Below are 72,089 nucleotides of genomic sequence, written 5' to 3'. Positions count from 1 at the left end.
TCCATATAATCTTAAGGAAATTCATAACAAAGGTGAAGGAATCAATCAGAAAAATCCTCAACTAATTCATTAGGATTCATTCCTAAGTGATTGATTCTTTTACAAACATATCAGTAATCATACCTATCAAAGGCTAGATGAAGCTCCCTAAGGAAATGATGACAAAATTGGATGGAAGTGGGTGGAAAAGCATGGCACCATTGGTTAACACGAACTTCAAAGGTGAGGAAGAAAAGAACACAAGAAAACTCTTCATCATTGATTTCGTAAGATTCAAAAACTTTGAGAAAATAAAAAATGTGCTTGGTTATGGATGTTCCATCCTCACCATCAAACCTTAACTGAGACAAGTGATAAAGAGTCTCATTAAGAATTGAAAATTGACAAATTGATAAATTGGAGAAACACCCCAATAGTAATATTTGAGGATGAGCCATTTTATATAAGAGGATCAAATCAAACTCAATGGGCACAGCTTATCATCTGGTCCTCCTTCCATCACCATTATTGATAGTACTGTAAATCTGTCAACCAAAGGATCTCCCTGATGTAAAGTCCAAATTATAACTCACACTTTTTGGAATAGGATCGCCATCCATAGTATTGCCCAAGTTGCCATGTATTCTTACATGTTTTCCTTAGCTCTAACTATCAACAAGAGAGACGAGTGAAAATGTGCCTTCGAAAAACAAGATGGTGTGCCTAGCAAGTCTTTGGTCATATCTGTGTCAAATTTATTTTACTACAGAGGGGGAAGAAAAGTGAGCCTCTAAGAGAGAGGTAATAGTAACACCCTAGTAGAGACACAAATAAACAAGAAAAATCAATTGAATATCCAACAGAATAGTACATGAGAATGTGACAATGATAATAACCATTACAACAAATTCTCAATATGATAAGTGAAAAAATAATCGAAACAGTTCAACTGCTTTAGCATAGATGAAAGAAAACATGAATTACAAACATTGAAAAAAATTCTTACAAATATTGATAATCCATGCATGAAGAGAGTGTTGTTCATAAGGCTTCTAATATTTAGTAAAAGTTCCAAGACAGATGTATACAATGAACACCACTAGCTCCAATAGTGGAGCATTAGAGCCACTCGTTTCTCCTCAAAATATCTAGTTGGTCTCTTTAATTCCTTACAGGAGGAACCAAGGTGAAAATTCCTTTGCTCATACAATGAGGGTGTATATATAACCAATGAGGTGATGCTTCACCTTCCTTGTAACTCGTTTAATACCCTCTTGGTTGTTAGACTTCCTATGACCTTTCAAATTTTACAGGACTCTTCATAATTTGAATGTGTCCTTTGGACTCGTGACCAGACATGACATGACACTGATGACATGGATTGCATGATGATGTGGTAGTGTCAAGCTTCCCTTTTGTATGCTTATTTGATTTCTGTCTTTAATAAGAGATGTATCTAATACTTCATCTTCGTGAGATATATTCTTTGTTCTTCATAACTACCCTCCAAAGGGCTTGTTTTCGATCCTAATCTTTGGTATTCTACTGTAATTTTGTGTTCCTTCGTCTTCTTGTCTGATGATCATCTTATCGTTTTAACTCCATATGTGTCTTCTAGCATTCCCTCCTTCCCCATATCCTTATTCATCATATTTCCATACCATAATAGAGTTCCTGCATCTACAACCCACTCATGAAAATATGACATCAATCCAATAAACCCCTGTCTATGATCCTTCACGATGATCCACTAACTGAACTGGAAGCGGGTGGAAGGCTAAGGGAGAGGCTCAATGACTACAAAATTACACAACTCAGTCATTTAAGGGTGTGGTTTGAGCCTTGCAACTATACAATGTAGAGTTCAAGCTTAGAATGAGAAAAACGATTGCATATTTGTAGAGTTCAGGGTGCCAGGTTGAGGGCTTGAACACTGATTTTCACATTGCGTAGTTCTAGAATAAAAAGGAGACCAGGTGATTACGCAATTTCGTAGCTCAAGAGCTCAGGGATAAGGCTTAAGGCTTGAGACTATGCAATATATAGTTTAGGCTAGATTGTGTAGGAAGATTGCATAGTTTTAAGGCTCAGTGAGTTAGGTTGCATGGTTTTGCATTGTTTATTTCAAATACGTAGTTTTGGGAGGTAGATTTTGGGCTTGAGCTTAGAGACAACATAGTGTGCGGTTGGGGCCAAGATGGAGGGTATAATTGTGCAATTTTGGAGGCCAAGGCTCAGGCTTGAGCACTTAAACTATGTAGTGCATAGTCCTAGAAGGCAGGAATTTCACATTCCACAGTCACAAAGGCAGGGTTGCAACTTGAGGGTTGGAACTACACAATGCGCAATTCAGGAAGGCTAAATGAGGCTAAATTGCTCGGAGTTTTCCTAAATTTGGCTATGTTTGGCATTAGTGAAACTGATGTGGATATTGATAGGGTTTGACTGTGATCACAGACTTAGAGTGCTTGATGACACAACATAGATCATCCAAAACACATTAACGACATACTTCCCTTAGTGCAACAATCTTTACAACAACTTACGGTAAGCGTGACATTGAAGATACACTTTGCAACAACCGTGACAAAACTTGTGTGATAGTGCTTAAAACTTTGGAAATGAGTGCAACAAAGGTTTACATGGTAATATCGACTCATTTACACAAGGAGAACTCTTGAAACCACCAAAACAAGGTTATGTACATTATGTAACACTTAACATGCCCGAAGGCAACAAGTGCTAAAGTGCGAATGACTCTTAAGATATGTGAATGATAGTGAAAGAAACACATGCCAGAGTGAAGATAACATGAAGGCGACACTAATTAGAGTGAAAGAAAGAAAAAGTGACAACCTGAAACATGAAAACAACACTCATGAAAACTAAGGTGCATGAAAGCAAAACTTTGAAGAACTCACTGAAATAGAAGTACAAAAGTAGCGAGAAGTGAGAATTTGTTGATGTCATTGCACACTGATCATTGACATGGATTGGAAATCACACATCCACAATCTTGATGGACCATTCTATTCTTGTTCAATCTTGCTAAAAAGAATGTACTCATGAACGTGTTATGGACTAAGCATGTGTGAGAAAGTACCCTTGACAATGCCAATCCAAGAAGGGAGCTCAGAAGAATGAACTAACCAAGAAGTGACTATGGAATGATCGATGGAAAGATCCATAGTAGGCTCCAAAACATTAGTGTAGGAAAAAAATTGGAGGGTGTTTATCACAGTGACAACATGGTCCTAGTGGGCGCCTGTTGGATAGGTTGGTGGGTGTGAATTCTCAGCATGCTGGCAGGGAAAGTGTTGTTGTGAGGTAGCTACATTAGAGAGATAACAAAGAAGATGAAGGTCATGAGAGGTCAGCTTAGTGTCGATTTATGGAGATAGGTGGCCCATCTAGGGTGTGGGAGGTTGCAACTCTTCAAGCTAAGGTGGAGATCTTACAGGCGCATGCTGAGGATCCTGAGGCATACACTGAGGTTGCTGAGGATTCTTGGGATCATGAAGAAACATTAATACGGGATACCAGATGTTGGATGGGCCATGTTGGATGAGGACACCATCAAGAGGATGATGGAATGGAACAAAGCAAGGAACCTTATCCTACGTCCGCATTGCAATGGTTGTATCTAATATTAGAATGATCTTGAATCTAGCACTAGGTGAGGTAGGAGGGCCTCATGCATGAGGTGTGAGTGGTACAAGGGGTGTTGGACCCCAGCCCTAGATGTAGTTATTATATGTACTAGGGGAAGAACTCATTATGAGGATGCTCCCCTTTTCATGACTCATTTTCTCTAGCATAGGAAAACAAATGTAAATTTGTATATTTTTTCACAATGATATATCTATATCTATATATATATATATATATATATATATATATATATATATATATATATATATATATATATATATATATATATATATATATATATATATATATACATATACATATATACATATATAAAGTTCATTTTTTTTGTGGCTCTCATGTTGCATCCATATGATATTATTTTCATACATGTGATGTACTATGCATTTATTTGATGGATATGTTTATTTTGATTTATGTGTCTCGATGATGATATATATGTGATGCATTCTAGTCTAGGATTTGATTAGCCATGTGGTTGACTATATGATTTTGATTTCTTTGCATATCTAAAAATGTGATATGATCAAAACCACGAGTTAAACTTCATGGATGAAGGTAATTCCAAGAAATGCAAGGGCCGCATACCCTGAAGGTTTTGTTCAACTATGATACAAAAATCCAAGAGTCAAGGAACACATGTAGGTGATTGATACCTTAGTGGGAGGAATCAACTAAAAGGCATATAACGACATTGTATTCAACTTGATTATTGGTGGCTTATCTGATGCAAAACCAATTCTAGTTGAAAGGTTTCAAGTTAAGGGAGTATATGGCATAGGCTTCTGTAGCGAGATTTTGCAACCATCGAGAAGTACCATCAGTGAACCATTGATGATAGGTTGTTGAATGATCCATTTGTGACACATGATAAGAGTAAAGTTTTTAGAGTATGTCCATGATGAGGTGATTATCATAAAAAATGATTCAAGGTGTATTTATTTACATTCTAGGCTTGAATTGAGTGTTCTGGATAAACATTTTGAGGTAGATCCCATTGACAGGGTCTTTGAGGAATGTCCCATTAGGCTCTGCTAACATAGATGCTCGTTTGAGGAGGTAATTTTTAAATATGTATGGTCTTTTCCATAATGTTTTGAACTTCCCTGGTCCTAATGATTTTGTGGAAACATTGTAGCGAAGGACTAGATCCCTCGTTTTGAATGAATGAGGGGTGACATTGCGATCAAAGGAGGATTTTTTCCTCTTTTTGTGGGATTTGTTATGCTAGAGTGATTCCCCCTGACTTTCATCCATGTGTTCCAACTGCACTAGCCTCTTCTCTAAAGGTGAGGTGTCTAATAAGAGTTTCATGGTTGAGTGTAAGGTAGGGATCTTGCACTCAATGGGGAGCATGAATTCCACCCCATATACTAATTATAAAGGTGTGAACACTATGAACGCCTTGAATATTGTGCAGCATGCCCATAGGGATGAAAAACCATGTGATTCCAATTGGTTTTTTGGTTGTTTACCATATAATGCAACATTACTTTAAGGACTTTGTTGATAGATTCTACTTGTCCATTAGACTAAGGGTAGTATGGGGATGCAAACTCATGTGAAAAACAAAGGTGTTGGGATAGTTCTTAAAAGATCTCATTCTTGAAGTGTTTTCCATGATCTAAGATCAACCCCTTGGGAACACCGAATTATGTGATGACATGGTTGAAGAAAAACTATGCAGCAGTTTCAGCAGTGTTATTATAAGTGGACATGGCTTCTGCGCATTTGGTAAAGTAGTCGACAACCACCACATTGTACTTATGGATCCCTTGAGACTTGGGGTTGTAGGTCATGATGTCTATGCAACATTTCTACCTTGAGACTAAGGGTTACAGGTCATGAAGTCTATGCCACATTGCTACCTTGAGACTTAGGGTTGCAGGTCATAAAGTCTATGCCACATTTACAAAAAGGGCCCATGACAATGACTAGGTGAAGGGGAGCTAGTGGAGCTTGCACTTTGTGAGTGTATTTATGAAAATGTTCACATCATTTGACTGCTTGAATATAGTCACGAAACAAAGTGGGCCAAAAATAACCGACAACAAGGATTCCTTGGGAAGTGGCCATCCTGAATAGATGGCCACAACAAGCTCTATTGTGGCAATCATTTAAGACATGTTGAACTTGATAAAAGGTAAGGCATTGATGAATAATGTTTTTGATGCAACAACAGTAGAGGATGTCTCCCATAATAAGGTAATGGGGGGCTTGGTGGCGAATGCACCTATGATCATTATGAATGAGTCGAAGGTTGAACTTCTAAGTTCGAAGAAAGAGAAGGATATTATTGTACTAGGGGTCATCTGTAGATATGAGGAACAAGTGTTCATTTGGGAAAGAATAATTAAAAGGAGACCCTTGGGATTCTGTGGGGAGATCCGAAATGAATTCTACAAGGATAAGAGATTTCTTGCTTTTAGGGGAAGCAAACTGTAAGTCAAACTCTTGCAAAATAACTACCCATCGAGGATACCTATGGTTCATCATACGATGAGTAAGAAAGTATCTAATGGGGTTAATGTTTGTTATTACGGTGGTGGTCTAGAAGATTATGTAGTGTCGAAGCTTTTGTACTTAATGTACAAGGGCTAGTGTTGTTTCTTCTATTGGCTCATACTTTAAAGTAGGCCCAAAGAGGTTTTTTCATATGTAATAGATGATCTGTTTTCTATTATCTGTTCCTTCTTGGACTAATACCCCCATGATTGCTAATTCAGATGCAGATAAGTAGAGGGTATAGTCCTTGGAATGGCTAGGAGGGCTAATCATCATGCTTTTGACAATGTATATTTCAAATCCTCAAATGATTTTTGGGCTTATTCATGCCTGTTGAAGGGAACATCTTAGCGAAAAAGGCACTAGAAGTTGTGCAAAAAAGTGGTGTAATCAGGGAAAAAGCGGCATAAGAAGTTTTCCTTACCTTGTAGGCTTTGTAATCGCTTCCATTAGAGGAAATTTCAGCCTAAAAGTGCCCATGAAATTTTCATGTCATAATATGTAAGCCAATTAAAATCCTGTAAATTTAAAAAGAGGTACATGTAAACATTTTGGAGGGAAAATAAAAAAACCACTTTTTTAAATTGTATTTTTGGCTTATCTCCTTATAATTTTACTCAAATTTTAAGTGTAGATACTCATTGGATGTAGAATTAAATTATGCATCCAACAAGTACCCATTATGCATACTTTTGAGAAGACCCATATTGATAAAAATTGTAGATAGAAAGGCATGTTGATCTTCAAAATTTTTAATCTATCTGCAATTTTTATCAATGTGTGTCTTCTCAAAAGTATTCATAATGGGTACTCGTTGGATGCAAAATTTAATTATGCATCCAACAAGTGTCTACACTTGAAATTTGAGTAAAAATATAAGGAGATAATGAAAATATACAATTAAAAAAGTAGTTTTCTTCTTTTTCCTCCAAAATTCATAATTCTTATTTTATTATTTTAACTATTATTTTATCACTTTTAGGTTGAAATTTCCTCTAACGATAGTTTTCAGAGGTGGGATTTCTTGGATGGCATGAACGTTCAAAGGGTTGACTCTAATGCCTTGTTGGGAAATAATGAATCCCTGTATTTATCCCGTGTTGATGCAAAATACACACTTGAGAGGGTTCAAGCATATGTTATATTTCAAACACCTTTGAAAAACCAAGTGAAGATCTTCTGAATGGTCTCAGCACTTTTTGGATCACACTATAAGGATGTCCAAATAGGCTAGTATAAGATGGGACAAGTCATGGAAGATGTAGTTCATGGCCTGATCTAGGTGGATATTGGTCGCCACCACCTATTCTACCTAGATCCCCTAGTCAGTTTCATCTGTTTCCTTGTTCATTTTATCATTTACTATTTTTAGCAATTTTTCGGGTCCTAAACTTCCTGGGCAGTTTTGACCCCCTAAACAACATTTTTTGGGGTCTGCGATAGGCTCTTGGCCACAAGTAGAGGCTTGTGGGGAAACCTACAATACTCATAGAGACCTTTCCAACAGGGTATTGTACGCACCAAATGAAGATAATGTGACCAAGTTATGACCCTGGGAAGTTGGCTGCCCAACTAACCCTAATGGGGCCCACAATCTCTTTGTGTTACATCTCATGGGGTTAGGGTTTTTCTTGTTTAGGGTTTTCTCATGTTTTCCAACAATAAATTGGCAGGTGAGCCTCATTGTAACATATTTTAGAGGCATGTAGCCTCAACATATATTCATAGGGATAAGCTACCATCGCTAGAGCTATCTTATTTCCATTCTGTTTGTAAGCATAGTTCAATATTTTTCTATTAATGAAATGAAGTGTTTTTCTATTGCATATCTATGTTTATGAATGTAAGTTTTCTAGTTCCTATTTAAGTTAGGATCATTGGTATGAGAGCAGTCTGCTCTTTCTTTATTTTTAGTTACATGTCCCCAACAAGGTCAGGGTATAAGGATTTAGGGCTTGATCTGGTTGAACCATTGCACGATCAACCTTGCAAAACCCGACAACCTCCCATAGTGGAAGAAAATAAATACAAAGGGGGAGGAGATCCTTTCAAAATGTTGCTTGAGGAAGAGCTCGAGCGACAGAGGGGTGCGATGATGGATAAATTTGCCCAGACCCTTTGATGGCTACCCATAGGTGATGCATCTTCATCCCGGAGCCACTCTTTTTAAGGTACAATTTAACTTCAATATTCCCATATTCGAAGGCTTGACAGATGTAGACACTATAGATATATGGTTAAATCTATTGGAAGGATATTTTTCAGTTCATGACTTTTCCAATCGGAAAATATTACTTTTACATTTCTTTAAGCCGCCCCACACGTCAAGGATTGGTGGGAAACCTACTGTGAACAAAAGGATGAGAGTGAACCCTCATTGTTTTTAGCTGCACCCACTTGGAATTCTTTCTGATACGCCATCAAGGAACAATATTACCATTTAGAGAGCTATGAAGACAAATACATAAAGTGGACCATGCCATGACTGGGAAGGGACCAAGATGTGTCAGAGTTCACAAATACTTTCCATACCCTTCGAACGAAGCTCGGTATCAAGGATATCGAGCAACATTTGGTGCTCAAGTACCGTGACTATCTACACAAGTACATCCTAGACGAGATGGGGTTGTTGGACATTTCCTCGCTCGACATGGCCTATCAGTACGCTGTCAAGATTGAGTAGAAGTTTAAATAGAAGAAGCGGGACTTTGGATCTGTGAATCCAAAGCAAGGAAAAGGTGCCCCCAAACCACAAAACAAAGGACCAAGCCAAGGTGGTTGTACCCAGGACATCCCGGTGAAGCTATAAGAAAATATCAAGACCTCGAAGATGAAGAAGGACACGAGAAAATGGTGTGAGTTCCATAAGAGCTCCACTCACAACACAAGTGAGTTTCGGGCCAAGGAGTCATTGGTGTCCAAGCGGAAGGCTTCCAAATTAGACTTAGTTTCTAACTCTAAATCAAAACCCGATAAAGGAACTGAAAAAGGGAAGAAGATCATTGATGGAGAGTCCAGTTCCACCGTTGCCACCACAAAGATCTAAAAGATTGAGCTTGAATGTCAAAAGGAGTGGTAACACCTCTTGCACTCATAACTTTGGGTGAAGGGTTCTCCACTACAGTTTATTATCAAAAACAGGAGCCAAAAACCTCATTTCAGTAGAGGTCATCAAGCGGTTGGGCCTAAAGACTATAAAAAATCAATAATTGTACACCATCAGGTGGCTTCACCAAGGACGAGATCTTTGTGTTAGCCAACAGTGTTGCCTTCCCTACAACATCAAGCCCTTCATAGATGAGGTATTGTGTGACATTTCTCCTCTTGAGTTTTGTGATGTATTGTTAGGACAACCATACTTGTGGAAGCGACATGTTGTATATGAGTCTGTACCTCACTCTATGATTATTACTTTGGCTAATAAGTTGTACAGGATACCAGAGGTAGACCCACCTATCACTATCTCTTTAATCACTACAAAGCAATGCATTAAGATCATTTACCTGACCAGGAAATTTGTTTTCGCTATGATTCACCCCCAGGGAAAGAAGAAGGTTGTGGCCACGACTTCCAAGCAGGGCTCATTTGCGCATCAGCAACAGATGGACAAGGTCATGGAGGAGTACAAGGATATTTTTGCCTCACCCATAGGGGTACCTCTACACTATCAAGTCAAGCACTCCATCAATTTGACCTTGGGTGTGTCACTGCCCAATGGAATGATCTATCAATGCTCTGTTTTGGAGAACAATGAGATCAAGAGGAAGATTCAAGAACTATTTCAGAAAGGGAACATCAGGCCAACCTTATCATGTTGTGGGAGCCTGATTTTATTGGTATAGAAGAAGCATGGGACCTGGAGGCTTTGTATTGACTATTGGGCACTGGACAATGTGATTGTCCAGAATAGGTACCCAATCCCATGGATTGATGACCTTCTGGACCAGCTCAAGGGGAGAAATATTTTAGCAAGATTGACTTGAAGTCGGGTTATCACCAGGTGCCTATCGAACCCTACAATGTGTGGAAGATTGCCTTCAAATCTGAGGGCCTTTTTGAATGGTTTGTCATGCCATTCAGATTGATGAACACCCCTACATCCTTCAAGAGACTAATGGATGGCATCTTATGACCCTTCACTAATGCATTCATGGTGGTGTATTTAGTTGACATCTTGATCTTCAGCCAAAGTTTGGAAGAGAACCTCCACCGTGTTCGATAGGTCCTTCAAACCTTGTGCCAACACAAGTTATGTGCTGACTTAGAGAAATGAACCTTTGGCATGACCCAGGTTCAATATCTGGGGTACATCGTTGATGAGCAGGGTGTACATGTGGACGCATCCAAGATACAACTCATTCAAGATTGGCCAACCCAAACCACTCTAACAAAGCTCTGAAACATTTTGGGTCTTACCCATTTCTACCATAGATTCATGTTGGGGTTCTCTCATATCACTTGTCCTTTAAGTCAAGTCACCGAGGGCGGTGTTATCACCTAGATTGACCTCAGGCTGAAGGGAGGCAATTCTAAGGTAACCACAAATCACACTTAACCTGGTAGCTAGCCCTACCAGGCTAGGAGAGGGCTCTCTCCGTAAGGATCTCAGTCAAGATGATTGGATCAGGTAAAGGATTTTAGGATTGGTATAATAGCCCGAAAGGTTTTGATTGAATTTGTTGGTGTTTTGCTGGATCAGATGGAGTTGGGCAGTTTAGGTCTAGGAAATTAGGTTAGACATGTAGGGTGTTCTATGGGGAAAGGTAGGCATAGGCTTTAGCACTTTAAGCTTAATGGTGTGAAGTGTTGAATACTGATGAGGAGCTGAGGAGGGCATGTGAAAATCATGGATCCTTCTCAAAAAGTAGAAAACATAAAATATTGAATGATTTCCCAAGGTAGAGCACTGTAAAAATGGATTCTACCTATCTAACTTGATAACATTCAATAAGAAGCAATGAAATGGATGATGGCATACATTAAAAATGTAAAAAAATGATCAGAGAAGAAGAAACTATGCTAAAACTCCATGCCACAGGGATCCCATAAAAATAGTTGCAAGCCTGATTAATCTTCTTGCCAAACTGCTTACAGTGATGTACAATCAAGCTCTAAGTATCCAAGTGAGTCCAACCCTTGCCAATGACAAAGAAAACACATCATATATACATTCAAATCACTCATCCTAACCATCAGGGTTCAAAACCATGAGAAGAGGAGTTGTTTCAACCATTTCTAAATAAGGAACATGAATCTAGGCAGTCAAACAACTTGCCTCTAAAAGAGTGGAAACTGATTCATTACCTTCAAAACCACTTTTTATCTAATGAATCTACCATATACTAGTGTTTGACTATTACATTTACAAACTATGGCTTTAATTACACTAGTAAATTCACCTCCATGAGAGAGAAAACAAGAAAATAGTCAAAATTTAGCAAAACAGTCATCCTGAGCAAAAATGCCCTACCCACAACGCCACTGGTCCTATGCACAGCGCAACTTTGAGTACACTTTTGGAGGCCTTCCCATCATCCAAACTAAGCCCCGGATAGCTCATTGGAAAGGTATTCAAGTATAATTTCTAGAACACCTAGACTTTTTGTATTTGGAGCTCATTTGACCCCTCAAAAGTTGATTCACCAAAGGCTGCTTCTGTGTGCCCAAAAATTGGCAGAAAGGTCAATTTTGGAGTGTTTTGGACCTTTTGGTGAAAACATTCTACTCCAAAAATTCTGAAAATTTCTAGGGTGCATGTCCATGATGCCTTGAATCCAAAAAAGCAATCCATTTGTCCATTGGGTGCCCCTAGGTAGATTTTCTGTGTATTGAATTTCCAAAATTCAAAAATGACAAAACTTCTTCAAAAACTACCCAAAATTGGGATGATGCACCACCATCAACTGCTTTTATTATCCAAGGAGGCTTCAACCAATATCTTTAATCTATCCTCCTCCTTTTTTCTTTCTAAACCCCTCCTTAACCTAGCCTTCAACTTTTTGATCCTAATGTTACAAATTTTATTGCGAACCATGTAATGGTATGCCATGTGTCTAAGAATTTTCTTGTCCCCGTTGGCCTTCTCAATGAGCCCTTCAAAATGTAGGTTGACTCTATCAAGCCAAGTCTCCCTATCATTTTCAATCTCCTGCTTAGTAGGAGTCAATGTGACTTGTATCTCTTTTCCAATTTACCTTTTTGCTTTGGGCACTTCTAGCTCCATGAGGACTTGTTTGTCACTCAACTGTTTGTTTTCCTGTTCTAAGTATGTGATGACATACTTGGCCCTCTCTAGGTTATCCATTAAAGCTTGTATTTGAGCTTCCATTTCCTGTATGATGATTTCCTTAATAGTTTCCCTCTCCTGAGCTTTTATATCAATAATCTCAATGTCATGCTGCTAAGGCTCATCATGTTCTTCCAACTCAAACTCCCTTTCTTGCTCATCATCCAAGTCATCCTCCTGTACCTTTTTCTTTCCTTTGTTCATCTTCTCAACCTCTACCTAACTTTTTGATGTAGAAGGCAAAGCCCCTTCCACACCTTGTGGAGATAACATATGCCTATGGACTGATGAAGAAGGCAAGGTCCCTTCCACATCCTATGGAGCAAACACTTGCCTAGCAGTTGCAAACAACTTCCTTGTACCTCTCTGATATGTCAAATATACCAACACCTCAGCAGTTTTTGTCTCCTTGTTTTCCTCTCCTGTTTCCACATGAGTAGAAGGCCCACCTATTTCTTGCACCATGGATGGAGGAATTTGGGGTCCCCTGAACATGTCATGAGCAATGAAAGTCTCCCAAGGGATATTGAGAAGACTGAGATGGTGAAGAACAATAATCTTGATCAAGGAGTAATGATATATGTTATTCATCTACTAAGGGTATGGATTCTTCTGCACAAGGTAAGCCATATTATCAATGTTTCTAAACAAAAATTAGGGGAGTTTCAAAATCTTCACCCTTGTAAAGTGCATGAGGAGCCTGATATGGTAACTGTACAACCTGGAAAATCTGCCCTCACAAGTGAAATATTTGATGATAATCCTCATCAAGGGGACATACCTATTCTCCAAGAATTTGAAAGCGAAAATCCTCTTCACCTGACTTCTGTACTGAGGCTAAATGTAAAGCTCATAATAATGCTCATTAAGGTCTTGAACCTTATACCATTTCTCACCAACATCAGGAATCCTAGTGGCCTCTGAAATAATAGATGGTGACACTATGAAAGTCACTCCAGCAAGAGTCACTTCATTGTTGTGCAAGTGGGCTACAAAGAGTCTAGCCAATTCATGATGAAACTGAACTCTCCCCGCTATTTCATAGAACTCATAACATCCAAAGTGTCTAAAACATGAAACTGCTAGTGGAGAGGTCTATAGTTCTCTTAGGTTAGTTCGCTCTTCTCTAGTGATTTTACCTCCCTTATGAGGCTTTCTATGTTGCCTGCTCCTCTCAAATGAACTATCACTTGCTATATTCTCCTCATCATAGTCTTAGTCACCTATATCCATGTTTAACCATCTTAATTGCACAAATTTTCGACAATGAAGATGGGAATGAGTGGGATTCTTTAGGGTTTGTGGGGATGAGTTTTGAGTGAATTTAGGAAGTTATGGACAAATCATAAACCATGAGAGTGAGGGGTGGGTTTTTGGGAATGAGGGATGGATGATGGAATGTAGATTAGGGTAAAGGAAATGATGTAAAAAGGATTTTAGTTATAATGGTAGGTAATGGGAAAAACAAGCTAATTAGGGTTTGTAGTGGAAAACTAGGGTTTGATACTAAGAGTGAAGGAGATCTCTAAAACATCAAATGTGCAAGCTAAACATTGAGTGAAGAGAGAGAAATTACTTGTAAAAGGTTAATTTGGAGGAAATTAGGTGAAAATTTGAAGTTTGAAGCATTTTGGTGGCTTTCTACCCTACATGCAGTGCACTTGACCAGAAGCACAGTGCCAGTTGCCTACATGTAGCGCCACCTCTGTTTTGCTCAAAACCACTTGAAAATCGCTTTTTTCTTCTCTCCTTTGGATTCTTTGACTTGCAAGATGACATAATGAAATAAAAGTAGGATGAAAGGGTTTATATATGGGCACCATTTTGATTTTTAATTTTTGGAAACCCACTTTTCCAATGTTCTTTGGCTTTTTCAAAACCTTGTTTTTAATGCTTGTTTCACTTTTGCTTTTGCAGGTGGATTAGCGCATGGTGACTTGATTTTTTGCAGTGTTTGTAGCTAGGCAGTATAGATTGATGCTTAGGAGCAGCTGGGAATCAATATTGCATATAGGAACATGAAATTACATAAGAAATGACAATAAAAAACAAAATATTCTATTTTCACCTCAAAACATGTTTTGAGGTGAAAATTACATTAAGATTTAAAAATAATAACTTTTGACTTTCCAGATACTATGCTTGAGTTTATTTGGCATCCTCATGTCCTTGTTGATATTCATCAACATTTAACCATCAAATTTGACTATGTGGAAACCCTAAAACCCAATGAGACCAAACCCTATGACCTAATGAAATAAACTACAAAATCGAAATGAATCATGACTGAAGACTATAGAAAAGAGGATCAGCAAGTATATTTCATGAGGGAAAACTGAAGTGACCTCAACCATCAGTGGATCCATGACCTAATGGAGTGATAAAAATATACAATATGGGACTCTTATTATGCAAATGAAAAAGAGCATATTTTGATCACTGATGGTAGTATGACAAGACTGACACTGACAAGTGGAGCAAAAGAATTTTTTTTTGGTTGGAAACCCAACAAAAATCTTTCTTTGAGTTGAATAATCGCCTCTATTCTATACCAGTTCTCACATTACCAGACCTGTAACAACCATTTGATATTGAGATAGATGCCTCTGACTATGATATTGGTGTGGTTCTTACTTAGCATGGGCATCAAGTGGCTTACAATAGTGAGACACTTTCATACATAGTCTAAAAGTACCCCACTTATGACAAAGAAATGTATTCCATTATGAAGGTCTTCCATCAATGGAAGCATTAGATTTTGGGGAAGGAAATGGTCATCCACACAGACCACCAACCTCTATAGTTCATACAGACACAAAGGAAGTTTTAGAATGATTATCATCACAAATGCTCCACCTACTTCCAACAATTCCATTGAACATTAAGTAAAAGAATGGAAGCACCAATAATTTTGTTGATTGTCTCAGCTAACCATTGGTCATAGGGCTGATCACTGTGCTTGACTCCTGTGAGCATGGGAGATTGGGGTGGCTGCATATTTGCAAAAGTAATCTAGAATTCAGCAGCATATAACAGACACTCCTGTAAGGGAAGCAAGTTCCAAATTTTCACCTTTAGGATGCACTGTTATGCCACCTAGGACACATCTATGTTCCTTCAATTGAGTGTGCCAAGATTATTTTGGAGGTGCACTATATTTGAGTCTTCAGACATTTCGGAGTACAGAAAATAGTGGTGGTATTGCAGAAGTATTTTTATTGGCTGAAACTTTGTCAGGACGTTGGGAAGTACATTAGATCTTGAACCCCCTGTGCCATTTACAAACCAACCATCAAGAAGTAAGGCCTATATAATCCTCTACCTACTCCTATCCAACCTTGGGAATCTATCTCCATGGATTACATGCCAGGCCTTCCTTCTACTAAGCACGACAACAATTTCATTTTCTTGGTCATCGACAGATTCTCTAAGATGGCCCTCATGGCAGCCTACAAGAAGAGTATCATAGCAAAGGCCACTTCCAAGCTCTTCTTTAAGTGAGTATGGGTACACTTTTGGATCCCATAGTCCATTATCTTAGATTAGGACAATAAATTCTTGAGTGCATTTTAGTCAAGTCTCTCGTCGATTCTGGTTACAAAATTTACTAAGTCCATGATTTTCCATCCCAAAATTGATGGCAAAATAGAGGTTGTCAATAGGATGATCGTATACATTCTACGCATGTATAACTCAAAGCATCCATGCACGTGGGATGAAAGTCTCCCCTATTTCCAACATAACAATAGATCTCTCCACAACTCAACGGGCCATAACCCCTTTCAGGTAGGGCTAAGATTGCAACCATTATGCCCCATTGAAGTGGCCATACCATTTGCAGCCACTCAGGTAGATTCGTCTCACATTCCACACAAAGCTATAAGGGATAACAGCTTCATTGAGTGCATTCAAAACATATGCCAATAAGTCCATGATATGTTGGATAAACCCAATTCTAAGTACAAGCATCGCCATGATCAACGTCGAGTGTCACACAAGTTCCAAGTGGGCAACAAAGTTTGACTACATTTGTAGAAGGAGCACCTTGCTGGACCCCACTGCAAGCTTCACTCACTCCGATATGGGGCACACACCATCACCAAGGTCATTGGTGACAATACCTTTGAGATCAACATCCCACCATTCCTTGGTCTACACCCAGTGATAAATGTAAATCCCCTTTGGCCATACTTTCCACAATTTTTGGACATATCTGACATTGCATAACTCACACCAACAGATCTCAACCTGGACTGCATGGAACATGCCACAACTGATTAGGTCATGGACACACAAATCAAGAACGCTTTCAAACAGAGGATACAACTATATCGATTTATCAAATCAGGCCAACTCCTTCACCAGGGCAAGTGGTTCACTAGGGATCAAGTTCAACAAAAATTTCCTCACGTCATGGAGGCTTTGCATGCAATGGGGAAAATTTATTCCTAAGGGGGAAGGAATGATCTAGGTAGATATTGGTGGCCACCATCCTATTCCACCAAGACGCTCTAGTAAGTTTCATATGTTTCCTTGTTCATTTAAGCATTTACTATTTTTATCAATTTTTCGAGTCCTCAACTTTCAGAGCAGTTTTGACCCCCTAAATGGAATTTTTTTGGTGTCTGCGGTAGGCCCATAGCCATAGGCACGGGCCTATAATGAAACCTATAGTACTCAGGGATACCTTTCAAACAAGGTATCATACACGCCAAATGGAGATAAATGAAAAAGTTATGATCTCGGGACGTTGGCCACCCAACTAACCCTAATGGGGCACACAAACTCTTGGTGTTACATCTCCTGGGGTTAGGGTTTTGTTTGTTTATGGTTTTCTCATTTTTTTCAATAATAAATAGGCCCTTGAGCCTCATTGTAACATAGTTCAGAGGAATGTAGCCGCCACATCTCTTCTCAGAGATAAGCTACCATCGCCCGAGCTATCTTATTTCCCTTCTATTTGTAAGAATAGTTCAATATTTTTCTATTAATGAAATGAAGTGCTTTTCTGTTGCATCTCTGTGTTTATGATTATATCCATAATTTTTTTCATTCATGTTTAATTTCAAATCATGGCCTGCTAAAAGGTGGCACTACGTTTTCATGGCTGAAGGGAATCACTCGATAGGAAAATGTGACCTATGGGGTTGTAAAGGTTGTCTTTTATTTATTGGTATGTCATATATTAATTTGGTTATACCCTAAGAAGCCATCCATGAAGGATAAGGCTTCATTTCTAACACAAGAATCAATTACTTGATCAATGAGGGGTGTAGGATAATTGTCTTTGGGACATGCCTTATTTAGATCTATGAAGACAGTATAAACTCGAATGGTTCCCTATTTCTTTAATACATGTACATGATAATAAACCCAAGATGTGTAAGTGATAGGGTAGATGAAACCAACCTTATGAAGCTTGTTTATTTCTTGTTTAATCACTTCTACTTTAAAGGGATGAGGCTAACAATTATTTTTCCTAACATGGTAGGCATCAGGCCATTTGCTGATGTGGTGCTCTACAATTGTAGGAATGATTCTTAGAATTTTCGAGTAATACCATGCAAACATGTCCCTATATTCTTGAAAAATGGTTTTGTATGAGGCCACTTCGTCTAGGGAGCATGCCTCCGACAACGATATTTCTTCGATTATGCCAGGCTTGGTGGAAATATAGACCCTTACTTTAGGTGAGATATTAGACATATTCCCTTCCTCATATGCATTTGGTGCAATAATGGGATTTTTGAACCAATATACCTGTCATGGTGGTAGGAATTCCTTCGTTTATATTATGCCAATATTTTGGCTTGGTGCATCAATAGGTGAGAACGATTTCTCATGTAAAAATTAAGAGCGGTGATGCATGGCATCCCAAGGACAATCTAGTTCCTTCATGGCCTTGATAATATCTTCATCTATGTGAAAAATGCTTTCTATTGGTGATAAAGGGTATGGAAGGTCATGATGATGGGATTGGGACCTAGTGGTGTTGGTTGAAAAACAATAAAATGACTCAGTGGTTACTACCATAGAAACCAAAAACAATGACAATGTGCAAATTACATGGGTCTACATAGTTAATGGTGGTGATATCTTTATAGTGGGTGAAGCATTCACGACACCAATAAATCATGAGAAAACGACGCGAATCAGGGTTCATGTGACTGAGGAAATAAATCGTATGTGGTGTTGTGTGTTGTCAGCACCAGGTAGTGGGAGGATTTTTGTGATGGAGGCTTGATGATGAGTGGGAGAAGGTTCTCGTGATAATGTTGGAATCATAGGATCCAAGGCATATCTCGCTATGTGAGGAGAGTGTTCAGGGATTTCCTGAGCTGGGTTGCAGTAAATGCTAAGTTGTATAAATGTTTGCAACATAGCACATGTATCTGAGCTATGAAAGTTGTTGATAAAAATGTTGCATGTGTGTGTTGCACGTAATGCAGGTTTTGTGCCAATGTAATAATGGTGTGCACATCAACATTTCTCATGGTTCATGATGATGACAAGTGGTTGATGCCATGGGGTGGGAAATTTAAGGGTGTGGTCCACCTCCAAATTTTAGTATTGGCTATAGGAGGAGGATTTGTAATCGCAATACCTGTTTGATTCTAGGCTACTCTTGCTTCTCAAAATCATGGGAGGTATTAGTAGTTAAGTGTATGATGAACTTGGGAATAGATGTGACAATCATTACACGTGTGTCTAGACTAGTTTGAGTGGGTAGGTCAAGGAATGTTCACCAACAAAAGAAAGACATCTTTGATTTTTCTCAATTCTTGGCATTGATTAATCAAATGGCCTCTTTTTTCCCATAGGGCGCATGAATTGAAAGGTTTTGGAAATACTATATTAGGCAGTTCTTCCATCCTTCTAGATATTGACCACGAGTGAGAGGTAGAATGGAAATGGGCATAAGGATGAATAGGGTGAAAACCGTCTTCCTCAAAGACACAATAAATGGTTTTGGACCCATCATCCACCACTAGCACAATGAGAGGTGATGGTGTCATAGTATTGGGTTGAGCAAGGTCTCCCAATGCATCTCGATAATGAGGAATTTCTAGATAGTAATGTGTGTAATTACTATATTCTACGTATATAGCACATGCATGGTTGGTGTGTAATACCTTAGTACATGTTGATGTGCCCTCTTCCCCTAAAGGTGGAGGTGGGGCTACTAGCATTTTTGGGGCATGATGAAGAGATTTTAACTCCTCTAATTTCAGGCACAAGTTGGTAAGCTGCCTTGATACTTCACATAATGCACAGGGTGGTGGTACCTATACAAGGAAGTGGCTAAGGCTTCTACGTTCTTTCCTTTCTTATTTTCCATTTTGTTGGCTCTTGCAAGTGTCAACGCAATTGTAGCTCATTTTGGGGTGGATACAAGAATGATGCATGCCAAGGTAATACCTAAGTTTGTTGGTATGGCCTGTGGGGAAAATAAAGATAGGTATTGAAAAACCCATATTTGGCAATGTTAGTGTTGCCATGAATTGGTGTGAGACAAAAATAAGTTGGGGACATAAGAAATGTTTTTGAGTGATTGCATATGGTAGGAAAGTTGAGTCAGTATTCGCACCACTAGGGATGTCTGGAACTGGTTCCTAAGGCTGAGGTGTGTTTGACGAACTCATCATACACACCAGGGCTATGAGCGTGGTCATCAATTAAAGGTCGGACACCAAGGTATATGCCAAGGAGTGATGATGGCTTGAACATCCCTAGGCTTGCTTCAGTAAAATATGTGACCATATCTGGGCGGTATCCTATGAAAGGTAATACACAATCAACGGTGGTGGACATTCTTTTCTCGTAGTATTTGCATTTATCTATTGTAATGATTTTCCATTCATGGGGGAACATCATGATACAAAGCACTAAAGATGCTACTATGGTCATCGCATACATGTAACTACAGCCTAGCAAGACATTGTAATATATCTAAGCATTAAGGACCTCTATATATGTGAGAACAAAAATTCTGACAAGCTCTACTAGAATGTCCTCAAAAATTCTTACAGAGCTCGAGGGGTATCTGTCATATGATATTAGTGTCATGGGTTATGATTTGAACCTGAGGAATCCTAGTTTATGCTAAACTGATTTGGACATAATGTAGGTGGATGCTTCTTCATCAACGATGCAATGATGGATGTTGATATTCGAAATGGTGACAAAAATCTAAAAGACAACTATTAATGGAAGGCATGGAGTAGCATTATCCAAATAAAAATCCATCAGACACGAATTAGCTAGGTCAATTGTCCCTAACACAGAAATAAGGGATTTATGTTGAGTTGGGAAAGTTTGTAAAACTTCTAGTGCTAACATAGCTAATGGGATTGACCTAGATCATCTATGATGTTGTATCTATGAGCAGTCTTTGAATTATATCCTACTCGACATGGTGGCCCTTTGACCCCTTCTTGGGATGGTTTCTACCAAGGGTTGAGATAACATTAATGGTTTCATCACTATAGCAGTGGTTGATGTGGATGGGTTGGTGTTGGGCATGGGATCCCCCCCAAGGCAAGTTTTGGGGCTTAAAGCCCAAGTTTTGACTAAGTCTGTTGTAAAGACTCTCTGATTTGTGGGAATGGAGTGCAAAGTTGTAATTGAGTCATAAGGTTTTCTGCCCTTACTTTTGTAATGTAATGTCGGCTTGAGAGTTCTACCCATGTTCCGCAGACCATGGGATTGTATACATAGAGCAAGGCTCTAAGTGTAGAGATAAGTCATCCATGTAAGATCTGATGATGAAGCATTGAGTCTCAGTGTAAAGTCGAGTCTTTTGGTAGCAGAGTAGGAGAAGGCTTTACAACTGAGTTCGCAGAGGCTTAGTAGTCCACAGCTAAGTGCGTGGACCCCTGCAACTGATTTCGCAGGGCAAGTTGAGTCTGTAACCTATTGAAGCATTAATAAAGAGAAGTTTTACAATATTTTTTTGTATCTTTTCCTATTTTATGCATTGAAGTATATTGGGTATGAATTGCAAGTTTAATGTTTATTTGTTGTGCCAACTTATATGAATGTGTTGAATAAGTGAATATAAGATAAAGTATATATTTACATGAAGATGACTAAATGTTATAAGAAGATAAGTAAAATCTATGGTTCAACTTGGGGAAATAGCGTAGATCACTACTTTAGTACCGTGAAATCTCCTCAACCCCTAGTTAGGGTTGTGCGAAGCTGAGTAGAATAGAGTGCAAAGGCCTCGCAAGTTAGGGAGGTGCATGAGGTGACCTACGTGAAGGTATTCAAAATTGGACTAAATTGACCCCTTAGACATCTCAAGGGTGTGGAAACTTGGTTCCAGCATCCCCCATACTACTTCGGGTGAGACCTCAGTTCGCGCCTCGTGGCTATTGCCAAAAGGGCCAGTAGTACATGGATTTGTTTGGCTAAATAACTCCGAAGTTTGGTAGGGCCCCATCAAGCCAACAAATGGTTCTGTTGACGGGACTAGAATATGCATAGATATGTCTGATGTCATATCATTGGAATCCAACTAAGAAGGAAATTGAAGGTTGGTTGGACAGGTGGATTCACGAGTTCGCAGCGCAGGAGAATAGGAATCTGCGAGCATAAAAGGAGGAGTGGTTAGACTGTTACCTTTACAGAGATATCCACGAAATTTTCTTAGCATATTTCTCTGTTGAGCTATACGAGTGGATCGTGAAGCTAGCAGAAATCCAAGGAAGGTGGAAGCTTGACAATCCTATTGTGTGGACCCCATAGTTGTTGTGTAGATTGGAAGCATCAGAGGATAAGATCATGCACGCTGTTTATCACTGGCTCGATCGAATTATAGGAGGATTCATTACTAATTTTGCGGTAGATACTTCAGTTAGTTATAGCGAGGTTGTGAAATTCTTTCTCAAAGGATCGCAAGGTAAGTACATAAAGTATTTGAATACTTGGGTTAAAATGTTATTGTGTTAAAAGAGGGTTATGCAATTACCTTGATGTCCGTAGCCACGCAAAGTGGAAAAACCTACAAAAACGTAGGAAGTAAGGGACCAGAGAATAGCCCTTTGATTTCACCTCTACTTCGGGGATGAGGAAGAGCTCACGAAGGAATCATCTTGAAGTGCGATCAATTTGATAAGGAAGAGGATTCTACGCATACCACCCCCACCCACACTACCACCAACTTCACAACCTTCACCTCCATCTTCACCCATATTGCCTTTGCCACCATCGTGAGTCAATATGGAAAGCGTGATAAAGTTGCCTGTGTTCAAGGGAGTAGGAAATGAAGATTTGAACCAGTTTTGGTTCATGATAAGAGTCATATGGGAAGTGTAGGGAGTTACAAATGATAATATAGAGAAATTGATGCTAGTCAGTGCTCTACAGGATTGCGCGCTGACCTGGTATATTAAGCATTTTAATGACAATCTGAATGCAGGGATCGCAGATATCCAAATTTCGTTGAATAGAGAATTTAGTAGGCCAAATTTAGAGGCATAGTCAATCATTGGATTCAAAGAGATCACAATGCTACTAGGTGATACTTCATGGGAATTGGATCAGAGACTGAAGTGTACAACTCATGAAGTTAATATGACTTTGATGGATGGAAAGCACCGTGAATGGCTTGTAGCATCGCTAGCGCCGCATTTGAGGAATGTTTTTCCACAATAGAGGTTAAAAACTCAAGCATAGGCCTTGGAGATCACGATGAGGCTGCGTGAGACCTTGATATAAGATCCTAACTTGGGAGTTCAGCAGATCCACGTGTAGTTGAAAAAATTATACCTTGAGATGTAGAGTCTGAAACAGGACAGGACAACCCGACCAGAAGTGCGTGAAGAGGTATGGTGTGTTAATTGTAAGGGATAGGGTCATGACAAGCACCATTGCCTGGTGTTTGTGAATTACATCATGGGAGGAGGACCGATGCCATTAATACTAGAGGCACAAGTAGGAACTAGCGCAGTGCATACTTTGTGGTGCACGATTTGTCAAATAGGAGGAAATCATGCTACAGACAATTGCCATTTGTTATAGACGTACTGACAAAATTCACAACAGTTATTCTGTAATTTTTGTCTATCGGTTGGACACAATTAACGCACTTGTAGAATCTATGATCTGATGATGGATAGAACTCCCACCTATAGGGTTCAGGGTAAACCGTGGCCCCTTGACCAAAATGCAATAGTGGCGCGAACCAGATTTCAGGGGTGCGGACGAGGCTGAGGTGGAGGACCTGGAAGAGGTCGCAGACAACTGATATTCTATAATTACAGAGTGCTACGACATTATGCCATGATTGTATGAATCCAATGCATCCATCATGTTTGTATTGTACCTTGTTTGATCATGAGCAGAGGATTCTCCTACGCTGATAGCTAGGTTGTGCGACAAGTGAGCGCTACAATCTCCCCCGACTCAAAACCTGCAGATGATGAGGTATGAGCTACATGAGGAAGATCCAAATGTGAAAATTGTGCTCTGAAGTGGAACTATGATAGGAGATGATAAAGGAAAATAGCATGAAGATAGCATTTGGGTTATCAAGGCTCTGACAAAAGAAGTTGAGTTTGATTTGGAGCACACTAAGGAAACCTTCATGGAAGCTAAGAAGAGCTTCACTAATGCCTCCACTTTAGGAAGAAAGGATAGATAAGATCCAGAAATGGACCCATCTATGCTTAGGACATTCCTAGAAACATGCACAAAGCTACTGCGCGATAGTAAGGTTGTAAAGGGATTGCAGGAACTCATTAATAGATGCGCTGGGATAGTGCCAGGAGAGATGCACATAGTCCAGAAGATTGGAAAGCATGTGACAAGGAAAGGAAGAGTAATGAGGTTGACTGTACAGATTGAAGAATATGAGATGGACCAAGTAATTCTGGACCTAGGATTGGACGTGAACGTTCTGCCGGAGCAGACATGGGAGCACATGGGAAGGCCCACACTGCAATGGTCTCCTATCCAGCTGTGAATGGCGATCCAGCAAAAGATAATACCTATGGGGAGATTGCAGGGAATCACTATGGATATTGAAGGGGCAAGCACGCTAGCAGACTTTGAAGTGATAGAGATTGTTGATGATAGCAATCCCTAGCTCGTGCTCACGTAGTCATACCTTTGGACCTTGTGGAAGGATCGCACTACATAGAGCCGATGCACGACTATGAAAGCGATGACGATTTGGACTCCATCTACAAGATAACCATGTGAGAGAAAGACTGGGTAAATCGCACCGTGTATGGACAAATATCATGGGAGCTCGAAAGCTCTTATACGTCGGATTCGGATGAAGAGATAGAGTGATGGAAGAATTGGTTACACAAGGTAACCATGCTAAACTGCAATATTATGATGAGATCGTTGCACTGCGTATTGACAAAAGTGAGAGATTTGCCTACTTATGATGGAGTAGGTGAGGTACATGCTTTCTTGGATGGATTTGAATGGGAGGTCCTGGAAAAAAAATGTTTCGAATCTTTGAAGTGGGTATTGCGTGCTATGCCCGCGAGGTGGTGAGGTAAGCACCAAGGAATCTTGGGTGGCTAGCGCGAATGCAAGAGAATGATGTGCATGCATTTTGGGAAGCCTAAGATGCGACTAACAGATAAATACAATGTACGGGATGGGCCGTGTGCGCATCTGTCCCAGTGGGTATAAGCATATGTTAAACAACCTGCGTAGATGCACATGGACTTCACATTGGGGAACACGGTCAATAAGCATGTGTTTGGGAGGAAATTGTGCAAACAATCCCTCTAGTTGGAATGACAGAGTGTTACCCATGCAAAAGAATTTAACGAAGTGTGCAAGCATTGAACATGGTATATAATGTGCAGCGAAGTGATTGGGACCTGCACGTACCTGCAATATTATGGGCTTATAGGATGACATGCAAGAAACTGATGGGACAGACACCTTTATGGCTAGTATATGGAGTGGAAGCCATAATTCCAATGGAGTATATCATGCCTAGTTTACGCATAGCAGTGCTCATAGGTATGACAGAGCATAGAGCCCTAGAGGAGAGGCTCGCACAGTTGGAGGAACTCAAAGAGGAATGGTTTTTATCTAGATTCCATCAGCAGGTACAAAAGCAGCATGAAAAGGCCTGACACGATCGACATATTGAGTTGCACACCTTCAAGGTGAATGATTTGGTGTTACTATATGATAGTAAGTTTGATAATTTCTCAGGAAAGTTCAGAATGCATTGCCTGGCACCATATGTTATTAAGGTGGTCACAGACCGAGGCGCGGTGCAGCTTGTAAAGCTAAATGGAGAAACTTTCCTAGCCAAAGTGAATGGCAGTTAGTTGAAACCATACATGGGTGGCCCGGCTATATGACTAGCTGATAGAAGCACAGTCTTAGCACTCCAGGTAGATGAAAGGAAGCACGAGACTATAAATAGATATAGGGGATGCATGAACAAATATAGAGAAGTAGTTCAGATATCGCGGTCTCCAAACAACGCGTCCAAGAGATACAACAGGCAACCACTCAGTGCACTGCTGACCTTGCAACAATCCAAGCAGAATTCAGAGGTCTTCGCACGAAGATCTCTACACCAACAGAGTGACTCGAGGGAAAGTTACGATGTTTGTGTTGGGGACCTGTTGGGCACATGATCCCCCCCAAGGTAAGTTTTGGCGCTTAAATCCCAATTTTTTATGAAGTCTGATGTAAAGACTCCATGATTTGTGGGTGCAGAGCACGAAGTTGTAATTGAGTCATAGGGTTGTCTGCCCTTACTTTTTTAATGTAATGTTGGCTTGAAATTTCTACCCATGGTCCATGGACCATGGGATTATATAAATAGAGGGAGGCTCTAAGTGTAGAGATAAGTCATCCATGTAAGGTCTCATGATGAAGCACTGAGTCTAAGTGTAAAGTCGAGTCTTTGGGTAGTAAAGTAGGAGAAGGCTCTACACTTGAGTGCACAGAGGCCCAGTAGTTTACAGCTGAGTGCACAGGGCAAGTTGAGTTTGTAACCGATTGAAGCATTACTAAAGATATTTTTTACAATACTTCTGTGTATCTTTTCTTGTTTTATGCATTGAAATATATTGGGTATGAATTACAATTTTACTATTTATTTGTTGTGTGAACTTATATGAATGTGTTGAATAAGTGAACATAAGATAAAGTATATGTTTATGTGAAGATAAATAATTGCTATAAGAAGATAAGTAAAATCCATGGTGTAACTTGGGGAAATAGCACAAATCTCCGCTTTAGCAGTGCGAAAGCTCCTCAGCCTCTGGTTAGGGTTGTGCGAAGGCGAGTAGAATATAGCATGATGACCTCGCAGGTCAGGGAAGTGCACGAAGTGACCTGCGCAAAGGTATTCATAGTTGGACTAAATTGACCCCTTAGACATATCAAGCGTGTGGAAACTTGGTTCCAGCAACCCCATATACTACTTTGGGTGAGACATCAGTCCACACTCAGGTGACTTTTGCTGAAAGGGCCAGTAGTACACGGATTTGTTAGGGTAAATAACTCTGAACCTCGGTCAGGACCCATCAAGCCAACAATTGGATTTTGGAGGGGTTTCATAATCTTGGTTTCATGTCTATAGGAGATATCTTCTCCTGTTATGATAATGTCATGATTAATGGAATTTTGGAACTTCCTCTAGTAGGATTCTGATACTGCTGGTGGGATGGTTCATTTTCGGTATCCACCACTCCCTTGTGGGGGAAGGGATTATGCATAACTTCAGGTTACTAGTTTGGCCCCCCCTGCCCCCTAGCATCTTTCATCCTTTTAAACTCGAGGATTTGAGGGAAATGATGGGTGTAATGCCTATATTACCCACAAATAAAAAAATCATGATTAGTCCTTAAACTAGGTTTATTTTTCTTCTTTGGTAGGTTGTTATTGTTCTGACCTTAGTTTTGGTTCTAGTTAGGGGGATTTCCCCCAGCCAATGCTCGTAAGGATTTTTTTTGGTTGTTACCCCCCTACCCAAGTTCCCCTTTATGCTCATTCTTCCCTTTCCTATTATAAGTGTTTGGTGGGTTGGCCATATTTATCTTTTCGAAAGACTCTTGTTGTTGTGGGAAAGAGGGTTGTATGAAATTAACCCCAAGGTAAGTTTTTCCTGGTGGGTTGTTCTATTGGGATGGTGTAAAAGGGAATTAAGGATTCCCTTGCCCTACGTTGGTGTACGTGCTTTGGGAGGTGGAAACCACCTCTCTAGCATGTCGTGGTTATTGAGCACATTGTGTTGGGAAAAGGTCCCCTAGGCTCAATTTTGCAAATAGTTTTGTATTTTTGTAAAGTCTCTTCATTTTCAAGAGTGGAGCACGAAGGTTGTTAGGAGTCAAAGGGGCTTTAGGAAGGTCAAAGCCCCTTAGTTTTTTAGAAGTTAAGTAGTTTTGTGACTCGCCCATGGTTCGTGGACCATGGTATTGTAATGGAAGAAGCTATAAAAAGGAGTCATAGAGAGACATAAGAGACAACTATCCATTGAATATATATGTATGGGAAAGTGAGATAAGTCAGAAGAGTCTATTTTCTATACATAGGCGAAGGGGAAGGCTCCTGCAACTATGTGGGCAAAGACTTTGGGAAGTTTGTAGCTCAGTGTGTCGGCCCCTGCAACTGTGTGCGCAGGGAAGAAAGAGTCTGTAATAGAAGATCTGGACATAATAAAGGCAATTTTGGAGCAATATTTGTGTATCTCTGTGTTTAAGTTTACTTCTCCATTTACTTTGAATTCCCTCTATTTATTGCAATTATCATAAGAAACACTTAATAAATGAGTGAAAGTGGTAGATCTATTAATTTACTTTATGTTATGAATGTTTAAAGAAATTGATGCACAGTTAGAATATGTTATCTCTAAGTCATTGTAATTCCCACATTTTAAGGATTAGGGTTCATGAAGGTCTGAATAAATCCCTAGAAGTAATAGGAACCCATCACACAGACCTTTGGATGCAAAAACCTAGTTCTTTCATCCCCCAATACTACCTTGGGTGAGAATGTAGCCTGCACTAAGCGGGTTGTTACTGAAAGGGCTGATAGTGTAGGGTTTTGTTGGTTGGTGCAACTAACTCTAAACCTGGGTGAAAACCTCTCAAGCCAACAAATGGTTTCATTTCTGGGACGAAGATTTGTCTGAGGAATGTGTGATGTTGAATAAATGGTTCCCAACTAAGAAGGAGATCGAGAAGGGAATAGATCGGAAGATGCAAGGATTTGTAGCCCAGGAAAATAGGAATCCATGCATGTTGAAGGAAGAGTGGTTGAATAGATACATATATACAAACGAACACAAAATTTTCTAATGTTATTTTCCATGTGAATTATGCGAGTGGTTATCTAAATTGGTGGATTGTCAAGGTATGTGGAAGTTGGATAACCCTATTGTGTGGAATCTATAGTTGGTGAAATGCCTGGAAGCTTCAGAAAAAAATATCGCGAGGGCTATCGATTACTAGATTGATAACATTTTGGGTGGATTCATCACTGAGTTCGTAATCGATACATCTGTTACTTATAGCTATGCTGAATGCTAGTTTTTTAAAGGACCAAGAGGTAAGTATCTGATGTCCCTGAAAACATGTATTAAAATGCTATTGTGTGAGAAAAGGGTTATTCCATTGAATTAATGTTTAGAAGAGATTTGATGGGGACTACACGAAGTGGAAAGATGTTCAGAAGAGATCTAGATTCAGGTGTTGAATAAAATGTTATGTTGGGAGCATCTAATAGTGACGAAGAAAGTAGTATTCTGAAAACACCTCAAGGTGCATTGCAAATGGTAAATCAGGGCATTGTGGGAATACCAGATCCATCACTACCATCACCTCCACCTCACACACCTACACCTACACCTCCGCCTTCACCTCCACCTCCTCTATTCAACATGGCATATGTTATGAAGATGCCCATATTCAATAGTCTAGGGATAGAAGACTCTTAATAGTTTTTGTTTGTAGCAGATCTTGTGTGGAATTCACATCAAATTACAGATGATGACCTGAAGAAAGTGTAGTTGGTCACAACACTGCAAGATAGAGTGCTAAGATGGTATATTTAATATTGTTCGACTCATTCAAATGCAACCCTAAAAGAAATGAAGGAAGCGTTAAATAATGAGTTCAAGAAGCCTAAGTCAGAAGCCCAGTCAGTAACAAAGGTCAAAGAGATCAGCAGAAGGTGAATAATTCTACGTGGGACTTTGATGAGAGGCTGAAATGTTTGCTCCAGTAGTCTAATATGTAGATCGCAGATGACCAACACAAGGACTGGTATATTGCTTCGCTACAAACCCATTTAAGATTTCCACTCTGAAACAGAATATTGACACTCAGGCTAAGGCCCTAGAGATTTCTATGACAATAGAAGCCTTCCCTCTTAAGGATATGAATTTGGGAGTATAGTAGATTTAGTGACGGTTGGCTAGCCTACATATGAGGTTGCAGAGCCTCAAAAAGGGAAAATAAGTCTAGAATGAGGTCCATGCGGAGGTTTGATGTTTGAAATGTAAGGGCCATGGTCATGAAAAGGACCATTTCCTAGTGTATCAAAATTACCTTGTTAGGGGAGGAATTGTCACCTAGAACGGAGAAAACACCGCTCATCCAATTACATGAGTGGTAACTTGGTGTGCTATTTTTTAGATTACAGGTAAACATACGGTGGACAATTGTTATTTTCTGTATAAGTTTGTGTAGCCACCCGAGCAACTATTTTGTAATTTTTATAAGTTTGTGGGTCATGATGAGTGAAACTACTGAAGTTATGAATTAATGACAGAAAAAAACCCACATATAGTGTTGGCTTGATGGGCCCCGACCCAATTTCAGTGTTAATTAGACAAGAAAATCCCTACACTATTGGTCCTTTCGGCATCAATATGTAGAGTACAGAATGAAGTCTCACCTGAAGTAGTATGGGGGGATGCAAGAGCTAAGTTTCCACACCCTGAGATGGCAGTGATGTCGCTTCATACAATAAGCCTTCCTTTGCGGAGATCGATAAGCCTTTTAGGGCTTATCGATATACTTCCCTTAATCATCCTTTAGACCTCTGTGAAGGTCTACAACTATCTTTCATGTACCCTAAATAGGCGATTCAGACCCTTACGTGCCTCTGTAATTACTCTTACTGCTATATTTACCCAGATTAGATTAAGTAGTGGATAACTTAGACATGCATTATGACTATCTTTGCGTAAACAAGATTTCCTACTTGCATTCATATAAAAAAGTAAAACACATAGATCCGTGCATCAATACAACATTAAATCATAAACCCAGTATTCACATAACATAATCGCATGCATTCATAACAAAAGTAAAATAGCTCATACATAGGTAATTCCATAATAATTCTATTTATTGATGTTCAGATCTCCTTTACAAACTCTAACTACCCTGCACACACAGCTGTAGGGGTCCGCGCACTCAACTGCAGACTTATACCCTAGGCCTCTATGCACATAGCTACAAAGCCTCTTTCCTACACTAAGACTTTTCTCTCTTAGCTCTCACAGACCCATTACATCAATGAATCTTCAAAACATATCTCAACTAAACTAAAACTACCTTAGACTCTTCTAAGACATCCCATTTTATACAATCCCATGGCCCTCAGACCAAGGGTGGATCTCATAAAGTCGACACAAGATACATAAACTAAGGGTTAAAACCATTGATTAATCTCTACATCTTCATGCTCTATGACCAAAAAATTTGGCTACTTTACATTCTTTATAAAAAAACTTGGACCTTTAACCCCAAAATTTGAGCTTTTAACCCCAAAATTAACCCTAGGGGGCCTGTTCCCAACAAGCCCCCAACACAAATCTGGTGACTCACCCCCGAGCCACTCTGGTGGCATAGAGATCTTATCGTGAAGACCACCTAGCTCCACCTATACTATTGCAACCTCAGCGGTACACCATGTCGCTGCTTGCTTAACCTGCTCGACCAGCTGCTCCATCGCCAGTCCTGCACTATCTATCTGTATTTTCTGTTGTGTTCCCTGCATACTAGCCAATTTTCCTTCAATGGAGGTTGTGAGGACATAGGCTTCATCCATCCAAGGCCCCAATCTGGGCTTCAGTACTGCCTCCTTGCATTGTGCTATATCTTCCAGCTCCTTCAGTGCCTTCACTTCTTGCAGCTTCGCCAACCTCTGTGTGATGGCGACGGTGTGTTCCATCGCTTTGAGCTCATTATACTTTTGCTACAGTTCCCTTGCTTATTTTTCTATCTATTGCAGGCTGGTAACTACTTCGAACGACTGCTCAAAGAGAGAAGTGCACTCCTTCATTGCGTCATCTACTGTGGAAGCTACATCCTTGACAGCGACCTCGTGCTACTCTCTGACTTTTGGTGGAGACGAAGGCTGGGACCTCAACTCGAGCTTTGTAATCTTAAGGTTTAGCTCAAACTAAACCTTAGCCAACTTTTTCCATGCATCATGCACACCTACAGTGAGCTTCTAAATTCTTATGTCAACTGGCACATCTTTTAGGATATTTAGTTCTAGAACAGATCGACATGCCTCTGCTACTACGGCTATGGTGTGCTCATTCTTCTTTGTGATCTTCTTAAGGAGATAAATCATGGAATTTTTTTCCATGGACATCTGGACATTATTGACCTTCTTCTACTTGATCACATTTAGCGTGCTCTTCTCTCTGGACTAAATTTCTGCAATCACACCGTCTTGCAGGGTGTGAAGGGCTTCACTTGGAAATGCGGCCAATTTCAACCCAACCTTCTTAAGAGCACTAACGGTGGCCTTGTCAGCTTCTACTTCTGTATTAAATGCTCTGTTCAGCAGCAAGATGGCCTGGGGATCCAAGGACCGGACCAGCTCCGCTGCTTCTGAGATCCCAAGTGCCAAGCTAGTTGATGTCGTGCTGGCTGTCCCACACTGTTTTGTACTTGAGTGGCCTAGATCTGGAGCTCACGTAGACCCGTTTAAATGGTGACAAAGGCTTGCTTCTATTGTTGTTCAAAATGCTACAACAATTTCGTGGTTTCATCCCTCACTGTGTCCCCGATATCATTTAGATCACCTTCAGTCAAAGTGATCAGGTTAAGTTATGATTTGCTAGCCTTGGACTTCTTCCACAACCCTACCTTTTCCTGTGATTTGCCAACATTATCCGGTACTTCATCGGTAAGTGGAGTCAGAAAGGGATCATGTATGCAGGCATCATTCACCTTCCTAAGGTCTACGCATATCCTTATTTCATCCTTTTGCTTCTTTTCCTGAACCACTATTGGGCTCACCCAATCAGATTCTTCGACCAGTTCAGTAATACCTATGGCAAGCATTTTATCCAACTCTAAGTGGACCCTTTCTTTATACTTCACATTGAGGCGATAAGGCCTCTGCTTAATCGCCTTTGCATCCATTTTCAACATAATTTTCATAACCCCCAAGTCTCCTATTATCCCCTTTAGGTCTGAGAACTTTGTAGGGAACAAGTCCTGGTATTTGCAGAGCATTTCAACAACCTTATCTACTATTGCATCATCCCAATAGTCCCCAATTTTTGCAAACTTCGGCTCTACCTGTGTCCCAATGCTCATTTGTCTTGTTTTTAGCATTGCAATGGTATCTGGAATTTTAATTTGCAATCCTTCAACTTCTCGGTGACCTTAAGTCTCTGGGATGTTAATGTTCCTGAGGTCCTCATCCTCTTCTTCGACAGTCACATTATAGCACCCCACTGTGTGGCTCAGCTTAGTGGTCTAATCCAGTTGAATTAAGTCTAAGGGATCTTCTGATACTCTAAAGATTGTTGCCTTAACTTCCTACAATGCCTCATTAATACTTTCAAACCCATCCTCAAAGCTAAATGTCATCAAGAATCCCTGTCGCAAAACATCTCATTCGTTAGTGCCATGGCAAAGCTCTGTTTCCAAATACCAGTTCATCAGTATTACATCCAAAGTATGAAAACAAATGCACCCATTCAGCCTGAGGCTTCGCTCCATAAATCTTAGTCCATTTGGCCTGGTGATCGCGGGGGTCATTCTATCCATCATATTTCTCTGTTAACCACACTTGTGGGTGACCAAGCTGAAATCTCACCATCCTTTTGTATACAAGCCAATCGCCAAAATTGTCTTTGTGTGTACCCCACCATCTCGTAGGCATAGCATGTAGCACCCAATCCAAGGCCTGGAAGCAATGCTTATCTGGCACTTACCTTTCAAATGCATCCAAAAATTTATCAACATCAGTTAAATCATCATAATTGGGCAGAATCCTTTCCTCCGGTGATACATAGCACAGTGACTTGGTCATCATATTACAGCGCAACGTAGATACTTCATGCAATCGATTCTACCAATGCTCCAACTCCTCATCTAAATCTGATGTCCATGAACTTTTGTAGTCCTAGGTGATGCATCCATTTATTATCGAATTCACCCAATCATGAGCTCGTGTTGTTATCTTATAAATCTGGTCCAAATCATCACCGCTTTCATAATTGCAGACGGGTTTAGTGTAACATGATCCTTCTACAAGGTCTAGGGGCACTACTACTTAGAGCGATTTCTTCTCAAATATCATCTTCCGCTTCTTCAAATTGATTACCCCATTCATGTTAGTGGCCCAATCAATCCCAAGGAGTGCAGGGTAGGGATTCTTGTCATCCACAATCTTTATCACTTCAAAATCAGCCAATGCACTCGCACCCTCAATATCAACTGTCACTCCCTGCAGTCATCATATTACAGTGCAGCGTAGATACTTCATGCAATCAATTCTGCCAATGCTCCAACTCCTCATCTAAATCTGATGTCCATAAACTTTTCTAGTCCTAGGTGATGCATCCATCTATTATTGGATTCACCCAATCCTGATCTCATGTTGTTATCTTATACATTTGGTCCAAATCATCATTGCTTTCATAATTGTAGACTGGTTTAGTATAACATGGTCCTTCTGCAAGGTCTAGGGGCACTACTACGCAGAGCGAGTTCTTCTCAAATATCATCTTCCTCTTCTTCAAATTGATTACCCCATTCACGTCAATGGCCCAATCAATCCCAAGGACTACAGGGTAGGGATTGTCGTCATCCACAATCTCTATCACTTCAAAATTAGCCAATGCACCTGCACCTTCAATATCAAATGTCACTCCCTGCAATCTTCCCATGGGGATGATTTTCTACTAATTTTCCATTCTTAACTAAATTGGAGACCACTGCAACACAGGTCTCCCCATCCTCTCCCAGGTCTGTTTAGGCGAGACATTTGCAACTAACCCCAGATCCAGAAGTACTTTATCCATCTCATATTCTCCTATCTATGTAGTGAGCCTCATCTCACACCCCGTCCTTGCCTTATTCTTAACAATATTCTTGACTATGCGCGGTCCATCAGGAGCATTTTCTTTCCTGGCACACTTGTTTATCAATTCCTGTAGTCCTTTCACAGCCTTGTTGTCACACAGTAGCTTCATACATGTCTCCAAGAAAGTAGTAAGCATGGAAGGGTTCATCTCTTCAGCTGGCTTGTCCTGGCTTCTAGAGGTAGAGGCCTCGACAAAGATTTTCTTTGCTTCCATAAATGTTTCCTGTGCGCGCTTCAAATCAAACTCGACCTCCTTTTTTGGAGCTTTTCAGACTCATTCACTTTCTTTAGGCTAATCCCCCTAATCTTCACCAGTCATCATCCCACTCCGAAGCACAATATTTACCCTCAGATCCTCTTCGCGAGGCTTAGCCGTCATCATCTGCAGGTTCTAAGTCGGTTGCGGAGGCTACACCCCCTTTTCTCATATCTTAGCTAGCAATATCAGGCAATCTTCAATTGCGTGGTCAAACTGAGTACAATACCAGCAAGATAGATGTGTCAGATTCAGGTAGTCTCATGCGTAATGTCCCAGTCCTCCACAGTTGTAACAAATGACATGTCCCTGAACTCTACCAGGTTCTCCTCCACCTTCGGCTCGTCTGCGCCCCCGATATTCACCTTGTGTTGCCACAGCACCTTGGTCAGGTAGTTTGGATTCTACATGCACCCCATATGTGGGCGTTCTATCCATAATTCACTCATAACTATGGAAATTTAGTTCATCATGACTCACCGATTGACAGAAGTTGCAGAAGAGCTGTTGTGGCATCTGTAAAAATCTCTACAGCAAATGACAATTGTCTATCACAATTTTTCTAGCTACCTGACAGATAGCACACCATAGCGCAGGCCCTGCACTTGGCCCTTCTTAAGCCTCTAGCCTCAGAGGCTTTGAACCTCCTATTGCAACATAATTTCTGAAGACTGGACAATGAGCTTTGTCATGCCCCTGACTTTTGCAGTTCATGCACCAAACTTCTTCGTGTACCTTTGGCCGAGCTGTTCTATCTTTCTTAAGACTTTGCATCTCTAGGCAAAGGTTCTACAATTGCGTATGAATCTGCTAAACCCCCACATTAGCATCTTGCAGCAGTGTCTCATGTAATCTCATCGCAATTTCCAGGGCTTCTGCCTGGGTCCCAATATTTGGCTATGATAACGCAACCCTTAGATGAGGCAGGAGAAAAGCCACAAACCATTCGTGGTGCTACACATTTGTCAGATTCATGTTATCATCGCGGATTGTACACTTCAATCTATAATCCAGATCCCAGGGTGTCTCATCATGCTTCATCATGATATATTTGAATCCCACAATTGATTGCACTTTAGAGTTAGGTCCACTGAATTCATTATTCATCGCAGTTTGAATATCTACCAACATAGACATTGGATTATCAGTGTAGTACTTAATGTACCATGTTTGCACGCATTCTCGCAATGCACTAACCAATGTTGATTTCTTCATTTGATCATCTTTGATACCCTGAGCTTCCCATACAACCTTCATGACGAACCAAAACTGGTCCAGATTATCATTTCCTAAGCCCTTAAACGCAAGTAGCGTTATTGAGTTTGCCATACTGAATGGTGGCGAAGGTGGCAGTGGTGTCGTCGAACGTGTATGCAACAGAGGTGAAGATGGAGGCAATGTGGGTGGATGGGGTATTTGCAGGAACCATTTCTTTATCAACTGACCAACGCTCTATGAAGAGGCCTGTGCTACTTCCTCATCGTCACTCAGAGGAGGTTCAATCAGTGGGCTATATTCAGGGCCTGTTTTCCCTCTTTTCTTGAAGGTCTTTCCACTTCAAGTAGCCCCAAACATCAAGTTAGTTGCATAACCCAATTTTAACACAAGAGAATCTTAATCCAGGCATTTAAAGACCTTAAATACTTACCTTGCAGCCCCTTGAAGAAGCGGCGCCACTAACATAGTCAATTGACTATCCTCATCCACCCAAGGTTGTGTCCTTGAAGATATGATTGCTTCTTTGTGACGTAGCTCATCAATTTCGCTCTGGATAATCTGGCCCTCCTACAGTCGGCTGAACATTTTCACTAGTGCTAAGATTTATGTTGTCGACCAGATTTCATCGAACTATCTCTACTTCTCTCTGATGTCTGCCTCAATCTCTGCAGAGTTGGATCCCCTTATAGTGAGGACCATAATTTTATGGCCTGTTTAAATGACTAAGTTTAGCCCTTGACTGCAGCGTCTGTTGAACCTCAGAATTACCCTGTCCTTGACATTTTTTCGGACCTTTTTCCCTCACTTTCTCATAAGATTATAGATCCAATCAATGATAAATACTAGGTTTTGTCTTAAGGAAAGCATTAAAATGATCACAATATTATATTTTCATGTTCTTGTTATTTGAATATATTTTTGCAAATTAGCTACAGAACTCAGCCTATTTTGCAGCTCAATGTGGATTCTATAGCTACTCTCATGGTTTGGCAAGTTCCAGGTGTCAAATGAAGAATTGGGCCACATGGGAATTTCTAGAATCATCTCCTGGATTCTATCCTATTCACTCAACCCAGCTCAATGGAAAAGCAAGCCTAAGGTCATGCTCAAATATGGAGTCAAAGTACGTTATCTGAAAGTAGTAAGACTCTTGATTTTCTCTTTCGTAGTTAATCAAGAGTCTAACAGTTTAGTTGTAAATCTAATTCAAATTAGCCACTTGTAGCTAATAAAAAGTTTAAACAGTCCTATTGCAATTTGAATTAGCCACTTGTAGCAAGTTTATCTCATAAAAAGTCACGTTAAATTTAATTTGAATTAGCCACCTGTAGCAAGTTTATCTCATAAACAGTTATGTTATTTTCCTTTAAATATCAGTTGCATGGAACCGAGTTAGAAGTTAGAAGTTAGAAGGAATTATGTGTTAAGTTCAAGATTTTTGCTAATACTTTGTAATCAGACTTCATTTTTTTTATAATACAAATTTCGTGTTGCCAGTGTTCGTTTAAAGTGCATCATTAACTATCTAGCATTCCAACCACGTCAGTTGCAGAGGGCCCCTGCATTGAAGGAGGTTTTTCATTTTTTGTTTTTAGTTCAATTTCCTTTACTTTGTTTTCAACAAATCTGTTTTCTAAATTAGGTTGATATTTCATTTCAGTTTTTAATCAATAGCATAATGATAAATCACAACTATGTAGGCTTGTTCTTCTAAGATATTTCATGGAGAAAAACGACTCTGTTCCAAACTAAATTAAGATTGAAGTAATAAGAATACACAGTTGCTTAGTTTTCTTATTGTTTTGTCATTCATTTTCTTAGAACAAAATTGTCAATTAAATGTGTTAATGTATTTTTTCAATATCCATTTCAAGATGACAATGATCCTAAACTAAATGGTTAAATGTCTAATTCATACAATGATTGAATTTACTCAGTACATTGTTATTTTCCTAGGAACTTAAGAACTAAGGTATAATTGATTTCTTGCACATCACTTCAAGAGGATAATGCTTCACATTTGAATGTTGGAGAAAGTCAAAAATACATTAGTTGATTATAGTTAGTTTTACATGCTTTTACCTTTTTGCTTTTAGATCCTCACTTAGTTGCATCACTGATATTCCCAATAATCGTTTCAAGGATATTGATTCAATCATATTCCAAAATTGAATGGTTGAATGTTTAATTAATGTAATTACTGAGTTACCTTTTGCATCAATTTCATTCTTGGTTTTAAGAATTAGATCCATGGGTTAGGACTAATGATAAGATAAGATAGATGCTTTGTTTTTTATTAGGTTCTAACTATCCAACGTTTCTTGGTCCATTTTTAGGAAATTCGATTAACTTAGGAACATTTCCTTTCCTTTAAAATTCAATAGATTCACTTAAATTTTCTCATAGTTTCAGGTTGTACATTCTTAGACATCAAAGAACATAAACCCCCCAAAAACAAGATAAATACAAAACAACGAGGTAAGAAAAACGTTAACTAAGCACATATAGTGCACCACACTTCATCAGTTTACAAACCTCAGTTGATAATATATGCAAGCAATTTAGGACACTAAATTGACTAAACATTTTGGTGCCATTTCCAGGAAAGCGTAATTAGGTAACCTCATCTCTTACATCTAAAAAATGATATGCGTAGAGAAAGAGACTCTAGGTGATTCGAATTGGATCCATGAATAATAATCAAAGCACCATGACTGTATCAAGTCGGGACAAAACTTTGAATTCAAGAGCACAAAGCGATTAAAAAAACCTCTAAACAGTGGCAATTAGCAGCCAGTGAGGAATGACAAGGACCTCGGTCAAAGCGCGTTGACCGAGGCCCATGGAGACTTCGCAGGAGGCCATAATGGCACTTGGGAAGCGTGGATCGGGAAAAGGAGGCAATTTCTGATGCACAATTAGCACTAATCATGCATCGCTGGGTAGAACGCCTCAAGAAGGAAAGGCCCCGAAGTTCTCGGTCACATGGAAGCTGGGAAAACCATGGGGAAAGTGCTAAAGGCTAAAGGCGGGACCCACGCTTCAAAACCGGTGGTATATCGGGGGCACCCTTGGGCAATAAGTGGATTTGGCTAAAACCTAGTGATTCCATTCAGCACTTGACACATGGTAGGTAGATGAGAGATAAAATCACCGCTCATCACATGCTAACGGTTGAGAAAGTCAACTTTGTGAAATGAGCGAATGACGTTGAATCTAGGGGCTCCAGATCTAACGGCTGAGAACACACCCAATGAAAGAACACGATTTGACAGGGGACTAAGCCGCAATCTATAAGGATTTGAGGTCTGATTTGACTGCTGAGGTGGAGGATGAGTCATTTCCAAACATAATCGAAGAACCAAACTTACGAGGAAGAGCTGGAGCAGTTCGCGAGAGGACAAGTGGCCACTTCTTGTGAGCCGATGACCATGATGCAGAGACAGGGAATTCCAAGTGAACAACAGCAGGTGATCTGACGAAGGAAGAAGGGGAATCAAATAGTCATGAGATCTACTGGCTTAAAAGCCATGAACAAAGAACACAAAAGACACCAAGAGAGGATTCCGAGAAGAAGAACCAGAAAGAAGGAGACGAAGATAGAGAAGTGAAAAGACAGTGAAGCAAAAGCAGAAAAACAGAGAGTCGAGCTTACCTGCAGCACAAGGCAGCATCGAGAAAATCCCTGAGAGGATCTGTCAAGAACTGAGCACCATATTGGGCTCCTCCCATTGAAGAATAGAGAGGTCAAGAGCTGGTAAGGAAAAGAGTCTATGCACTCTAGTGGCTTGGGGAATGCAAAGACCACCCTTCCAAGCAATTATGTTTCAGGAGACTCAAATTGAGCTCATCATTGTAATTCTCTACTTTAAAGACACAATAAAAGAAGGAAACCACTGAAAGCTGGATCAGAGACATAGCCTTAGAGATTAGGGTGAACTCCTTATTAATCGTTGTGTTCTTGTATTTGATTACTGTGTTTCTCTGTTGTTTTCCATATTTCTAGTGTCTGTGTATTTCGCAATTTGATCGATACATTGCCTAAAATAACATAGACACACACCAGCACATGATTCAGTAATACCTTCATTCAATAATTAATTAACTGAGGTCACTCAAGGGTGATTATCAGATCAAGTGGTATCAGAGCTCTAGGCTATTATGGTTAGACAAGCTTGTGTTGGTTTAGCTATTGAATGCTTACTAGATCAAAGCTCAAATTAGGAGAAGGAGAGTTGGTTGAAAATAATCCTGAAATTGGGAGAGTCTATCCTCAGAAGACAATGTTAGAGGAAGGTCCTATGGGTCTAGACCCTCAATTCATAGAAATTTTCCTAGCCATAAAGTCCATGTTAGAAGAAATGTATAAGGACTTTAGAAAACACAAGGATGAATATTCATTAGGCTCTAAGCAAGACAAAGGAGAAGATGAATCACATTCATAACCACTCCAAAGGAAAAGGGAAAGAGGAAAGCTTTCTCACACCTCCTGATAGCCCTAAAAAGAATGCATCTTTGATCAAGATAGATGTTAAATTTTATTTGCCTATATATTATGGAGAGTTAAATGCATAAAAGTTGGACAATTGGATTAGACAAATTGATGTGTATTAAAGAGTACAGAACATCGACTCAGATAAGAGCAAGATTCAGCTAGCAAGCCTACACCTTAGAGGCATTGCTTTGGTTTGGTGGGAAGGTAGAACCTAAGCTAACATGAAAAGACATGGTAAGACCATCTCTGTCTGGAGTGAATTTGTGTCTACAATCAAAAAGCAGTTCTATCCATTGGCCTACATGCAACAAGCCTTAATGAGTTGACAGAATCTTCGATAGTTGAAAGGGAAAAGTGTGCAAGTGTACACTCAGGAATTTAGAAAGAGAGCATTGATTCTAGGAATCTCATTAGACTCACCAAAGACTCTTTTGAAGTACATTGGTGGTCTACACAGCTACATTAGGCACACCATCCTCATGTTTAATCCCACTAGTATAGATGAGGTATCTGTACAAGCTACTCATTTAGAAGCTAGAGGAAAGAATGAAGATCTAGAAGTTGGGGGACCATCCCAACCCACTGCAAGCAAGAGCAAGGAGAAAAGAAAGAAAAAGTGGAAAGCAAGGAAGGCTAACACTGCATAAAAAAGCAAGGCTTCGTGCACTCATTGTAAAAAGGATGGGCATGATGATGAACACTATTGGATTCTGCATCTGGAGCTGAGACCTAAGAAGTTTGAGGGCAAGAAAAAGAAGACTACTGCAGCTATTCAGAAAGATTTGGGGTCAAACTAAGGAGATGAAACAACCATTGCGGCCATAGGTATAAAAGGTTGTCTGCTTTAGAGAATGATAAAATCAAGAAGCAGTTACAGGAGTTGCTTGAGAAGGGGTTCATCAGGCCTAGCACATCACCATGTGGGTCACCAATCATTTTGGTGAGAAAGAAAGATGGCTCATGGAGAATGTGCACTGACTACTGAGCACTAAATAAGATAATAATCAAAAATCATTATCCCCTTCCTCGCATAGATGATCTTTTAGATCAATTGAAGGAAGTTGTTTATTTCACTAAGCTAGACTTGCACAGTTGATACCATCAGGTCAGAGTTGTAGAACAAGATGCATGGAAGACTACTTTCACAACAAAGCAAGGATTGTATGAGTGGCTGGTTATACCTTTTGGCTTAACTAATTCTCCTGCTACATTCATGAGATTAATGAATGATGTACTCAGACCTTTTCTTGATGATTTTGTTATTGTGTATCTGGATGACATTCTGATTTTTAGTAAAACGTTGGAAGAACACTTAAATCATGTTAAGCAGACATTATATGTTTCGAAAAGAGAAAAATTTCATGTTAAACTGTCAAAATGTGAATTTGACAAAACATATCTAAATTATTTGGGTCATATAGTATGGGGTGATGAACTGAAGATAGATCCCTCTAAGGTGGCAGTCATTGTAAACTGGACTAAACCCAAGTCTGCTACAGAAGAGAGAAGCTTCTTAGGGGTAGCACAATATTGGAGGAAGTTCATTTCTAACTTTTCCTCAATTTCAACTCCCTTACATGCTTTAACAGGATTGAACAAGGTGCTTCAGTGGGGAGGAAAGCATTAGAAAGCCTTCGACACCTTGAAAGAAAAGATTAGTACAACACCTATACTAGCACTACCTGATCTGCAAAGAACATTTGAGATCCAAATAGATGCCAATGACTATGCCATGGGAGAAGTGCTAATACAGAACAGTAAACCCATATGTTATCATTCTGAGACTTTTAATCCTGCAGTAGTTAACTATCCTACTTATGATAAAGAATTGTATGCATTAGTTCAGAGTGTGAAAAAGTGGAAACATTACTTAATGGGGAAAGAGACAATAATACATACTGATCATCAACCACTTCAATATCTACACTACCAGATTAAGTTGCAGCAATCAAGACACTATAGATGGATGCATATTCTACAATAGTTTCATTTAGTCATCAGATATAAAAAGAGCATACACAATAAAGTTGCAGACATGTTATCTAGACCCATTATAAATGCTTCTACTATACTTAAGCATAATTTTGTGCTACATGAGAGCTACATTGAACAATATGCTCAAGCTATAGATTTTAAAGATGTATATGCAACTTTAATTCAAGGCAAAGGAGTAGAAGAATTGGATTATCATGTAAAAGACCGACTCTTATACCATTGTGGGAAGTTATGCATTCCACAAACTGAGAGAGTAAAGATAATTAGAGAAGCACACACTTCTCTGATATCAGGTCACTTTGGGGTAAGTAAAACAGTTGCACAGCTGCAAAGATTTTGTTAGTGGCCAAAAGAGAATGAGACAGTTTCTAGATATGTAAGAGGGTGTACTATGTGTGCTAAAAGTAAGCCCAACAATAGAAAACTAGGCTTGTACACTCCATTACCAGTTCCTTCTCACCCTTGGAAAAGTGTTTCCATGGATTTTGTTGGAGGACTGCCTAAATCTAGGAAAGGTCATGATTATCTATATGTTGTTGTGGATAGGTTCAACAAAATGTGTATTTAGATACCTTGTAATAAACATATTACAGTTGAACAAACTGCAAAATTGCTCTTTGAACATGTATGGGTTCATTTTGGATTACCCACTTCCATTGTATCTAATCGAGACACCTGATTTGTGGGGAAGTTTTGGTCAAGTCTGTGGGAACTGATGGAAAACAAACTAAAGAAAAGCACAACTTTTCATCCACAAACTGATGGCCAGACAGAAGTAGTTAACAGGACAGTGATCCAGTTACTCAGAGGATATTACAACAAACATCCTAAGCTTTGGGATAAACATTTGTGTTATGTGCAGCATGCTTACAACAGAGCAAAACATTATTCTACACAGAGATCTCCTTTTGAGACCTGTTTTGGTTTCACACCAAGGTCTCCTTTGGATTTTGTCTTTGGTAAAGACACCATAGTTGAGGGACACAGTGATGTGGATAGGGAAACTAGGTTCATTGAACAAATCCAGGAGATCCACCAGGCAGTACAGGAACAACTAAAACAGAGCTAAGCCAAATACAAGGCTAGGAATGACAAGCATTGGATTGAGCATAGTTTCCAAGTTGGTGACCAAGTCTGGCTATATATCAGCAAGGATAGGATGCAAGGTGAAGGTAAAAAGCTAAGGCCTATCAAGTATGGACCTTTCAAAATACTTGAGAAGATTGGTGAGAATGCTTTTCGACTTGATCTACTAGCTTACATGAACATCTACTCAATCGTGAATGCAGATTGCGTGAGATTTTTTGAACCCTCTCTAATTGAGGATCCAGAAGAGAAGAGTAAATTTCCTTCTATTGATGACCTGCTACCTGAATATCTTAATGAATTGCAGGAAGACATAGCTCTGGACAGGAAGGTGAGGATGAAGCGCAAAGGAGATGTCGAGTACCTCAGAGTAGGGCTCAAGGGTTCAAAGCCAAGAAATGCAAATTGGATTGAGATTGGACAAGTGAGACAACAATACCCTCACTTAGTCGATGCTTGAAAACAAAATTTTGGTGGTCCAAAAGCTTTTTCAATGGGAAGGTTGTGATCCAAATTGGATCCATGAAGAATAATCAAAGCACCGTGACTGTATCAAATCGAGAGAAAACTTTGAATTCAAGAGCACAGAGTGATTAGAAAAACCTCTGAACAGTGGCAGTTGGCAGCCAGCGAGGAACGACGAGGACCTCAGTCAGAGTGCATTGAGCGAGGCCCATGGAGACTGCGCAGGAGGCCAAACTAGCAGTTAGGAAGCTTGGATTGGGAAAAGGAGGCAGTTTTTGATCGCTGGGCAAAACCCCTCGAGAAGGAAATGCCCCAAAGGGCTCGGTCCCATGGAAGCCGGGAAAACCGTGGGGAAAGCACTAAAGGGTAAAAGCAGGACCCGTGCTCCAAAACTGGTGGTATATCGTGGGCACCCTTGGGTGGTAAGCGGATTTGGTTGAAACCTACCGATTCCATTCATCACCCAACATGTGGCAGGCGGATGAGAGAGAAAACCACCGCTTATTGCACACTAATGATTGAGCAAGTCAGCCACACTAAATGAGCGAATGACGTCAAATTTGGGGGCTCTAGATTTAATGGCTAAGAATGCACCTGATGAAACAACCGGATTTGACAGGGGACTAAGCTGTGATCTATAAGGATTTGAGGTTCGATTTGACCGCTGAGGTGGTAGATGAGTCATTTCTCGATGTAACTGAAGAACCAAACCAACTAGGAAGAGCTGGTGCAGTTCGCAAGAAGACAAGTGGCCACTCCCTGTGAGCGATGACCATGACACAGAGACAGGAAATTCCAAGTGAATAGCAGCAAGCGATCCAACAGAGGAAGAAGGGGAATTGAACAATCATGAGATCGACTGGCATAAAAGCCATGAACAGAGAACACAAAAGACACCAAGAGAAGATGCCAAGAGGAAGAACCAGAGAGAAGGAGACGAATACAGAGAAGCAAAAAGACAGTGAAGCAAAAGCAGAAATACAAAGAGCCGAGCTGACCTGCAGCACAAGGTAGAATTGAGCGAATCCCCAAGAGGATCTGTTGGGAACTGAGCACCATATTGGGCTCCTCCCATTGAAGACCAGAGAGGTCAAGAGTTGGTAAGGAAAAGATTTTGTGCACTCTAGTGGCTTGGGGAATCCAAAGACCACCCTGCCAAGAAATTCTATTTAAGGAGACTCAAATTGAGCTCATCATTGTAATTCTCTGCTTTAAAGACACAATAAAAGAAGGCCACCACTAAAAGTTGGATCGAAGATGTAGCCCTGGAGATTAGGGTGAACTCCTTATTAATTGTTGTGTTCTTGTATTTTCTTACTGTCTTTCTCTCTTGTTTTCCATATTTCCAATGTTTGTGTATTTCACAATCGGATCAATATGTTGCCTAAAATAACATAGACACACACCAACACATGAGTCTGTAATACCTTCATTCAATAATTAATTAACTGAGGTCACTCAAGGGTGATTATCGTATCACTAGGGTTAGATTCATAGCTAGAGGTAAGAGTTTAATTCCTACAAAACCACTTACTCCAGCAAGACTAAGAAGAGATACACCTCCATCTCAAACTCATATTCCACATTTCACTAGCCATAGACTTCCTAAAGTTCTAAGGTCAGAAATCCAATTAAGAGGATCTCCTACTTCATCTACTGAGGCAGTCCTAGAGGAAGAAAATCTTGGATCTCCAACAGAAGAAGTAGCCTTTTCACCTCTACAAGGGAACATATTTTAGCTGAAGAATTAGAAATTCCTAGTGGAGAGGAAGAAGTAGAACCTTTCTTCCACATACCATTGATAGAGGAACCAGAGGAAGAGGAATTAACCTTGCAGATTGAATCTTATATTAACTCTGAAGAATCTATAATGGTAGGAAGAGAAGAAGAAGGAGAGGGAGTTTTTAATGGAGAATTTACACTATTTGGAGGAGGAAGAGGTAGAGGAAGAGGTAGAGGAAATGGTGGAGAAGGTAGAGGAAATAGGGAAGTTGATAATTCCTTTGGATTCCCTATAGTTGATGAAGAAACATATGCCACAATGTAAAACATCTCACCTTCTGTCCTCCCAAATTTTCATGGATTAAAAAGGGAAGATCATGAAACCATTTTCTTTGAATCTGAATTCTTGTGCAGAACTTATGATTATATTTACAAGACTCCCAAAAACTTAAATTGTTTCCTTCAACATTGAAAGGAGTTGCTTTAAAATGGTTCATGGGATTAGTCGCTCAGTCTATTAGAACATGGAATGACATGAAGAGAGCATTTTTGGACATGTATTTGGATTATTGCATGCATATCAATCACAAAGGTGAAGTGTTTAAAATGATGCAAAGAGAGGATGAAAATTTGGAAGATTTATTTGAAAGATTCAACTATAACTTAAAAAGAGAAAAAACGGATAACTTAGATCAAGAGACTTTAAAATCTCTTTTATTAAAATACATTGGAGGGGAGTGGATAGACATGCTTCACATGATGGGGAAGGGGGATATCTCTCAACTCCCATTAAATGACATTGGAGAATTATGTGTTCATCTCTCAAGAGGAAAATCCAAAATTGGGAAAGGTCCAAGAGATCCTTCTCTTGCTAGAGTGAATAAATCTGCAACTGGATCAATGAGTAGGGCAAAAATTAGACACGTGCTTGATTAATTTAAAACAGATATTTTAGGGAGCCTTAGTGAACATATAGACACCCTTAAATTACAAAACAAGCAAAAATCCAAGAATGATGCTTTAGCTATTTTCTATCCCAAATGCAGAAAGAAGCATGCTTTAAGAGAATGCCCTTTGGATGCAAAAATCATATAGACTTGTGTGATTTGTTTAGAAAACCATGAGACCAAGAGTTGTCCTTCAATTCCTTGTCTTAAGGTTTCTTTTGAAGAGGAGACAATTTCAAATCCAACTAAATCTCTTTGCTTTGTCTCTAGAAGACCTTGGTAGGGGCCACAAAACCAGGGTTTTAACAACCAAATGTATATTCAGCCCCTACCAAATTGGAATTCTTGGTAGCAACCTTGGCCTCAATCTCAATCTCAATCTCAACCTTGGGCTCAAGGAATGAAAAATCCCTATGGAAGATTCTCTCAATACTATAAATATCCTCCATAATATCCAAACTATCCTCCCCAACAAATTCCTCAACAAAATCAACAACCCCAACATCAAAACCAAAATCCTCAACTTTCACTCTCATTCCCACAGAGACCAAATCAATTACCTGCCCAACCATTACCAAACCCCAACAATAAAAATCCTCAGAATACCTATATGGTCGAAGGACAACAATTTCCAATTTATATGATCACTCCTCTAGATCTCAATAATGTCCAACTAAGATCTAGTAGGATATTAGAAAATAAAAATCCTTCTGTAGTTATTCAAGAAAAAGACAATTCTGAGGAAGATTCTCTACAGCCAAATAAATGTTTTGAAGGAACATCTCTTCAAAGCCAGAATACTAAAAATGAAAGAAAGAAAGAACCAATAAACTGGACTCCTATCATAAAGCAACCACTAGTATCTACTTCTACACCTCCTTTTCCTGAAAGATTACAAGTTGATAGAGGGGTAGAAAAGCATATTATGTTGCCTAATTATGATTTTCTAAATGAATTGAAAAATTTCTATATCAAAATCCTTTTGTTACAAGCAATTAAGGAGATTTTAATTCTAGCTAAAACAATAAAGGAGTTGAACATGAAGAAACCAGGAAGAAAAACAAAAGAAATAAAAAGAATCCAGCTGGAAGGAAAAATAGTAGACATAATGATGGGAAATTTTTCCATACAAAAATATGTAAATCCAGGAAGTCCAATTGTAAAAAAGCATATCAATTGAGTTGAAATTCTGAATACATTGATTAATTTAGGAGCAAACAAGCCATGGAATAGCTCAAGCTTCCTAATCTTCTTTATACACCTACATTACTGTAATTGGTAGATAACCAGATGGTGTGTTAGAAGATATTTCAGTGTCCTTAGACTCTTGGGAGAACCTTTTGATTTTATGATCTTAACCCCTACGAACAATCTAGGAGGACATTCACTTATATTAGGAAGACCTTGGCTAGCTACAACTGATGCTTTCATTAGTTGTAGATCTAGCAATATGTATATCTCTAATGGTAACTCAACTAAGAAATTCACTTTATATCCTCCAGTAAGAACAATCACAGAGATAGATGACAAAGAATGGATTGATGATGAAAATGATATTGAGCCTCTCTTTATTATTTCAACCATTAGTGAAGATAGTCAAATCTTAAATATAATGGAAAATTTTGAATCATCTCCAGAATATGAACATGATCAGTTTCAAGAAAAATCCAATATTGAATATTTTTCATCTAGGTAGATGTCTCTTTATTCTATGGAAGAATTTGGTAGCCCTACAGTTGAAATCTTTCCAGGGAAAACATTGAACATAAACAATAACTTGGAAAAATTACAACAGGAAAAGCTAATCAAAACATTACAACAACAATCTTCCGCATATGCATGGGAATACACTGACATGAAAGGAATTAGTCCTAAGACTTGTATACGTCACATCTACATTGAGGAAAATTGTAAACCTATCAAACAACCTCAAATAAGGATGAATCCAAATCTTAGGGAAATTGTGAAATAGGAGTTGCAAAAACTGTTGAATGTAAACTTCATTTACCCAATTTCAGACAGCCAGTGGGTTTCTCCTCTCGTGATTGTGCCTAAAAAGAATGGTAAATGGAGGGTATGTATTGATTATTGAGAATTGAATAAATCTACCCTAAAATATCATTTTCCTTTGCCCTTTATAGATCAAGCGTTAGATACATTAGCAGGTAAGAATTATTTCTCATTTTTGGATGGTTTTACTAGTTACAATCAAATTCTGGTAGCACCTAAAGGTCAAGATAAAACCACATTCACCTGTACATGGGGAGCTTATGCCTACTGAGTACTTCCTTTTGGATTGTGCAATGCACCTACAACATTCCAAAGAGTAGTACTAGGAATTTTTTCTGATCTAATACATGATTGTGTAAAGGTGTATATGGATGAGTTTACACTTTATGGGAATACATTTGAAGAAGCTTTAGAAATTTTGGAAAAGCTTCTTAAAAGATGTAAGGAAGCAAGCCTTTCACTAAGCCATGAAAAATGTTTTCTGATGTTCATAGAAGGGATTGTTTTAGGACATCACATTTCAGGCGATGGAATTAAAGTTGATAAATCTAAAGTTGAAGTCATCTCTAAACTATCAATTCCAAGTTCTCAAAAGGATGTTAGAAGTTTTCTAGGATTCACAGGATACTATAGAAGGTTTATAGAAAATTTCACTAAACTAGCATCCCCACTCTTCAAATTACTCACCAAAGATTGTGAATTCAATTGGAATCCTAATTGCCAGTTGGCATTTGAGACTTTAAAAGCAAAAATTTATGAAGCACCCATCTTAAGAGGTCCAAATTGGAAACTACCTTTTCACATTTCAACAGATGCTTTAGATACAACTCTGGGAGTTGTATTAGGACAAAACGTTTTGATCCCCTACGCCATCTATTACACAAGCAAGAATTTGACTCCCACTGAGTTAAATCACACTGTAACTGAAAAGGAGTTCTTAGTTGTTGTTCATGTTATCAACAAGTTCATACATTACATAAGGGGCTATGAAACCTTTGTTCATACATATCCTTCTGCAATTAGGTAGTTAATGAATAAACATATTACTAATGGTAGAGTTACAAGATGGTTATTACTCCTGCAAGAATTTAACATCATTGTTCTAGATAGACCTGGAAAACAAAACACAGTTGCTGATTTCTTGTCTAGAATTCAAAATATCAAAGATGACACTCTTGTTGAAGATAAATTTCCCGATGAATATCTTTTTGCAGTAAATACTCAAATACCTTGGTTTGCAAATATTTCTAATTACTTAGTCACAGGAAAATTACCTTCACTTTTGTTTCCTAAGGAAAAAAGAAAAATCATTTAAACAAGTGCAAGTTACTCATGTATTACTAATGAATTGTATAAAACAGGTCCAGATCTCATGATCAAAAGATGTGTTCGAGAAGATGAAATGCCTGAAATTCTGAAGGCATGTCATGATGAACCTCATGGTGGACACTTTGCTGACAAGAGGACAGCCTATAAAATCCTTCATTTAGGATATTATTGGCCCTCCATCTTCAAAGATGCCAAATAATATGTCAAAAGGTGTGATAAGTGCCAAAGTGTAGGAAAACCTGCTCCTTCAGATGAAATGCCACTACAAACTTAGGTACTCATTGAACCTTTTGAAAAATGGGCCTTGGATTTTGTTGGACCAATTAATCCTCCATCTAAACAAAAGAAGTATATTTTTGTGCACTGATTATGTCACTAAATGGGTAGAGGCTAAAGAATTACCTTTTGCTAATTAAAAAATTGTAGTTAATTTTGTTTTTAAGGACATCTTCACTCGTTTTGGTGTTCCAAGAGAAATTGTGATAGATCAGGGATCTCAATTTACATCTAAAATGGTAGAAAGGCTTGTGGAAGATTACACGATCAAACACAGAAAGTCTACTCCTTATCATCCACAAGTAAAATGGTCAGGTTGAATCTACCAATAAGGTGATTGAAGGAATTATCACTAAGATTGTACATATACATAGAAGAGATTGGGCAGAAAGGCTTCCTGAAGCCTTATGGGCCTACAGAACTACATGGAGGAACACAAGAAGACATACTCCCTATGAGCTTGTTTATGGGAAGCGATTCGTGTTCCCTATAGAGTTTCAAATCAGAACCTTCAAGATGGCAATCCAATAGGGACTGGATTTATCAGAAGCACAGAACCATAGATTGGAGCAACTCAATGAGCTTGATGAAATCAGGCAAGATGCATTTCAAAGAACCAGTATAGTCCACCAGAAAAGGGCTAAATGGCATGATAAGTATATCAAGGAGAAGAAGTTTCAAGCAGGGATTGGGCACTTTTGTTCGATTCAAAATTCAAAGATTTTGAAGGAAAGTTTTAGACTCATTGGCTTGGGCCACATGAGATTGAAAAAGTACTTAATAATGGAGCAGTGAGAATAAGGACAATAGATGAAAGAAAGGTACCCCTTCTTGTGAATGGTCATCGGTTGAAGATATATCATAAGCCAATTTCAAGAGAATATTTTGTCAATATTTTCCAAGATAACACTGAAATGAAGTTGGTGAATAAGAATTCTTCTTCTCCACTAACTTAGATTTTATTTTTCCTATATATATATATATATATATATATATATATATATATATATATATATATATATATAGATAAAAGCATAAAAATAATAATAATAAAATGCATAAGTATGAAAACCAATCATTAATTGGCATACTTATACAGAAAATACAGGGTGAAAATTAGATATTTCTGACATCCCATATTTTCCATTTCCTTTCTGTAATAAGTAGTGACATAAAGCTACATTCATTCATAATCTGTAAATTCATTTCATTTTATAGTCTCATTCCATCTCACCCCATTTTCATTTTATTTTACATTTTCATTCCATCTCACTCCACTTTCATTCCATTTCACTATCATATTCCATTTCCATTTCATTTCACATTCATGTTCCATAGCCATACTTTATTTTTATCCTGTTCCGCAGTTGATTCTATTCTGAAACTAATTTGATTCTAAATCCATATCTCATTCAGCAGCTCTGGCATAATTATACAGCTTACAAACAAATGATGATTGCAAGAAATTGAAGAATATTATTTTGAAGACCAATATGCTAAAAGGGTACCTACGGATCAACACCAAAGAAAAAAGCAAATGAAAACGTTAAGTTCTAGAAGGTAAAGTGAAAAAATTTATTTTAAATAGCAAGTTTAATACATTAAGCATGTATAATATGGATATTCATATGTTTCCTTGACGAATCATCATTTGATTTGATTGCAATATCCATCATACTACATATTTGCCACATCCTCCATATTTTGTCACATAATTGTCCATAATTAACTCCCTCATTGATTATTAACGGTCATGACTATGACATGACATACTTGTCTATGTTTCTCCAGAACCCCTACCATCTATTTATTGCATACAAACCCACAGTTCCTTTCACCATTTGCAGCCAATTCATTTCATAAAACCAGGAAGGGTAATTATGAAGGTTGAGAACTTTGCATAGCAAAAGGCATGGGGCTAATTGTCAGATCAAAACTGGTTGGAGCAGAGTACATGGAAGGATACCCACAACTCAAAGAAATGTTCCAGAAAGATGGATGGCTTAAATTCATCGAGAAATTTGATCATTTTCATAAGGAGATTATAAAATCCTTTTCTCGATCTTTTGATGGCACAGAGGTAGAAATTGGAGATATCAAGTTTGGAGTGACTAAGTCATTCATGATCAGGGCTACAAAACTTCCAAGGCATGGTGAAAGATGGTTCAAGAACAAGGAGTTCCACAATGAATCATGGAAAGTAATACTAAAAAACCCAGGTATGGATGTCTCTATTTTTAGAAAAGGTATTCCCATTTTAGCTCTTAAAAGTAAGTGGAGGAACATGCTCTTGGTTTTACAGAAATTTATCACTTTTGAGGGGAGGTTTGGTTGCATATATGTCTGCCATATCCATTTACTAATGAATTTCTTATAAAATGGAGAAATCAATCTTCCTTTCTTCCTGCTAAATAGTTTAAGAAGGATGGCCTCAAATTTGAAAAAGAGAATACAGTTCATAGATACAACCATGTATCATCATGGGCTGATAAAGATATTTATTGAGTTTCATTTAAAAGGCATAGTGGATAGCTGGGAGAATTTTGTTATTAGAAACCATTTCTAAGAAGCACCAAAGTCACCTAGAGAAGATAATGTCAGAAGAAGTAGAAGAAAGAAGATTGGTATAACTATTAAAAACATTCCTAAGCCTTCATTGAAAAAAGATGATGAAAAGTTAATCTTTGAAGATCTAATAGAAATTAGGAAGAAAATAAAGGCAAGAGGGAAGTTAAGAAAGGAGAAAAAGGTCACAAATGAGGAGAATGTAAGTCCTCCACAACTTAGAAGGAGCTCTAGACTCTGAGGTTTGGTAAAGAAAACATCATCAAAAGGGACAGAGTTTATAAATTTAGACGAGGAAACACCAGAACCATCTCCTCTTAACATCTCTTCTGCACACAGTCCTCAAAATTCTCCTATTCATGATTTTGAAGGTAGCCCAAGCAGAAGATCTCCAGGCATAGACCCAGCGTAGCAACAAATATATGATTATATAGAATCACTGGAGAAGAGAAGTGACTCAATGAACCGAGAACCTTCTATCAATCCACAAGAACCTCTAATTGATGTTCTCAAATGGAAAAATTTTGAATTAGAGATATTGAACAAAAATATCAAACAGGAGAATGAGACCTTGAAGGAACAAAATAATTTGGACAAGGCAATTCACTATAATACCATTCTACATCTAGGACTATGGTATAACAAAAATAGGAAATTGGAAAGAAATAATAAGATTTTGAAAAAAGAAGTCATTAACCTTAAGTACAAGCTTCTTATGAGAAAACCTGGAATGACAGTCACTTCAAATAAGAACAAAACAAGGAAATTGTATGTACTAGCAGAGGTGTCTGAGAAAATGCAGTAGGGAAGAAGAACTCACCATTTTGGTAAATTGCATGAGGAAATGCAATGATTTTGCAGTGGGGGTATGTTGAACCTCATAATTACCCTCTCCTTGACATTTTTTCTCACCTTTTTCCCTCACTTTCTCATAATATTACAAACCCAATCAATGATAAATGCTTGATTTTGATTTAAGGAAAGCATTAAAATGATTGCCATATTATCTTTTCATGTTCTTTCTATTTGAATATATTTTTGCAAATTAGCTACAGAATGAAGCCTATTCTATAGCTAACTATGGATTCTGTAGCTACGCTCATGGTTTGGCAGGTTCTAGGTGTCAAATGAAGAATTCGGCCACATGGGCATTTCTAGAATCATCTCCACATGGATTCTATCCTATTCACTCGGTCTAGATTGAATGGAAAAGCAAGCATAAGCTCATGGTCAAAGTACATTATCCGAAAGCAGTGGGACTCTTGATTTGTTCATTCGTAGCTAATCAAGAGTCTAACAGTTCTGTTGCAAATCTAATTCAAATTAGCCACTTGTAGCTAATCAAAATTTTAAAGAGTCCTATTGCAATTCGAATTAGCCACCTATAGCAAGTTTATCTCATAAACAGGCATGTTAAATTTAATTCAAATTAGCCACCTATAGCAAGTTTATCTCATAAATAGTTATGTTATTTTCCTTTAAATTCGGTTGCATGGAACCGAGTTAGAATCTAGAAGTTAGAAGGAATTATGTGTTAAGTTTAGGCTTTTTGTTGATACTCTGTATTCAGACTTTGTTTTTTTTATAATACAAATTTTGTGTTGCCAATGATCATTTAAAGTGCATCTTTAACTAGCTAGCATTCCAGCCACGTCAGTTGCAGAGGGGCCCTGCACTAAAGGAGGTTTTTCATTTGTTGTTTTTAGTTCAATTTCCATTACTCTATTTCCAGAAAATTTGTTTTCTAAATTAGGATGACATTTCCTTTCAGTTTTTAATCAATAGCAAAATGATAAATGACAACTGTGCAGCCTTGTTCTTCTAAGATATTTCATGGAGAAAAATGACTCTGTTTCCAAACTGAATTAAGATTGAAGTAATAAGAATACATAGTTGCTTAGTTTTATTATTTTTTTGTCATTCATTTTCTTAGAACAAAATTATCAAATAACTGTGTTAATGGATGTTTTCAAAATCCATTTCAAGATGATGATGATCTTAAACTAAATAGTTAAATGTCTAATTCATATAGTAATTGAATTTTCTCAGTACATTGTTATTTTCTTAGGAACTTAGGAACTAAGGTATAATTGATTTATTGCATAGCACTTCAAGAGGGTAATGCTTCACATTTGAATGTTGGAGAAAGTCAAAAATACATTAGTTGTTTACAGTTAGTTTTACATGCTTTTACCTTTTTTCTTTCAAATCCTCACTTAGTTGCATCACTGATATTCCCAATAATCATTTCAAGGAGATTGATTTAATCATATTTCAAAATTGAATGGTTGAAGGTTTAATGAATGCAATTATTGAGTTACCTTCTACATCAATTTCATTCTTGGTTTTAAGAATTAGATCCATGGGTTAGGACTAATGATAAGATAAGATAGATGCTCTATTTTTTATTAGGTTCTAACTAGCCAATAGTTCTTGGTCCATTTTTAGGAAATTAGATTAACTTATGAACATTTCCTTTCCTTTAAAATTCATTAGATTCGCTTAAATTTTCTTAGAGTTTTAGGTTGTACATTCTTAGACATCAAAGAATAGAAACCCCCCAGAAACAACATAAAATACAAAACAACAAAGTAAGAAAAATGTTAACTAAGAACATGTAGTGCACCACACTTCATGAGTTTACAAACCTTGGTTGATAATTTACGAAAGCAATTTAGGACAAAAAATTGACTAAACAACATCCAAAGTGGCCATCTCTTATTTAATAGTAGCTTCACATTGCTCTTTGACTTTTGGAGGGGTAGTGGGCCGCAACTTAAGTTGTAGCTTAGATATTTGCAACTATAGCTCAAACCTGAATTTGCTGATTTCTACTTGTGACTCCCTTACTAGAGGAGCTAGCTTCCGAATCTTCTCTGCAAGGGCTTTTTCTACCTCAATCGGCAGCTTGGGGAGCTCACTACAAGCCTATGCAATAGCAACCTCCAGATGTTGACTTTGCGATGTGACTTCATCTTTTTCCTTGAGGACCTGCGCCTTTTCCTCAAAGATCTGATGATTATTTGTTTTGACCTTGTTGATGACCAGCAGTGAATGTTGTTCCCAGATTTGAAGCTCATCTAATACCCCTTGGTGGAGCTCCTTTAGATTATGAATGGGAAGCATAGCCAGATTCAGACTCAGATCCTTCATGTGTAGCAGATGTGCCCTGCCATCTGCTGAATCGATGCATAGGGATCCCACTGGCAACTACAATGTGAGGAGATCTAGTGTGATTTATGCATCTAGGGTTGACCTGCTCACTTGATTCATGCTCACCTATCCCATGTTCAGTTGGAGGAGCCATGTTTAGACCTGCAATTCCCGTAGGCTCTGTTGTACCTTACCTAATGTTTGTTGGTCTTACTCTTCAAAGTAGCCCAAAATATCGGTAGTTTCATCATAGAACACATCCCTAATTTCAAATAGGTCCCCCTCTATGATGACCAAAGGCATCACACTCGCTGATTTATCTAATTTTTTCTTCTTGCGCGACCCTATCAAACTCTATTTCTGCCTCTTTTTAATGATGAAGGATGACTCTAAGCCTGTTCCCCCTTCCTCTTCTCCCTCTCTCTCTTCCTCCATGTCTGTGCACTCGGTGTCTATCTCACCAAGGTCAACGGTGGCCTGTGATGTAGTCTTTTCCTTTGCTACTTCTTTTTCCTTGGCAGTCGCTTCTTTCTGCTTTGTAGTAGCTTCTTTCTACTATGTGACCTTTTCCCTTGCCGCAACCTTTTCTTTAGTAGAAGCCTTCTATGCTTCCTTCTTCTTTTTTGCTGTTGTCACTATTGTTGTCTACATTGCTTCACCTTCACCATGCTTACTCGTTCCTGCGCCTGTATCAGAGGGGTTTAGCCAGTCACTTGGACACTTACTAAAAACCCTATAATATCATCTTCGACGACTAAATATGCCAACTTGTACCATTTTTCCTTTGCATATTTCTTCACGCGAATGTGCAAGTTATGGAAATTTACCTTAAAGTCTGCGACATTGGTGTACTGTTCATGCAAACTTGGTGATAACCTCGGACACTGGTTAATCACCATCCTTATCTTTGACCCAAACAAGACCCAAAATATCTTCATGTCCATGACTCATGCGAGGCATTTGGTAGCTCATAGTGAAGCAAACTTCATGGCCTCGTGTAGGTCTGAGTCCTACTAAGGGAATTGGATTTCTTTGAGCATCCTCCAGGTCACCAACATGATCAATAACTACAATCACGCATAGTGGAATGACTTGCCATCATATTGGGCCTCTCCGTAGTCCTCCAAAAAATCATGAAATAAGTATTGATCCCAGATATACTAGACTCCTTTAGTTCACTACGTAACCAAAGAGATGACTGGAACCGACACTTCATTGGTGCAACACTTCCTCATGATCTTACCAGCCAAGACCTATGTAGCAAACTGCACCACACCATTTGATATGGACTGAATGGAATACCCATGTGACTTCTTGACTAGACCAAAATCTCTCTTCATTTGGTCTGCCAAATTCTTCTCCTGCAACCTTCCTACTAAAGCCTCTACAAGGTCTACTCTTTGGTATGGCAACAAACATGATTTTGTGGATCAGCATGTTAGTGATTGGTATGGTCCCTCCCAACCAAAGTCACCCATTGTGCATTAGTGTCGACAATTGGCACACACAAACTGTATTAATATTGGTGCAACTAAAGTGCAGCACCCACAACATATTTAGGAGCCCCGCGCCACCAACTCCAGCCATCCATTTCATCGGCTCAAGCCACATGACATCCGCCTCTTCATAGTAACCCTTTTTCAGGTACTTTCTTGGTGCCAACTATGGAAACCTCTCGTGGTCCCCCAGGTCCCAATCTTCCATTTTTCAAGTTTGGTATATGGGCCCTCAAACAATACGTTCACCGGTAACAAAGGCATGGAGAACATAAACTTTGCAAAATCCAGATCTATGGGCACTGTAGCCATGGATTTTCTTGGTGGAATATATAGCAGTAGCCAAGGTATTAACTCAACCTCTTCTGCTTCAATTTCCTTTACGCCCCTGTGTAGTTCTTCCTCATCCAGGTCCAGGGACTCCATCAGCTATTTAGATTTATCCATCATTCATTTCTGGTGATTTCGGTTGGGTTTTTCTATAGTGATTGTTGCACCAGTGCTTGCTGGGGCTTCTTCTGCTTCTTATCTCCTGCCGTGGAAGCAGATGGCTTAGGCCTTGGTGACCTAGGCACGGTAGTAGGCAATCGTGTAGGTACAGTTTGGGTTGCCACTGTCTCAGGTGGTATTGTAGTCATTCTCTCAATGTTTATCTTGCGCTTCCAATAAGGTAAGTTTGCGAAATGAATGCTCTCCCAATCCTTATCAGACATACAAAACTATTCTAGACACAATTTAAAGTGCAACAACTTAAGGAAAATTCTTAGGGAACAAAGTGTTCAAATGTGGAGTGGGATGTCATATTTATAGCTCAATTTGAATTCAAATATGTTCATTCCCTCCAATTCCCTGTCACTAATGCATTTTGGTGGAAAATTTCCAAAGGTATGCATCTTAAATGCTCCACCCCCCCTTCTTTTAATGAAAAAATCACCATCCAATCAGCTACAACACTTCCAATGGTCACGTTTTTTCCCACTTCATGGGACCGACCATCATAACGCAGCTCCTTCGTTGCAACTCTCCTCTATGCCTTTCCTTCATATGTCACACAGCCCCATCATTTCATCCAATATTTCTTTTGGCAGTGTATTTTATAGTCTTGTGTTCCCTTGCAATTGCCTAGAAAGATTATCCTGCATCCATATAGTCAATGTTCAGGGGCTGGATCACCCCTGTACATATTTAATCGACTCCCATTGAATTTTCCCAGAAATAATTCCCCATTTAGCTTCACGAACTGAAATTCACCTCCGTCAGTAATCTCCTTGATAATATATGGCCCTATCTAATGCATTTGGCACTTCCCCGAAAACTTTGTGAACTTACTATCATACAGTAGTACCAAATCGCCGTTCTTAAAGGTGTGTTGTTTGATATGATGATCATGCCATGCCTTTTCAATTCTTTTGCACCTACTGATGAAAACCTGCCAAGAAGTGACCTTCCTCCAACTCAACGAGTTGCGCGAGTCGTTCTTCCATGGTATCTCGATCAGCCATGTCAGTAACCACAACAATCTGCAAACTATGCACTATGTATTCCATCGACATTACCTCTTCTTGCCCATAAACCAGTCTGAATGGCGTTGTCCCATCAACCTCTTGCAAGTAGTTCTATATGCCCATAAAATAGTGGGTATGTGCACATCCTAATTATCTCACTTCACATTGCAAATCTTTGTTAAGGCATTCTCTAGATTTTTTTTAAATGATTCTACAGTGTCCTTCACTTGAGGATGATACAACATATTCTTCTGGTGATACATCTAGAATTCTTTGAGCAAAGCTAAAATTTTTTCATTTAAGAAGTGTGAACCTCTATCGCTGATTAAAACCTTAGGGCAGCCAAACCGAGACAAGATATATTCAAAAATAAACTTTTCAGTTTTAGTTGCTCTACAATCCTTTATAGTCAGCCCACCTAGTTAAATATTTAGTTGTTGTAATTATATATCTAGCTCCAGTATTCTTTCCTAGTGGCTAAATTGGCCCTTCGAAGTCTACCACCCATTTATCAAACACTTGTAATGACACCTGCAGGTTCAAAGGTAATTCATCCCTTTGTGACAGTCTCCTCATTCTCTAACAGACATCACATTCCCTGTAATAAAGCTTGGCAACCTTATGCACAATTGGTCGCCATATTCCTATGCATAGGATCTTCTGCACAATTTCTCTTCCTGCATAATGTACTCTTGCTACTCCTGCATTTGATTCAATGAGGATAATTTTTTGTTCATACTCCGGGACATACCTACGCAATATCTCATCTGATCCAATTTTATATAAATGTCCCGTAATAATAGAGAAATCTACAACCCAGACCATCAATTCCTTCTTTTGTTGTGTCGAGTACCCCTCATGAGCTATACCTATAGACAAGCATTGGATTATGTATGTGAAATGGTCATTAGCAATGTGCACAACAAAGAGCTACGCATCAGGCAATCCCTCCTCCAGATTTGTAGGTTTGTCACCATTCTCAATCCACAGAAGGTGATCTAGTCCAGCATTCAGTCGTCCGAGCTTCAAAATTACTTCAAAAACATATTCTTGAAAGAGAAATAACCATAAACAAATTCCCCCCCAACACAGGCTTCTTGACCTGGTACTTCAAAGAAGAATAGTCTGCATACATCTTGAAGTGTGCACCCAACAAATAGTGCCTGAATTTTTGCAGTGCATACACCATTGCTATTCGTTTGTGCTCTGTGGCATAATAATTCTTTTCTTCCTTCGATAACTTTCGACTTTCAAACGCTATCAGATGATCGATATCACCTTCACCTAGTTAGGCTAGTACATCTCCTAGTTCTATGTAGGATGCATCTACATGTACATGGAACTCCTTCTTCCAATCGGGGAACACTAAAATGGGCGCGGTGACCATTTTCTCTTTCAAAACATCCAAACTCTTCTGTAAGTCATCGTCCTAGAAAAATGTTGCATCCTTTCTCAGCAATCTTTCCATGGGCATACTGATCTGTGCATACCCTGCATGGCCCAATGTCGGGTGCAGTTGTTTGACATTCTTCGGAAGTTCTAGATTAATAATTATTGCAATTTCGGTAGGGTCTACCATCAACCCCTGCTTATAGACTACGTGACCCAACAAAATCCCATATGGTACACAGAATATACATTTCTTCAAATTGATGGAAATATGATACCTTCGACAAGTGTCCAACATGAGGCACAAACTGGTAACATGTTATTTTACTAACCCAAACATCGTCCAATCATCGAAGTAAACCTCATAAAACTTGTGAATAAACTCTTTGAAATCTGTAACTACCACCCTAGAGAATATTGGAGGGGAATTCTTAAGTCTGAAAGGGATAACTGTATACTGAAAACAACCCCATTCAGTAGCAAAGGTAGTCTTATTATCCTCTAGTGCGAAATTGATCTGATGGTACGCTAAGAATCCATCAGTAAAGGAATAAGCCTCCTGACCTCCAACATTTTCCAGTACCTCATATGTGAATGGCGTCGGAAATGGATTGTGAACACAAGCATCATTCAACTTCCTTAAATATACACATATCCAAATTTCACCCTACATTTTCTTCTCCTTAACCACCATGGGACTAACCGAGTCTAAGTCCTCGACAAGTTCAATAATCTCAGTTGCAAGCATCTTATTTAATTCTTCACACACCTTTTCTTTATATTTAGGATTCGACGGTAGGGGTGTTGCTTCACTAGCTTCACATCTACCTTTAAAATGATCTTCATGATGCCCAGATTCACTACTATCCCCTTCAGATCAGAAAACATGGTGGGAAACAAGTCTTGATACTCTTGTAGTAGCTCTGTCACTTTTTCCAATGTATCTTCATCCAAATAGTCACCCATGTTTGCAAACTTTGGTTGTGCTTCCAATCTAATATTCACATGGTTGGTCTTCAGGAGCTATGAAATATCAAGAACTTCTACCTTAGGCCTCGCGACTTCACATTGTCTTTCTAACTTCCTTGGTGGTCAAATTGTAACATTCGAGCGCATGGCACAACTGCGTACTCCATTCTGGTTTTACCCATGTAACAGGTTCTTCAAGCATTCTGAATATTGTAGCTTTGATCTCCTGTAATGCCTCATCAATGCATTCAAATCCATCTTCAAAGCTAAAAGTTAACAAAAAACTTTCTTTCAGAACATCCCATTCTATGGTTCCATGTTGTAGCTCTGTTTCTAGATACTAGTTTATTGTAATCGTATCCAAAGTGTGGCAGAATATATGAACCCATTATGGTTGTGGTTCTTCTCCACACACTTCCTTCCATCAAGCCATATGCTCGCATGGATCATCCATCCATGTGTATTTCTTCGTAATACGGGTATTGGCATACCCAAATCATAGCTTCATCATCTGCTAGTATTCCTTCCAATTGGAAAAGTTGTTCTTATGTGTACCCCATTATGTGGAAGGTGTGGCTCTCAGTGTGAGGTCTAATGCCTAGAACTGATGTTGCTCCGGTACATCCCTTTCAAATTTATCCAGAAATAAATTAACATATTCTAAACCATCATAATGTAGTAAGTTACATACCTTAGTGGATATACATCAGAGTGACTTTGTAAGCCTATTGCATCGCAGTGACGATACCTCATGCAACCTATTTTTCCAATGTTCAAGCTCCTCATCTGAATCTGAATTGCAGGAGTTGTCCTTCTCCCACATAATCCACCCATCTACCATAGGGTTGATCAAATATTCATCCCACGTGATAAACTTATAGATCTTCTCAATACCAACATCCTCCTCATAATCATAGACTGATTAAGTATGTCTCACACCCTCGACTTGATCCAGTGGCACAATAACCCTTAGTTCTTTCTTTTCATATGTCACACTATGCTTCTTCAGGTTGATGACTGCATTCATATCAAATTCCCAATCAATTCTGAGCAGTGCTGGGTATGGGTTATTGTTATCTACTATTTCGATTACTTCAAGATCGGCTATGGCTCACGCCCCTTTAATATCCACAGTCACTCCATGTAGGTGCCCCATAGGAATAACCTTTTATTGATTCGCCATCCTAAGCTAGATCAGGGACCATTATAGTGCCGGTCTTCCCATTCTTTCCCAAGTTTTCTTTGGCAGAACATTTGCATCAGACCCCAAATCAAGGATTACCTGGTCAATTTCGTATTCTCCATATGTAGTCAATCTCATTTCATGACCAATCCTTTTCTTACTTTTGTCAACCTTATTTACTACGCATTGCTCTAATAGTGTCTTATTCTTTCTAGTACCGTTATCTATCAATTCTGGAAGTCCCTCCACTGCCTTCTTATCCCTTAGGAGCTTTATGCAATTTGTGCAAATGATACTAATAATGACGGGTCAGCTTCCTATGTAGTACTGATGTCTTCAAGCTTGCTCGTACTTTGAGTCCTTGACGTAGAATCTCCTTCATCCACAAAGCTCCTTTTTTCTTCCATAAATGTTTCTTTCACTTTATTTACATCAAATCCAATCTCCTTATCAGTAGCCTTGCGAACCCATACATTTTCCTCTGGTTGCTTCCCTTTATCCTCCCCGGTAGCGATGGCATTTCGTGTGAAAATATTAGCATTGGGACCCTCTTCGCATGGTTCCGATCTCATCATCTAGATTCTTTGGTTTGGCTGCTAAGTTTTAGTCTTATTTTCTTTCATATTTGTGATGAGCACAGGGAAATATTCTATGAAATGATCAAATTGGAAACAATATTGACATGAGGGGTGCATTCGATTATGACAATCTCATGCAAAGTGACCTATTTCTCAACAATTGTAGTAAATGATCTGACCACAACCTCTTCCAGCTCTTACTCCTCATCCTCTTCCTCATCCCTAAAACCCTCCACATGCTGCAGTTGCACCTTTATCCTGAGTATGATCATCCATATGTACTCTATACAATGGTGTTCTATCCATCATCAATTCATAACTTCGGTAGTTATGTTCATCATGGCCCACAGACTTACATAAATTATAGAATAGCTACTCGGGAGTCTGCACAAACTTATGCAGTAGATGACAATTGTCCATTGTGTGTTTTCCTGTAATCTGATAAATAGCGCACCATGGTACCACTCCCGTACTTGGCCCAATGGTGTTCTCTGGTTTCAAGGGAACACGACCTCATCCAACTAGATAATTATGGTACACCAAGCAATGATCCTTATCATCACCCTAGCCCTTACATTTTAAACACCATAATTTGCACAAACTTCATTCTAGACTTCTTTTCCCTTCTTGAGGCTCTACAGCTCCATATGCAGGCTAGCCAATTGTGACTGAATCTACTACACTCCCAGATTCGTGTCCTGAATAGGTGAAGCTTCCAATTTCATGGCAATCTCTAGTGCTTCAACCTACATTACAATCTTTTATTGTGATAGTGGAAATCTCAAATGAGGCAATAGTGAAGCAATATACTAGTCCTTGTGTTGGTCATCCATGATATACATATTAGTCTATTGGAGTAGACATTTCAACCTCTAATCAAATTCCCATGTGGACTTGTTCATCTTCTCCTAGATCTCTTTGACCTCTGTTACTAACTGGGCTTGCGATTTAGGCTTCTTGAATTTGTTATTGAGTGTTTTCTTTATTTCTTATAGTGTTGCATTTGGATGAGCTGAACAATACTTAATATACCAACTTAGTGCTCTATCTTGCAGTGTTGTAACCAACTAAGATTTCTTCAAATCATCATCCATAATTAGTTGTGACTTCCACACAACATCATCTACAAACCAAAACCGTTCAGGGTCTTCTGTCCCTAGACCCTTGAATATGGGCATCTTCATAACATTGGCCATGCTAAATAGTGGAGGTGGAGGTAGGTGGTAGTGTAGGTGTAGGTGTGTGAAGCGAAGGTGATGGTGGAGGCAGAGTGGATGGATGTGGTATCCCCGTGATACCCATATTTACCGTCTGCAATGCACCTATAGGTATCTTCAGAACACTACTTCCTTCATCACTATTAGACGCTCCCAATAGAGGACTGTACTCAGCACCTGAATCTAGATCTCTTCTAAACATTTTTCCACTCCGCATAGCTGCTGTCTCATCTCTTCTAAACATTAATTCAATGGAATAACCCTTTTCTTGTAGAATATCATTTTAATCTAGGTTTTTAGGGACATCAGATACTTACCTCTTGGTACTTTGAAAAAACAGCGTCCAGCTTCGCTATAACTGACAGATGTATCAATCACGAAGTTAGTGATGAAACCACCCAAAATGCTATCTATCCAGTAATAAACAACCCTCACAATCTTGTGTTCTGAAGCATGCATGTGCCTCACTGTTGGGAATAAGTTCCCCCAAAGGGTAGTTTTGGGTCTAAAAGCCCATTTTTGAGTCAAATTTTGTAATAAAATGGTAAAGACTCTGCAATTTGTGGTTGCGGAGCACGTAGGTGTTATAAGTCATAAAGGGTTGTCCACCCTTAGTTTTGTAAAGTAAATTCGGCTGTAAAGAGATCTACCCATGGTCCGCAGACCATAGGATTGTATAAAAAGAGCTAAGCTCTAAGTAGTTAGAGAAATCAATCAATGGAGAAGATAAGAGGGTGGTAGCTCTGAAGTAAGAATTCTAAGTTTCCAGTCGTAGCGTAGGTAGAGGCTCTGTAGCTGAGTGCGTAGAGGCCTAGGGTAGAAGTCTATAGCTGAGTGCGTGGACCCCTGCAACTATGTGCGCAGGGTGGATTGAGTCTATAATCACTTGCAAGAGATTAATAAAGAGAAGTATTCTACAATTTCTGTGTCTTTGTTCCAATTAATGCATCTTATCATTTTATGTATGAATTTCCTTTATAATGCTTATGTGATGCACGAATGTGTATGATTATGTTGGATAACTAAACGCATATAAGCATATTTGTTTATGCAGTGCTAACTCTGAGTATCTAATAAGATAAGTAAGACACTTAAGCTAGTTTAGGAATCTGCATAGTGCGCTGCCTTAGCAGTGCGAAAGTGTCTAGATTAAGGGTTAGGGTTGCCCGAAGGTGAGCCATACCCTTTTGCAGAGGTATTGAAGGATGGAATATAAGGCTCGTCTGCCAAGCCCTAGAGCGAAGTGACCTGCGGAAAGGTAGGAATAAACAGAATAAAACAACATCATGACCATATCAGGGTGTGAAAACTTGGTTCCAGTACCCCCTCATAATGCTTCAAGAGAGACTTCAGTCCGTGCTCCACGGGATGGTGCCGAAAGGGCCAATAGTGTAGGGATTTGTTTGGCTAATTAATGTTGAACCTAGGTCAGGCCCCCTCAAGCCAACAAATGGTTTTGTTGCTGGGACAAAAATTTGCATAAGAGGTGTGTGATGTCATATCACTAGAATCCAACTAATAAAGAGATCGGAGACTGGTTGGATACGAAGATCCATGAGTTCGCAGCACAAGAGAATAGAAACCCACGACTGACAAAGGAATAATGGCTGGACAGGTACCTATATACAGAGATCCACGAGGTATTTTTCTGCTCCTTTCTGATTGAGCTATATCAGTGGATCATGAAGCTAGTAGATAGCCAAAGAAGTTGGAAACTTGACGGTCCTATTTTGTGGACCTCAGAGCTAGTAGAAAGGTTGGAAGCATCAGAGGATACGATAGCCTGTGTTGTTAATCATTGGCTCGATCACATCATAGGATGATTTGTAACTGAATTTGTTATCGACACCTCAGTCAGCTATAGCGAGGTGGAGCGATGCTTTTTCAAAGAACCATGAGGTAAGTATGTGAAATCTTTGAATACCTGGATTAAAATGCTATTGTTTGAAAATCGGGTTATGCAACTACCTTGATGTTCAAAGCTACGTGAAGCTAAAAAACTTACAGAAATAAAAGGAAAAATGGTCCTGAATATATTCCTTTGATTTAACCTCCGCGAGGTGACGAAGAAGGGATATCATAGGTTTCTCCGTGAAGTGATATTCAATTAATAAGGCAATGATTCCCGCAAATACCACCTCCGCCCACACCACCTCCAACTTCACCACCATCACCTGCGACTTCACCCATACAACCTCCGCCTCCACCGTAGTTCAGTGTGGCTAATTTAGTGAAACTGCCATTGTTCAAAGGCTTAGGGAATGAGGACCCAGACCAATTCTGGTTCGTTGTAAGAGTCTTATGGGAAGCTCAGGGCATTACAGATGATAACATGAAGAAGGCAACATTGGTTAGTTCTCTGCAGGATTACGTGCTAACCTGGTATATCAAGTATGCTAATGATAACCCGAATGTTGGAGTAGCAGACATCCAGATAGCACTGAATAGAGAATTCAATAGGCCTAAATATGAAGCACAATCTATTGTGGGGTTCAAAGAAATTATGATGCAACCAGGTGAGACACCTTGGGAGCTCGATCAAAGGTTGAAATGTACAATTCACAAAGCTAACATGAACCTAATAGATGGATAACATCGCGAGTGGTTTGTGGCTTTGCTTTTGCCACACTTAAGGGTTGCGATGTCGCAGCAAAAGATAACAACTCAGGCAGAGGCCTTGGGGATCGCAATGAGGCTACATGAAACACTGATGCAGGATCCAAATTTGGGTTTCATTAGATCCATGAGTATTTGAAAAATATTTTCCTTAAGATGCAAAGATTGAAGCAAGAAAAAACAATTCGACCAGAGGTACGCGAAGAGGTATGGTGTCTAAAATGCAAGAGTCAGGGGCATGACAAAGGCCATTGTCCGGTCTTGGCGAACTACCTTATAGGAGGAGGACCAATGCCTTTGAGGCTAGAATCTCAAGCAAGACCAAGCACAAGGACTGCATTATGGTGTGCTATCTGTTAGGTAGTAGAAAAAAATTCCACGGATAACTTTCAACTGTTGCAGAAGTTCATACAGACACCGCAACAACTGTTCTGCAACTTTTGTAAGTTGGTAGGGCATGATGAGCATAATTGTAGGAGTTATGAATTGATGATGGATAGAAATCTCACCTATAGGGTTCAAGCCAAAGCGCTTCGCCCCTAACCAAATCGTAGGTATGGCATGGACAAGATTTCAGGGGCACGAACGAGGCCGAGGCGAAGGAGGACCTGGAAGAGGCTGGGGACACACTGCTACAATTTCAGAGGACAAGGACACTATGCTTGCTATTGCACTAACCCTACAGATCCATCGTGCAAGTATTGTGCTTTCTTTGATCATGAAACAAAGGACTTCCCTACACTAATATCTAGGATACATGACAAGGGGGCGCTACCACCTCCGCCAACTCAGAACCTATAGATGATGAGTTCTGAGCCACACGAAGAGGATCCAAATATAAATATAGTGCTATGAAGTGGAATCACAATAGGAGATGACAAGGGAAAAAAACCTGAACATAGTACATGGGTGCTCAAAGCTCCAACAAAGGAGGTTGAGTTCAATTTGGAGCGTGCACGAGAAACCTTCATGGAAGCAAAGAAGAGCTTCGTTAAGGCTTCCACCTCCAGAAGAAAAGATAAGCCTGATGAGGAGATGGACACTTCTATGCTCACAACCTCCTTGGAGACCTGCATGAAGCTACTGCATAATAGCAAGGCTATGAATGGGCTACAAGATCTACTATAGGGATTGATGCACGGTGTATGGAGAATGAAGGAACCCTCAAGGGTCTTCCCGGGACCCTTGGCAGACTGTAAGATTATATGCAGATGTCACAAAGATACATGCATGTCCATATTCAATAACTAACTATAAAATCAAGATAGGTTCATTACCTCGAGTCTCCATGTAGAGTTGTTGGAGAGCATAATAAAACTAGGTGGAAGTCCCCTGAGCTGGCTCCAGATCAAGTCCTGCACATAGAAGAGAATCGTAATCACAACATAAAACCTTGACAATTGATGTATGAATATAGAAAAGACATCTAGTTGCACATCACTAAGCTATTCATGCTAAACGACATTGAATAAACATATAAATGAATTATTTTACCAACACCATGAAGTAGAGAGTACAACTGCAGTTATATATTAATGTCGAAAGAGTGATTACAACCATCGATTGCATCAGCCTTCCCTTACCCCTCTAGCTCCTCTCTCTCTCTCCCTTCTTACCAAATTCTTATGCTTAAGTCTGAGTCTCTGCTCAACAATCAAGTAAGCTATCTTTTCAAATGATCTCACCATTATCATAATAGCACTAGATCTGCTTATGTAGCATGCAAAGTTAGGGTTGCCAAGTTTCTCCATGAGTTTCCTTAGGTAAAAGTAATAATGTTGCCATTCTTTTGAGCTCTTTACCATTTTCCTACCTCATTACGATTAGAAATCCCCTAAATAGGTCGAACTTCGATGTTTCCTTGCTTTTTTGAGTTGATTTAGGAGAGAATATAGGGATATTTCTTAGTCAATCCACTCCTTTGACCCTTAGATCTTCATTTGGGTTCACTAATGTTGATCCTGACGTAAAAATTAGAGTTAATTGGGTCACTAATGCTCCCTTAGGCTTGCTGAGAATCTTTATAAAACATGTTTCTAGTGTATACACATCGTTAGCTTGGAAACAAGGCTTGTGAATTTGGTCATTGCTTCAATCATCATGTCTTTTCCCTCTGAACTAATGAGGAGATCATTTTATTGTATAAAAGATGCCCTCGAAAGTGTGAGATCAAAGGCTACGATGATGGCTGAAGCACTTTATACTTAATTGTTATCTTCCTTCTTTGACAAAAAGAGAGAGAGGATTGGAGCTTTAGGGGGTATAGAAACCTGATACAACACATATATAAAACAACTGAAATCATGTCCTAAGTTGGGCATTCCCACGCTCAGTAGCTATGTCAGAGTTATTTTCTCAATGAAGAGATATGACAAGTCTAGCCACCGATAAAAACGATGTGGATCTGGTGCCATAATAAGATCATTTTGATGATCTGTCTCCAAAAAATAACATACACAACTTGGGAGAGGAAACAAGGCTAAGTGATGTAAGCCTCTACCCAAGGTCTTGAGTTCTGCTTCACCAAACAACATAGATCGAGACCTACGAATATATGTGTTGATGCCGAACATGCACGAAATCATCTGATTACTAGACAATAATGGAGACCATTAACAGATGAGAGGAAGGCCACCAATAATGGTGATGGTCTCCAAGATGCACAGTACAATCTAGCGAGTGTGAAAAATGTTTTTTTCATTGAACACTCGTAGAATCATTTATCCAGGAGCTAGTAATGAGAAACCATGATCAAACACAAGGTGACTTGCCATTGATGTCTGCAAGTACCAAGGCACTGAAGTGTTTCTGGGCCGTCTTCCTAGATAGAGTGTTGAAGTCAATAGGAAGAGACCTGTCGAAAGGTAGGAAATAATGTGTCCTACATTAATCGACACGAAACATGGCAAGAATGATTTGTTTTTTGAGGAATCTTTGGGTATTGGGTCAAAATGATAGAGTGCATGATGAAAGGATATGCTTAATGGTTTGATGGAGGAAACAGAAGAAAAAAGGTTTTCCCTTGAACAATAGAAGGCACGACGATGGTTTTAACCATGCAGCACTAGACTCATGAACACTAAAGAGTGTTAGGATACAGAGATGCAAGAACATCGAGGTATTTAGGCTAAACTCATAGGATGGTAAGATTCATATTGAGAGATCATCACAAGGAAGTTCTATCTGAGGGAGTGCCATGTTCAATGGAACGACTGCTACCAAACCATGCTTTCAAATATTGAACATAGTTATATTGTCCACTTTCCCCATCTAATTAGTTTAGTGAGTCCAAATGGGTAAAATCATCAATTTTTCATATTTTGAGAGTCTGAAAAGGACCACAAAAAGAGCGAATCTGTGCCCTATATGATTAGTTTAATGAGTCCAAACATGCAAACTCATCAATATTTTCATGTTTAAGAGTTTAAAAAGGATCGTAGAAAGAGCGACACTATACCTCGTCTATGTAATTTAATGAGTCTAGATGAGAAAACTCGGTGGTCTTTTCATATTAGAGAGTCTAAAAAGATCGTAAAGAATGACTCCAGGGTGGTCCCTTTGTCATAGTTTTTAACTAGGTGAGACAAAAGTTCAATAGCATACTCGGATCGGTTACTTTTCCATGAGTTAATCTACTGAGTCTGGATAAAGAGAAACCTATGCTCAATACATGTTGACCTCATTTTGTTACGATTACGACTAGACAGACTAAAATTGATATTCATCATTAATTTTTAATGAGTCATGTGATGACAAACTCAATACCTTCATCGAATTTTAACGAGTCAAATGAAGAAAATTCAAAGTATATTTTTCAGTTTAATGAGCAAGGAAAAAGAGGTAAAAGAACTACTCATTCCTTCTTCGTAGATTGACAAGCCCGAAGAAGGGAAAAACTCGGGGATTTTTCAATTTAAGAGCAAGAAATTGTCCCAAGAAAGCAAGTGCTCTTTTTGTTGCTGTAGATTTTTAATGAGCCCGGTGACAAAAACTCAAGATTTTTCGATTTAATGAGTGAGAAAAGTACCTAAAAGAATGCTCGGGTCATCTTCATAAGTTTGTAATGAGCCTGAAGAAAAAGCCCAAGATTTTTTTAGTTTTATGTGCGAGAGAAAAAGGCCTAAAAAGAATGCTGAAACGATCTTTTCCAGTTTAATGAGCTAGAAAAATAGTGAAAATGAGTTGCCCGGACCGTCTTCATATGTGTTTAATGAGCCCAACGATGAAAAACTCAAGGATTATTCGATTTAAAAGCGAGAAAATATCCAATAAAAGAAAGTGTTCATTGAGAATTGCATGCGGCGATTGGTGCCATTCATTCCTAAAAGTACTTTCATAAAAAAAGCAGAAATTCCTATCAATATGGGGGTATGCATGATAAAAAATCATGGGGAATGGACTACTTCCTCTTTAATGATTTCAATAAATCATGTCTCCAAAAATAAATATAAGAAAGTTCTTGAGCTTTCACATTCACCTTTTTCACTATTTGAGTACTGTGAGAGCATTTTGGAGCTAAAGAGGAGGAGATTTTCCACGGATGATTGCGGGAGATCCAGGCGACCATTCGATGTGTCGTTAGTCCCAGGTAGATTCAAAAACCTTGATATTTACTTTGCTTAACCTTTCTTATTAGTTTCTAGGGTGGATTTTTGTAGATCTGGGGAGCCCTAAATCAGTATTTGTACACTAGTGCCCTTTGGCAAGCCTGTAGGGAGCGTTAAATGCCCTTTATGACCTGTTGGAGGGTGTTAATCCTCCCTGTGTACCACTAGGGGGAGCGTTAAAGCCTTAGAGTGCATTTTAAAACCCCATGCAGTGATTCTTGAAGCTTTGTTG

Source organism: Pinus tabuliformis, chromosome 7 (assembly GCF_031772625.1).
Source record: "Pinus tabuliformis cultivar Carrire ecotype Pingquan chromosome 7, CPIR1, whole genome shotgun sequence".
NCBI classification, from domain to species: Eukaryota; Viridiplantae; Streptophyta; class Pinopsida; order Pinales; family Pinaceae; genus Pinus; species Pinus tabuliformis.
This window is presented reverse-complemented; position numbering follows the sequence as displayed.